Consider the following 72,089-nt stretch of genomic DNA (forward strand, 5'->3'; position numbering starts at 1 on the left):
TACTGGGAGATGAAGAAGCTTGCACAGGATAGAGTAGCATGGAGAGCTGCATCAAACCAGTCTCAGGACTGAAGACCACAACAACATTTATAACTGGCAAGTTTGCTCACCTTGGACAGAGTCGATGTGCTGAGGTGCAAACTCATCAGTGTTAGTTTTCTCACAGACAATATCAGAAATTGTGAACTGTAGTCTCACTGGTAGTCTGGTCGGTACATATTGTTGAAACCTGCGATGTGAACTGTACCCGTTGTGTGAGTGGTCTGAAGGAGTCAGCCAATGAGACGGCGGCCCAAACACTTGCTGTCGAGACGGCATCTTCAAGATGCCACAAACTTCTTCTTGGACTGAATTTATCAGTATCCTACAGTCCATATTTCATATTGTGTCGGGCAATAAGTTACAAGAAATAAAACTGGTTTGGATTTCACCGATTGGCGTCCGACGTCTGCCTGTTCGGGCGCTGAGATCGGCTACATTGTGACCGCGCATCTGGTTTGTACAGCTCGAACGTCTTCGGTCGTGTCGGTAGTAGAACTGCTAATATTTTTAAAAGTGTCTGTAAAACTTTATATCGATATTTAGAAAAGATATCGTTATCGGCTCGAGATGTATCGACAAATAGCATGGATACATTGAAATATCGTCAAAAAAAAAAAAAAAAAGTTACGTACTGGCCCCTATAAATATCGGTTTCACACTGCTGGTTTTAGAGCTGTATATTTAAGCATTGATTTATTATTAGGTATTGCGTACCTTAACAAACTAACAGCCAGCTTATTTCCGTTCACGCTTAACGATAACCACTTTGTTGAAAGTGGTAACTGAATGTCAGTTGTGCGATAAAATATGTCCGATGTGTCAATTGTTCGCTTTCGTTACACATCGGAAGTATTGGGGCGAGGGGGACGCTACCCCAAGTAACGTTATCAAAGATGACAGCCATAACGTCATCTGATGACGTCATCCGAGATGGCGGCTTTTCGGGGGAAGATAGGTCAATTAGGCTACCTCCACTAACATAACACCCTCCCCCAGAAAATGGTGCGAAGTTCAAATTCATTCAGGATAATGCAGCCTCTACTAATATAAGAAGAACACCGGGAAAGAAAGAGCAATTGGGGTACCTACACTAACCCAAGCCATCCGACCGACACCTCTTCCTAGGGATTGGTGCAAAGTTTGAATTTTGGTGGCAAATAAAGGTCACTTGGGCTATTTCGACTAACCTAAGAAAATCGCAGGAAAGAAAGGGCACTTGGGCCACTCCACTACCCTAAGTCATCTGACCGCCACCTCTTTTTATAAAATGGTGGGGAGACGGCTCAACCTGTGCTGGGATGCTGGAGGGAGGAAGGAGTGTACTTTATTTATTTTGGAACAATTTATTTAGGGATGGATTTTGAGAGATAATATATTTACACAGTGATACAGAACACAAGCTCTGACATGCTTCAGGTCACGCCACACGGCATACAGACCTGCAAACAACTCGTAAATTACCCATATATAATGCTCTGCAGACATGCTTGCTAATTGTAAACAGCCAAAAGTAATGCATTGTGCAGCCTACAGACCTGGAAACCACTCGTAAAATAATGAAATACATTTATGTCCAGAACCCAAACAACACATAAATCATTGAAATAATAATCCATCTAAAAGACTCTGCAAACATGCTTGCTAATCTTCAACTCTCAAAATCATGCACCAGTCTTGATTTAAACAATTTAAGGCACTACAGCCATCGAGTGTGGTCGCCATGGGGTCCAGAGTCCAACCGACCTAGTACACAGTACTGCCACCAGAGGACACTGTCGCCCATTCCGTAGTGTAATCGAAGATGGCGATGCAAAATGGAGGGAAACAGCGTGGTCACCATGGGGTCCGGAGTCCAACTGACCTAGTGCACAGTACTGCCAGTAGAAGGCACTGTCATCTGTTCCATGACATAACCCAAGATGGCAGTCTGGAGGGGAAAATGACTCAGCCTGTGCTGGGCTGCTGAAGAGTGGAAGGAGTGTACTTTATTTACTTTGGAACAATTTATTTAGGGGTGGATTTTGAGAGATATTGTATTTATCACACTGAAACAAAACAAACGCTCTGACATGCTTGGGGTCATGCCACACAGCCTACAGACCTGTAACCTACTTGCAAATTACAGATATAACGCACTACAGCTACGCAAACAACTCCTAATTTACAAAAAATAATTTCAGTACATAGCAAACAGACATGCAAACTCCTCCTAAATAATGCAGTACACTGATGTGCATAATGCATAGTACAGCCTACAGACATGCTCGCAAAATAATGCAACAGACACACAAACAACATGCGCATTCACCACCCACCGTCCCCCTCCCAGTGGACCTCACAGGAGGCAACTGCACGTGCTCCCAGAAGTCTGGATGCACCAACAGCCCCCACAAAATGATGCAGCAGTCAGCTGCCAAGCCACACACAGGTGCCCATTCAGGTCCCTCAAGCATGAGACAGAGACATCCCTTTTATACTTGACACCTGAGAAATTCCTCTAGAAATAAGTGGTCACCTAGGCACCGTTGCTGATGCAACCTGACGGGATCGAAGACCTACTTGCACAGCGCAGATGCTAAAGGGGCACACGTGCGTCAACACTGCCACCGGATGCAAGCCGGCGCAAGCCTCAGCTCTCGAGCCACTGCTGCCTAAAGCGAGCAGGTGAAAGTTGGCTCTATTTTTGGTGTATACAAATAACGAGTTCTTTGAGTGTTATACTGACGTCACAGAACTCCAAGGCATGCTCACACCGGTCCCATATGTGAGACACCTCTGGGCAGAATGTGTGTTTACCAGTGCTCATGTGATACCTATGGATACTGACATCACAGAATAGTACAGGATGCATTGCTCCTAACGATCCTAACGGGACATGCGAGCTGCAACTAGCCATGCACGTGTACCCAGCATTGCTGACGCATCATGTGAAATTTTCGTCCTGCTATCAATATATGTCTCAGAAACGTTAAACATTTTCACCGCTAAAAGCCTGTGCACACATCCGTCTCAAGCTCAATCGCACTTCAAAATTATCTGTTTCTTGTTCTTCACCGTCTGCTACTACATCACAACAGTTTCAAATCTGTTACTATGCATCGATAAGTAGTGCTAACCTCCTCGACATGGACACAAGACGAGAAATCTTGCGCACTTGGATGGGTGAGGGCTCGGCATGCTCCATTCATTCACGAGATGTGGAATGTAGCGGTCCATTTATGTTCAATTGCCCACTTTAAAGGGTTTAATTGTCAGTGCAATATGGTTATCTGTACAAAATACAATCATAATCCTCTATTAATTCACAAAACATCCCTTGTGCTCGGGCGCAGGAGCATATACAAATTGATTCAAACAAGATGCGGGCCAGGTTTATATGGAAAGTTCTGAAGAAGCAAGTGTTCAAAGACAAATTGATGCAGACGCTGATAACAGTGTTTTTGCGATCATGCACAGGCTTTTTGTAGTGAGAGCGTTTCATGTTTCTGAGATGTATATTGATAGCAGGACGAACATTTAGTGTGATGCATCAGCCATGCCGGGTACGTGTGCATCGCTAGACACACCTCTCGTGTTTCATTGAGATCGTTAAGAACAATGCACCCTGTGCTATTCTGTGACATCAGTATCCATAGGTATCACATCAGCATGGTAAACACACATTCTCCCCAGAGACGTCTCATGTATGGGACTGGCGTGAGGGCACCTTGGAGTTCTGTGATGTCAGTATAGCACACTGTATACCCCGAAAATAGAGCCAACTTTCACCTGCTCGCTATAGGCAGCAGCGGCGTGAGGGCGATGGCTCGTGCTGGCTTGCATCCGGCTGCAGTGTCGGCTCATTATTTCAGTAATTTACAAGTAGTTTACAGGTCTGTAGGCTCTGTGGCATGACCCTAAGCATGTCAGAGCGTAAGTTTTGTATCACTGTGATAAATATACTATCTCTCTAAATCCACCCCTAAATAAATTGTTCCTCTCTCCAGCTGCCCAGCGCAGACTAAGTCATTCTCCCTTCAGATAGGCACCTTAGGTTATGTCATGGAATGGACGACAGTGCCCTCTGGTGGCGGTACTGTGTACTAGGCAAGTTGGACTCCAGACCTCGTTCTGAAGACACTGTTTCCCACCATTTTCCCTCACTCCCTGACCACCACCTTGGATTATGTCACAAAATGGATGACAGCGCCCTCTGGTGGCGGTACTGCGTACTAGGTCAGTTGGACTCCAGACCCAATGGTGACCACGCTGTTTCTCGCCATCTTGGATTACATCATGGAATGGATGACAGTGCCCTCCGGTGGCAGTACTGTGTACTAGGTGAGTTGGACTCTCGACCCCATAGCGACCACACTGGATGGCTGCAGTGCCTGAAATTGTTTAAATAACGACTGGTTCATGATTTCGAGAGTTGATGATTAGCAAGCATGTATGCAGAGTCTTTTAGATGGATTATTACTTCGACGTTTTATGAGTTGTTTGGGTCTCTGGACATAAATGTATTTCATTATTTTTCAAGTGGTTTTCAGGTCTGTAGGCTGTACAATGCATTATTTTTGGCTGTTTACAATTAGCAAGTGTGTCTGCTGAGCATTACATATGGGTAATTTACGAGTTGTTTGCAGGTCTGTATGCCATGTGGCGTGACCTGAAGCATGTCAGAGCATACGTTCTGTATCACTGTGATAAATATACTATCTCTCAAAATCCATCCCTAAATTAATTGTTCCAAAATAAATAAAGTACACTCCTTCCCATCTCCAGCAGGCCAGCACAGGCTGAGTCCTCTCCCCACCATTTTCTAGGAAGAGGTGGCGGTCAGATGACTTAGGTTAGTGGAGTGGCCCAGGTGCCCTTTCTTTCCCGCCATTTTCTTAGGTTAGTAGAAATAGCCCAAGTGACCTTTATTTGCCACCAAACTTCAAACTTTGCACCAATCACTAGGAAGAGGTGTCGGTCGGATGGCTTGGGTTAGTGTAGGTATCCCAGCTGCCCTTTCTTTCCTGGTATTCTTCTTATATTAGTAGAGACTGCATTATCCTGATGGAATTTGAACTTCGCACCATTTTCTGGGGGAGAGTGTTAGGTTAGTGCAGGTAGCCCAATTGACCTATCTTCACCCCAAAAGCCGCTATCTCGGATGACGTCATCAGATGACGTTATGGCTGTCATCTTGGATGGCGTCATCGGCGCAATTTTTGATAACGGTACTTGGGGTAGCGTCGCCCTTGCCCTAGTACTATCGGATTTGTCCAGAACACTTAATGCCTACTTCCCTGTTCCTTTGGCTCCTCCTGTCGGAGGTTCGAGTCCTCCCTCGGACATGGGTGTGTGTTGTCCATAGCGTTAGTTAGTTTGTTAGATTAAGTAGTGTGTAGGCTTAGGGACAGATGACCTAAGTAGTTTGGTCCCTTATGACCTTCACACAAATTTTCAAATATCGCTGTTCCTCTTTTCTTTCCTGCAAACACAAGCGACCTAGCATTTGTAGTGTCAAAATTGCGTGGTGAAGCTAAACGTTGTATAGTTTTTGATGTTGCTGAGCACACCGCCATTTGTCTATATACAAGACATTGATAGAACAGACTGACAGACACCACATCAAAACTAAAATTTCTGGGAGAAGTCTCTGAGCCATTTGAGATACATACGTTGGTCAGACGACGAGATGGTTTCCCACCACTTCTAATCAATATAGTCCTGGACAAAATTACCGAGCAGTGGGAAGAAACAGTAAAAGAATTCAGTTAGGAAGACCACGTGCAAACAAGACAATCTTAAAGTGCCTAGCATTTGCAGATGACTTGGCAATACTCACCAACAACACAGAAGAAGCGGAGGATGCCCTGGAATATTTACATGAAGTCTCTGCTAAAACGCGGTTACAGATATCGTACGAGAAAACAGTATATGAAAAGAAAGAACAACAATACGCAAGTCATGCACACACAATACGGTTTGGTTAACAGAGAGGAAAAATTCAAGTATCTTGGAGAATACATACAAATAGGAGGATCAAACAAGGTATCCTATACAGAACGAACAGGAAAACGTCAGAAACTTGCTCCCTATGCACTTGTGAAGGCCGACCCACGCATTTTACGCGTAACAGGTGACTGGGTAATGCAGGTTATCAAGACTTAAGTGGGTTTGAAAGTGGTGTGTAGGGGACACAGTATCTCAGGGGCAGGGATAAAAAGGATTCTCCCGTGCGAATATCAGGAATCCGATAGAACATCAAATCTCCGACATCGCTGCGTACGGAAAAAATTCTGCAAGAAGGGGACCAACGACGACTGAAGAGAATCGTTCAACGTGACGGAAGTGCAAACCGTCCGCAAATTGCTGCAGATTTAAATGCTGGGCCATCAACAAGTCTCAGCGTGCGAACGATTCAACGAAACATTATCGATATGGGCTTTCGGAGCCGAAGGCCCACTCGTGTACCCTCGATGAATGCGCGACACAAAGCTTTACGCCGAAATTGCACTGTTGATGACTGGAAACATGCTGCCTGGTGGGATGGACGGGATAGACGTGTACGAGTATGGAGACAAGCACACGAATCGGTGGACTCTGCATATCAGCAGGGTACCGTTCAAACTGGTGTAGGCTCTATAATGGTGTGGGGCGGGTGCAGTTGGAGTGATTATGGAGCCTTGATACGTCTAGATACGACTCTGACAGCTGACACGTACGTAAGCAACCTGTCTGATCACCTGTATCCGTACATGTCCATTGTGGGTTCCGACGGACTTGCGCAATTTCGGCTGGACAATGCGATATGCAACAGTCCAGCTTTGCAACAGAGTGGCTCCAGGAACGCACTTCTGAGTATAAAGACTTCCGCTGGCCACCGAACTGCGCAGACATGAGCATTATTGAGCATATCTGAGATGCCTCGCAACGTGCTGTTCAGAAGAGATCTCCACCCCCCGCCACCGCCGTACTCTCACAGATTCGTGGAGTCAATTCCCTCCAGAACTACTTGAGACATTAATCGAGTCCATGCTGCGTTGTGTTCCGGCACTTCTGCGTATTCGCGGTGACCTCACGCGGTGTTAGGCAGACGTACCACTTTGTACACTAATGGACATCAAAATTGCTACACCGCGAAGATGACGTGCTACAGACGCGAAATTTCACCGACACGAAGAAGATGCTGTGATATGCAAATGATTAGCTTTTCAGATCATTCACACAAGGTTGGCGCCATTAGCGACACCTACAACGTGCTGACACGAGGAAACTTTCCAACCGATTTCTCATACACAAACAGCAGTTGAGCGGCGTTGCCTGGTGAAACGTTGTTGTGATGCCTCGTGTAAGGAGAAGCAATGCGTACCATCACGTTTACGATTTTGATAAAGGTCGGTTTGTAGCCTATCACGATTGCGGTTTATCGTATCGCGACATTGCTGCTCGCGTAGGTCCAGATCAAAAAAAGAAAAAAAGGTTCAGATGGCTCTGAGTACTATGGGACTCAACTGTTGTGCTCATTAGTCCCCTAGAACTTAGAACTAGTTAAACCTAACGAACGTAAGGACATCACACACATCCATGCCCGAGGCAGGATTCGAACCTGCGACCGTAGCAGTCACACGGTTTCGGACTGGGCGCCTAGAACCGCGAGACCACCGCGGCCGGCAGGTCGAGATCCAATGACTGTTAGCAGAATATGGATTCGGTGGGTTCAGGAGGGTATTACGGAATGCCGTGCTGGATCCCAACGGCCTCGTATCATTAGCAGTCGAGATGACAGGCATCTTAGCCGCACGACTGTAACGGATCGTGCAGCCACGTCTCGATCCCTGAACGGATGGGGACGTTTCCAAGACAACAACCATCTGCACGAACAGTTCGACGACGTTTGCAGGAGCAAGGACTATCAGCTGCAGACCATGGCTGCGGTTACCATTGACGCTGCATCACAGACAGGAGCGCCTGCGATGGTGTACTCAACGACGAACCTGCGTGCACTAATGGAAAAACGTCATTTTTTCAGATGAATCCAGGTTCTGTTTACAGCATCATGATGGTCGCATCCGTGTTTGTCGACATCGCGGTGAACGCAAATTGGAAGGGTGCATTCGTCATCGCCATACTGGCGTATCACGCGACGTGATGGTATGGGGTGCCATTGGTTACACGTCTCGGTCACTTCTTGTTCGCACTGAAGGCACTTTCACAAGTGGACGTTACATTTCAGATGTGTTACGACCCGTGGCTCTACCCTCCATTCGATCCCTGTGAAGCCCTACATTTCAGCAGGATCACGACTGCATGTTGCAGGTTCTGTACGGGCCTTTCTGGATACAGAAAATGTTCGACTGCTGCCCTGGCCAGCACATTCTCCACATCTCTCACCAATTGAAAACGTCTGGTCAATGGTGGCCGAGCAACTGGCTCGTCACAATACGCCAGTCACTACTCTTGATGAACTGTGGTATCGTGTTGAAGCTGCATGGGCAGCTGTACGTGTACACGCCATCCAAGCTCTGACTCAATGCCCAGGCGTATCAAGGGAGAGGTGGTTGTTCTGGTTACAGATTTCTCAGAATCTACTCACGCAAATTTCGCCAAAATGTAATCACATGTCAGTTCTAGTATAATATATTTGTCCAATGAACACCCGATTATCATCTGCATTTCTTCTTGAGGTAGCAATTTTAATGGCCAGTAGTGTATTATCGGAGCCCTAGTAGGTGGTCAACAGAAGTCACTGACACGGTCGCCATTTTTACCAGAGCCTTACGCACGGACGGCGACTGCAGGTCTCTGAGGATACCAGCCGGAATGCCGGTGGCCCGTGGCGGAAACACCTCTCGCGTGCCCTGCTGATTCATCTACCGCACATCACGAGGAACCAGCCGCGTGCGAGCGAGCCCACAGCGGCGTGAGCGTCCCTGCAGAAGCTCCGGCTAGCGGCCGATCGTACGGCTGTGGTCGTGCTTGCGGCCCTAACCGTACAGTCAGCAGACACTACGCCTCGCGCAGAGTTTCGGCCGCCCTCGCGCGTCATCAGCATAATTGGCCAGCCGTGCTGCGCCCGCGGCGCGCAGGAATTCCGCAGCGACGGAATAACGCGGCCCGGTCGCCTCTCCCTCCCTCCCCCCTCCCGTGGCCCTCGCCTCCTACCTTTTCTTTTTCTCCTCTTTGTCCGCCCGTCTCTCCCTCGGACCTCTCCTCTCCCGCTCTTTTGCTGGGAGCGCGTTTTTATTTTGTTCCGGCGCCGCAGATAACCGCAGTCGGGCGACCGCGCCAAATGTCTTCATTAGCAAGTCGCGCCTGGGGAGGCTCCGCGAACAGGTTGTCGAGCGGCCGTTCTGTGGGCAGCGGCGGCGCGCCGACCCGGGAACAAAACCCCGGAGGAGTCCGGCGCTGAGGCCGTCCACCCAGTACAGGCGTAAAACGTGTGCAGGTGGTGGCTGCGTCGCGCACACGAGGCACTAAAGAGCGATGTTTGTACTCAGTAGGGATGGGTGGTTCGCGAACGAACCTAGATGAACGAAAGGACCGAGGAACGAATTCCGAGGAACGATCGGTTCATAGTTCACTTCGGTCGCGGCGGGCTACTCATAGTTCCTGGGAACGAGGATGGATCGGTTCATAGTTCACTTCGGCCGCGGTGGTCTACTTATAGTTCCCAGGAACGAGGATGGATCGGTTCATAGTTCACTTTGGTCGCGGTGGTCTACTTATAGTTCCCGGGAACGAGGATGGATCGGTTCATAGTTCACTTCAGTCGCGGCACTCTACTTATAGTTCCCGGAAATGAGGAACGATCGGTTCATAGTTCACTTCGGCCGCGGTGGTGTACTTATAGTTCGCAGGAATGAGGAACGATCGGTTCATAGTTCACTTCGGTCGTGGCGGTCTACTTATAGTTCCTGGGAACGAGGATGGATCGGTTCATAGTTCACTTCGGTCGCGGCGGTCTACTTATAGTTCCTGCGGACGAGGAACGATCTGTTCATAGTTCACTTCGGTCGCGGCGGTCTACTTATAGTTCCCGGGAACGAGGAACGATCGGTTCATAGTTCGCTAGTTCACTTCGGTCGCGGCGGTCACTTGGGCAGTTCTCGTTCCAGCCTCGGTCGCGTGCTCGTCTCAGTCTCGGTCTCCCTCGGCCGCACTCGTCGTTTTTCGCATGACCACCTGTCTCAGTTCCACTGCCGACTGCTCCTAGTTAGTTCAGTATCCAGTTGTTCGTTTCTTTCACTGCGCTCGCCCATTTTACATGTGTTCCAAACTGTTCTTGCACTTGGGTCCACGACCGGTAATCAAAAACTATTTTACAGTTACGTAAATTACGTAAAAATTACGTTGTATGTAATAGGTACGTCTTTTCAGGTAACAAAAGGGCATATCAGCTCACTTCATTATATCGATGAACAGCAGAAGACATACTTATAACAAGGCAAGTTTTTTTGTTATTCATATATTTTTTGGTTTCATCGACTTGATTTAGCAACTAACTTTCAATAAATTGCTAAATTTTTAGTGTACGAAAATTCATGAAAACAATTTTCGTGTATCTTTCATGTACACAACATTACATTTAGGAAGGCTCTAATTATTTTTAAGTTTGGTTGTTTCCAATTTCCATTACCTGCTAGTTTGGTTTCTTTGAAAAAAAGAAAAGAAAAAAGTGGGTTGTGGGTCATTTTGGCTCAGTAGCAAAAGCGGTGCCTCTCCATTTGAAAAGACAGATTGTCATAAAATCGTATTTACTTATTATCTCAAAAACATTTGTTCAGAAGCAGCTTTCAAACCAAAAACTTTATTACTACGAACTTAATTATTATTATTATTGCTCCATTAACTTTAATAATGCAAAATAAAAACCTAATTTTTACTAAGCGCGTGACGCAAGTATAATGAGAAAACCACATTTTATTTTATGCTTCCATAAAGTCTCTACTTCGCCTACGAACTCAGAGACAACGTGAAGTATATTTAGGGTGCAAACGATTATTGTTTACAACGTAGCATAGCTATGTAGTGGAACTCGAAACGAAGAATGTTATACAAGACACTTGTGGTGTATTAAGTTGGGAAACAGCCACCGACAGGTTTACAAGACTACATGTGCTACAGCCCATGCGCGTCGCATCAGATTTTCATGTTCTATTCTGCAGCTCTCTACACATCGTCATCGATTGTTTCGCCATTGTTGCTTGCATTAGCTTGTTATTTCTTCACTGCCTAATTATTACATGTTTGTTGTATCTGCTCGTAACGGGCAACACATCGTCCGTAATTGGCGAGCAGTCTGTACTCGGGGCCGGTTTTCCGTGCGCCACCCTATATTATTTCCCTGCGATCATCCACACAACGCTACATTTGGCTAAACGAGAGGTTCTGCAGAATTACAGAAATTACTTTTAAAAGTGTGTCAGAATTCCGAATGAATAAAAACTCTATACTCCCGGGGGGAGGCAAGTGCCCCCTCTTGGTGCCCTCCATCCTTCAGTCACCTACACTACTAGTTTTCAGTTTTTCATAAGAACCATATACCGTGCACAAATGAACGGTGAACGAGTAAAAATGAACGGTTCCCAAAAAAGAACGATCAGCAGTGAACTAGTTCCCTAGGATGAACGAGTTTGCCCATCTCTAGTACTCAGGTGTGAATTTTATGGAGGATTTTGAAGAGAGAGCGCTTCAATCAGCTGCCCTGATACCGACAGTTTTTTGGCGTCATGTGGATGACACTTTCATATTGTTGCCTCATGGAGAAGATAAGTTAACGGAGTTTCTGCATCACCTCGACTCCTTTCATAGCAACATCCGGTTCACCACGTAAATAGAGAAAGATGGTTGTTTGCCTTTCTCGGATGTCCTGGTTCGAAGGAAGAATGATGGTTCTCTAGGGCATTCAGTTTATCGGAAACCCACTCGTACTGATTCGTACCTGCAAGCATCGAGTTCCCATCACCCATCGCAAGCCGTGAGTTTGCTTAAAACACTTGTTCATAGAACTCATAATGTCTCAGATCTAGATAGCCTACCTCAAGAATTCGCCCATCTAAAGACAGTATTCAGCGAAAATGGGTATTCCATCCGGCAGATTAACAGGGCAATAACAAAATGGTTCAAATGGTTCAATGGCAACCTAAGGACATTACACACATCCATGCCCGAGGCAGGATTCGAACCTGCGACCGTAGCGGTCGCGCCGTTCCAGACAACCGCCTAGAACCGCTCGGCCACAACGGCCGGCGCAGTAACGGTATTGACTGTTCTTTGCCACTGGTGTACTTTACATACGACCAGAATCCCTTTGGGTTTCCTACCATAGTTTGAGACAGTGATTCATTATGGAAATCGTTAAAAGCATCGCGCATTGACGTCCACACTAAATTTCGAGCTTCCGTGAAAATTTTTTCCGTTGGTTCTGCGACAGTGTTCTGACGTGTTTTGTGTACCATGGTGTATCAGTCCCGTCTCTTATTAACTTATGCGGAGTGAATCTACCTATTGCTGCCGATTCTGTATCTTTGAATTTGCGCCATATCTGGTCTACACTTAGACAATTAGCTTGGAAGGAATGCAGACTCTCTCTCTCAGGAAGGAATAAAGCGAATTTTTAACTGCTGTTTTAAACAGGTATACTTTGCGTTTAGTTTTAGTGGTTTTGGTTGATATGGTTTTGAGCCTCGCTTCAATGACCTTGCGTTCACTAATCCCTGTACCCGTCGTGACGCTCTCTATTAGATCAGGATTATTTGTGGCTAAGGGGTCGAGTGTGGTTTCGCAACCATTTACAATTTGTGTGGGCTCATGAACTAATTGTTCAAAGTAATTCTCAGAGAAAGCATTTAGTACAATTTCTGAAGTTTTCTGTCTTCCAACGGCTTTGAACATGTATTTTCGCCAACAAATCGAGGGTAGATTGAAGTCACCACCAATCTCTGAGTAGGGTACTTATTTGTAATGAGATTCAAGTTTTCTTTGAAGCGTTCAGCTATTATATCATCTGAGTCGGGGGTCGATAGAAGGAGCGAATTATTATTTTGGTACGACTGTTGAGTATAACCTCTACCCATAGTAATTCGCAGGAACTGTCTATTTCAACTTCACTACAAGATAAACTACTACCAACAGACACAAACGCACCACCACCTACTTTATTTAGTCTATCCTGTCTGAAAACGGTTTGCGCCTCTGTAAAAATTTCGGCAGAATCTCCGGCTTTAGCCAGCTTTCTGTTCCTATAACGATTTCAGCTTCAGCGTTTTCTATCAGTGCATGAAGCTCTGGTAGTTTTCCAACACATCTACGACTAGTAATTGAAACCAAGAGCTTAAAATCATGCGGTCTTGGCTTCCACAATATGTATACAGAGATCGCCCCAATAAGATGTGTAACTTATATTAAGATAATCCACTTGCGTACTTTCTGTATTTTCTTCTTTATAATTATTATTTTGGTGAGGTTTGGTTTTCATATGTTTGAAAGTGCATGTTGTAACTAGCTCACACCAATAAAGACCTAATACGTTAAGACAAATTGTATAATTTAATAGTAAACCTCTGCAGTCAGACAGACAAGCGACGCCAGATGAGGGTTGAGCAGAGAGTAATCAGCTTCCCGTGTTGGGAGCTCCTGCTGACGTTTTTGGTCAAACGTTTGAACGGAGTGGAATGAGCAGTGTCACTTTTACCTTTATTCCAGCAAAGTTTTGACAGTTTATGTACGTACTGAGACACATTCATATAGTTTGACACATATATACGACAAACAAGTACGCATAATGTAATGTTAACACAAAATCGCTTGCTGCGCGCTTCTTCCCGGTGTTTTTCGATGAACAGCAATCGCTGTGCGAACACCTGAACTGTGATTCTTATCTGAGAAGAGTAAACACGTTATCAGAAATATTTTACTTAATTTCCAATCTTTCCAGTTCTACATAAATTTCGCAGTCATTTTAAGTTCTTTTCAGACATGTCCAGACCATTTGTAGCTCGCTGTATTACCGCTTTGGGCGTACCTGTGTAGGCTTGAAGTGCTCATTGTACATGCTATTTTGTCAAAAACTGACATTTTGAGCCCGTGGCTCAGTACAAAATACAGGTTGGCTCTTACACAGAAGATTACAGCACCCAGCCACTTTTTACAATGCTATTTATTTATTTCAACAGCGCCGTTAACGGTTCCGAACCGATAGGTTCATCTTCAGACAGCTAGTTCACGTTTTACATTACATTTCGTGTTTTGTTTCCCCACTTGATGGAACTTCCTTGGGATAGTGATGCCCTTCAAGACGTCTTTTTAATTGTAATGGCGTCTCACGACGATTTTAAGTGATGTAAACAAATTATTACTATTAAATGGAAGATGTTTCCGTTACTTACAGCGAAGAATTCGCCGCATTACGTTCCAATGCAGGTTGCTTATCATCTTGCACCATCGAAATGCGTATAATGCAGTTTTTTGCGTATATACAGGTGGTTCATTGACAGTGACCGAGCCAAATATCTCACGAAATAAGCATCAAACGAAAAAACTACCAAGAACGAAATTCGTCTAGCTTGAAGGGGGAAAACAGATGGCGCTATGGTTGGTCCGCTAGATGGCGCTGCCATAGGTCAAACGGATATCAACTGCGGTCTTTTTTTTTTAATAGGAACCCCATTTTTATTACATATTCGTGTAGTACGTAAATAAATATGAATGTTTCAGTTGGACCACTTTCTTCGCTTGGCGCTGTAATAGTCACAAACGTATAAGTACGTGGTATCACGTAACATTCCGCCAGTGCGGGCGGTATTTGCTTCGTGGTACATTACCCGTGTTAAAATGGACCGTTTACCAATCGCGGAAAAGGTCGATATCGTGTTGATGTATGGCTACTGTGATCAAAATGCCCAACGGGCGTGTGCTATGTATGCTGCTCGGTATCCTGGACGACATCATCCAATTGTCCGGACCGTTCGCCGCTTTTTAAGGAAACAGGAAGTGCTCAGCCACATGTGTAACGTCAACCACAACCTGCAACAAATGATGATGCCTAAGTAGTTGTTTTAGCTGCTGTCGCGGCTAATCCGCACGACAGTAGCAGATAAATTGCGCGAGAATCGGGAATCTCAAAAACGTCGGTGTTGAGAATGCTACATATCAACATCGATTGCACCCGTCATGGCCCGCACGTTCACCGGATCTGACGTCCCCGGATTTCTTTCTGTGGAGAAAGTCGAAGGATATTTGCTATTGTGATCCACCGACAACGCCTGACAACATGAGTCAGCGCATTGTCAATGCATGTGCGAATGTTACGACAAGCGAACAACTGGCAATTGAGAGGAATGTCGTTACACGTATTGCCAAATGCATTGAGGTTGACGCACATCATTTTGAGCATTTATTGCATTAATCTGGTATTTACCGGTAATCACGCTGTAACAGAAATGATAAGTTCACAAAGGTACATGTATCACATTGGAACAACGGAAATAAAATGTTCAAACGTACCTACGTTCTGTATTTTAATTTAAAAACCTACGTGTTACCAACTGTTCGTCGAAAATTGTGAGCCATATGTGTGTGACTATTACAGCGCCATCTATCACAAAGCGAATATTTCATAATCGGACCTTCCGTCACCCAGCGATACAGTTTGCAGCTTGCCTATGATAATAGTTGACTAATACAAACGCTATTGTGAAAACCAGTTTTACATTAACAACATTTAATAATAAGTAAATTATCGGGAATTATTGCGTTTTGTATATAGTGAAAAGTAGAGTTGATGCTACGATTACTTCAGCAGTTACGGCAACTAAAAAGGACTCTGGTCCGTTACTGTACTTCGATACAGCCACTCAAACTTCGTACGCTTTCACTTTCACAAAGCTAAGTGTCCAATTCCGTTCTTATATTCAATGTAACGCCCCTTCGTATAGTCCGCAGGGCGTATTGTTCGGCATGTAATAAGAGTTTAATACCGAGCGCTACTTTCCCTCGCGCACGGGATTCGTCACATATAGTTAGTTCGTGACCTTATGACAGAGATCTACCTAGATCTCAGTATAAGCTCCAACGTATGTCTGTGCCGTATAAGTTAACTATACTCACTTTTCTAGCGGTTTAACAGAACTTACCCGATCCCTTCGGTAGCTTATCACTCGGAAATGCCAGCTCTATAGCTGAGAAGGGAAAGCAGAAAGATGGAAGGAGTACATAGAGGGTCTATACAAGGGCGATGTACTTGAGGACAATATTATAGAGATGGAAGAGGATGTAGATGAAGATGAAATTGGAGATACGATACTGCGTAATGCGTTTGACAGAGCACTGAAAGACCTGAGTCGAAACAAAGCCCCGGGAGTAGAGAACATTCCATTGGAACTACTGACGGCCTTGAGAGAGCCAGTCCTGACAAAACTCTACCATCTGGTATGCAAGATGTATGACACAGGTGAAATACCCTCAGACTTCAAGAAGAATATAATAATTCCAATCCCAAAGAAACCAGGCGTTGACAGATGTGAAAATTACCGAACTATCAGTTTCATAAATCACAGCTGCAAAATCGTAACACGAATTCTTTACAGACGAATGGAAAAACTGGAAGAAATCGACCTCGGGGAAGATCAGCTTGGATTCCGTAGAAATGTTGGAACATGTGAGGCAATACTGACCCTACGACTTACCTTAGAAGAAAGATTAAGGAAAGGCAAACCTACGTTTCTAGCATTTGTAGGCTTAGAGAAAGCTTTTCACAATGTTGACTGGAATACTCTCTTTCAAATTCTAAAGGTGGCAGGGGTAAAATACAGGGAGCGAAAGGCTATTTACAATTTGTACAGAAACCAGATGGCAGTTATAAGAGTCGAGGGGCATGAAAGGGAAGCAGTGGTTGGGAAGGGAGTGAGACAGGGCTGTAGCCTCTCCCCGATGTTATTCAATCTGTATATTGAGTAAGCAGTAAAGGAAACAAAAGAAAAATTCGGAGTAGGTATTAAAATCCATGGAGAAGAAATAAAAACGTTGAGGTTCGCCTATGACATTCTAATTCTGCCAGAGACAGCAAAGGATTTGGAAGAGCAGCTGAACGGAATGGATAGTGTATTGAAAGAGGGATATAAGATGAACATCAACAAAAGCAAAATGAGGATTTACTCGAATTAAGTGCAGTGATGCTGAGGGAATTAGATTAGCAAATGAGACACTGAAAGTAATAAAGCAGTTTTGCTATTTCGGGAGCAAAATAACTGACGATGGTCGAAGTAGAGCGGATATAAAATGTAGACTGGCAATGGCAAGGAAAGCGTTTCTGAAGAAGAGAAATTTGTTAACATCGAGTATAGATTTAAGTGTCAGGAAGTCGTTTCTGAAAGTATTTGTATGGAGTGTAGCCACGTATGGAAGTGAAACATGGACGATAAATAGTTTGAACATGAAGAGAATAGAAGCTTTAGAAATGTGGTGCTACAGAAGAATGCTGAAGATTAGATCGATAGATCACATAACTAATGAGGAGGTATTGAATAGAATTGGGGAGAAGAGGAGCTTCTGGCACAACTTGACTAGAAGAAGGGATCGGTTGGTAGGAGTTCTGAGGCATCAAGGGATCACAAATTTAGCATTGGAGGGCAGCGTGGAGGGTAAAAATCGTAGAGGGAGACCAAGAGATGAATACACTAAGCAGATTCAGAAGGATGTAGGTTGCAGCAGGTACTGAGAGATGAAGAAGCTTGCACAGGATAGGGTAGCATGGAGAGCTGCATCAAACCAGTCTCAGGACTGAAGACCACAACAACAACATAGCATGCTGCAGCTGCGTAGACTTATTTAGAGCACAGGAAACAAGCCATGAGAACTAACAATATCCGCGTAAAATTTGGAAACAAAAGTGGCCGCCTTGAATCCTCTTCGATTTCCGTGAGGCGATACTTTTGCTACGGGCGTTATGCTGATGAGAGATTATATATCGATGATTTTAATTAAACTTTTTCAGTGCTATTAATTATTTCCTATATTATCGATCACCTCTTCCCTATATGAGAATAAGCATGATAATACTGTTCTCAGTTAAAAGATCGTTTATACGGTGTAGGTGCCGTTTCAGAAATACAAGAATACCTGCCGACCAACTGAGCGAGGTGGCGACGTGGTTAGCAGAGCACACTGAACTCGCATTCGGGAGGACGACGATTCAAACCCGGGTCCGGCCATCACGATTTAGATTTTCCGCGATGTCCCTAAACTGCTTCAGCCGAATGCCGCGACGGTTCCTTTGAAAAAGCACCGCCGACTTTCTTCCACTTCCTTTCCTAATCCGACTGGACCGATGACCTCGCTGTTGGTCCCCTTGTAACACCTGTTTTCCACCTATGTTGTATCTGTATCGATTATTCTATGTCAATTTTTGGTGTTCCTCATATAGAATGTTGTACTTGTCATGGACGTTTTTTGACTATGTATCCATATTTAAGTTACGTGTACCTTTGAACGCTGTTGTTTAAATTGTGCTTGTGAATTTAAATAACTGCTAAAATGATTGTTATGTGATATACCGTAAATAGCTTGGTCCATAGTTAGGGAACATAGGGTTGAATGTAAAAGATCTGGGGAAGGTCTGCAGCTGCAGAAGTAGCCTGGCGAAGGTGTGGTTGGCGCGCGAGTGGAGACTCGTCCTACGTGAAGGGTAAGGAGTCCGGGCTGAGCAGTGGTGTGGTTAACGCATGGCTAGTAGCAGCGGATCTCTGTCGCTCATTTCCTGGAGTTTTGAGGCCAGAAGAGCTTAAGGGCAGTATTTATGGGCCTCAGATGCCGTATTTGGTGATACCGTTACCATTTGACGCCAAGAAGATATGTAAGCAGGGCGAGACCAACAGTATTACTATGACTGCATCGCCGCCAGGTTAACAGCCACAGCAAATTGCAAGTTCCACCAGCCTTCCACTAAATTCTTTATAGCTGGCATTCTGTAAATGGACCTGGTATTTATGATTTTTTTTTTAATTTTAATAATAATCGTGCTGTTGTTATCCCAAATCACAAACCGGGATAAAAATTCTACCCTAGTATATTTAATTCCCAGTGTCCTAATTTATGATGAAAAAGTGGTTGGACTTGAATTTAATGTTGTCTTGTCGTTTGCAAAGCCAATTATAATTTTGATTACATCAAAAGACTGCCTATGAAAGGGCATTTGTTATTTAAAGACATATAGTTTGTTGTGATTTCCTTAATTGATAATTAATTATACGAATACTAACCATTTCTCAAACATACTGGTGTAGTTTTGTTAATGAGCAGGGTTCTTCTAACCATGAAAGTTTAAGGGCCCTTATGTACTAGGCTAGTTAGTTGATGAAGCAATGCGAAGGCTCCTTCAGAGCCAGTGTAGTTAGATTTGCATTCTGTTTAGTTGCTTCAAACCGAGTTTAAGAAAGAACTATTTACAGTGTTATTTATTCTAATGAAACTTGGTTAATGCACAGGTATAGAGATCCTGTACTAAGCAATGAAGTTACAGGTTATGATCATTTACAGATCCCCTGGTTTAAATCCAGAATCATTTCAAGCTTTTCCCTCTTCAGTATTGGTCTAGTTTCATGTGTGTCGGAAATTGATTTTATAAATTGTTGCACCTAGTTCATTTAAGGTGTGTCCTGTTGAGAGACATACGTTGCTGTTCACTATCTCATTGGCCATTTGTTTGTGTGACTTCCTAGTTAGAAGCACATTTATCTGCAAGGTTAGGTTATTGTGTTGTAGTCTGAACGGATGTAAGGAAAGAGTGTCCAGGAAGGTTAGGTTAGTCTTAGCACTGCCTTCTGCTTTATCATTTTACTTGACACAAGAATACCTAATTAGGCTGGCGACCGATTTTAAAATGTAATGTTACAACTTGCTTTTGTGCTGCGAGAACGTCTGTTCCCACCGAACCTGTTTACTGTTGGTTGTACCTTGCTGCAGAGAATCGGAAACGGATCCTATTTTGAGTGTTCAGTTTCCATTAGGTTATACCCTCAGACTTCAAGAAGAATAAAATAATTCCAATCCCAAAGAAAGCAGGTGTTGACAGATGTGAAAATTACCGGACAATCAGTTTAATAAGCCACACCTGCAAAATACTAACACGAATTCTTTACAGACGAATGGAAAAACTGGTAGAAGCCGGCCTCGGGGAAGATCAGTTTGGATTCCGTAGAAATACTGGAACACGTGAGGCAATACTGACCTTACGACTTACCTTAGAAGAAAGATTACGGAAAGGCAAACCTACGTTTCTAGCATTTGTAGACTTAGAGAAAGCTTTTGACAATGTTGACTGGAATATTCTCTTTCAAATTCTAAAGGTGGCAGGGGTAAAATAGAGGGAGCGAAAGGCTTTTTACAATTTGTACAGAAGCCAGATGGCAGTTATAAGAGTTGAGGGACATGAAAGGGAAGCAGCGGTTGGGAAGGGAGTGAGACAGGGTTGTAGCCTCTCCCCGATGTTATTCAATCTGTATATTGAGCAAGCAGTAAAGGAAACAAAAAAAAATTCGCAGTAGGTATTAAAATCCATGGAGAAGAAATAAAAACGTTGAGGTTCGCCGATGACATTGTAATTCTGTCACAGAGAGCAAAGACCCTGGAACAGCAGCTGAACGGAATGGGCAGTGTCTTGAAAGGAGGATATAAGATGAACATCAACAGAAGCAAAACGAGGATAATGGAATGTAGTCGAATTAAGTCGGATGATGCTGACGGAATTAGATTAGTAAATGAGACACTTAAAGTAATAAAGGAGTTTTGCTATTTGGGGAGGAAAATAACTGATGATGGTCGAAGTAGAGAGGATATAAAATGTAGACTGGCAATGACAAGGAAAGCTTTTCTGAAGAAGAGAAATTTGTTAACATTGAGTATAGATTTAAGTGTCAGGAAGTCATTTCTGAAAGTATTTGTATGGAGTGTAGCCATGTATGGAAGTGAAACATGGACGAAAAATAGTTTGGACAAGAAGAGAATAGAAGCTTTCGAAATGTGGTGCTACAGAAGAATGCTGATTAGATGGGTAGATCACATAATTTATGAGGATGTATTGAATAGATTTGGGGAGAAGAGGAATTTGTGGCACAACTTGACAAGAAGAAGGGATCGGTTGGTAGGACATGTTCTGAGGCATCAAGGGATCACTAATTTAGCATTGGAGGGTAGCGTGGAGGGTAAAAATCGTAGAGGGAGACCAAGAGATGAATAGACTAAGCAGATTCAGAAGGATGTAGGCTGCAGTACGTAATGGGAGATGAAGAAGCTTGCACAGGATAGGGTAGCGTGGAGAGCTGCAGCAAACCAGTCTCAGTACTGAAGACAGAGGCGTAACGCTTGCATCGATTGCCGTTTGAAGGTGGTCGGTGGTACCCCGTTACACCCCCCCCCCCTCCCCCCCCCCCCAAATCAACCGAGCAACCGACCAACCTGACGACCATCATTTCCAGTCACTCGGCTGATCACTGGCACAAAATTCCTGCGCTCCGGACCTGTGTGGCAACGGTCGGTGGTGCCGAGGTGTGCTGCAAAAACGACGAATTTGCAAGCGCACCGCTGCCGACGATTTTCATACTCGCCAACCGACCGAACCGTCCCGAAACGTCGAATTACGTTATAAACGGTTGTCATCCCGGTTATTAATACACCGGCGGAAACGTCCCGCGGATTATCGACGCAGCCTCTCGCCGCGCGGGCTGAAAGCGGAGAAGTGAAAATAAAAGTCGAGCCCGTGGCGAGCGTCGGGTGATTAATTCCGCCCGTATCGAATCTCCCGCCGCCCGCCGAGGCAGCGGCAGGCGTGCATTCGGCAGTCGCGTCGCTACTCGCCGGCAGGGATTAGCATGCATGCGGCCCGCTCGTGTGATGGCTGGCCGGCCAAAAAGGCGCAGCGCGCACACGATAAATGAATCGGGAAAATTAAGGCAGAGAAAGAGAAATGAGGCCAAATTGGCTTCCCCATATATTAAGACGGGACAATCTCGCATGGAAATTAATAAGGACGGAGGCAAACGCGAAGAAAAAGGCTGGGAAATAAATTGTGCGCGCGTAGCAAGGGAAGCGGTAATTACGGCGAAATGAAGACGCGGTAGCCCGCTGGAACGCTCGTCGCAGCTTTTGTTTCGCACCTGAGGTTTTGTTTCACAAACATTTCAGCAGTCACGTGCGATAGTCTCACTTTGTCAAGAGTTAAACAACATGCGTTTCGAATTGTGAAGCCGTCGGCACACGGACCGTGCTGTCCAACGTTAACGTTGAGCGTGCCGAGTTCAACGTGCTGCTGAACGCTCAGGAACGATGCGACTTGTGCACACGGTACGTGGGCCCCAACGTGGTAGACGCGATCGCAACGCACTGCAGCGGCAGTTGAGGGATGTTTCTAGTTCGTAAATCACACTGTTTACTTAACAGGCGCGCGTAAATTTCCCACGTTAGCTCTTTTAAAACGCACATTTCGTGCATCGTCCACGAAAAGGAAAGTACCGTGTCCAATCAATAAGGACACAGGCCTATAAAAGTTCCATTACAAACAGTGCGGTACAAATTTGGAATACTTCCCCGCATAAGACAAACATTGCTTCATCATTCCCACATTTTAGTAAAACCCCAGGGTCAGCCTTACATGATCACTGTTCCTACCCAGTAGGAGAATCTTTTCAACATGTGAATTACGAAGCGTAAAAGAAAAACGAGCAAAATATCTTTATACAAGTAGCGTAAGCTATCGTGTAGATTAGGCCAATCGAACAAAGTAACCCCTCAAAAAAAGGTGAACTTATATTTATATAACAGCAAATATTATACCATATACTTATATTAAATTAAAAATAAAGTATCAGAACCTAATACAAACGCGAATGTTAGGGGAAAAAATTGGAATTGTTACGACGCGAACCACCGCACCAACAAAACATCATCCTTGGACAGAGACACTACTCATTACGCTAAGCCAACAGCACGCTTATTGTGCCCAATCACATTGTGTTACCCCTGGCTAAAAACGTACATAATTATGTTACTAATTGAAACTTAATTATAACAGATTGTACCAATAACACTGCGTTTTGGGTGGATGTTCGGTGTGTCGCTGCCTTCCAACACCCTACTCTTATAATAGACAAGTTACAGTAATTCTTTTGCCACGAATATGATGTTTCTCATTATTTTACTGGAACGAATCACACAACTAACAACGGGTTTTCCAGTGATTCTCAATTTGCTGGTGCTCAGAAACGGCACATATACATATACGCTTGAAATGAACGCCATATGGCGCCTCACAACTCTGTACTGAAGGGAGACGGCGTGCGTGTGACGTAGGTGGCGTTGAGCCATCTCATTGGTCAATGCTCAGAATATCTGACATGCCGGATATTGCTCTGAACGTTCGGGAAGACTCCCGAGCGTGCTATTCCACGCTATGACGTCAGAAACTCGGCCCCTTCAACGCTCGGATGCACGGTCCGTGTGCCGACGGCTTAAGTCACATCTTCGAGTTTCCCTGCCTCCACATCTACGTATCAGCAAGCGTCGTTACGATGGACGGTGCTCCGTCCATCGCTATCGCATCTTCCCCTTTCCTGGCCCACTCCTGTATGGGTGGCGCGGAGAACGGTTGATGGTAACCCTACGCGCGAGCTCCAATCTAATCTTACCGTCACGATCTTTCTGTAAAGTACACCTAGCAGAAGTCTTATACACTACTGGCCATTAAAATTGCTACACCAAGAAGAAATGCAGGTGATAAACGGGTATTGATTGGATAAATATATTATACTAGAGTTGACATGTGGTTACATTTTCACGCAATTTGGGTGCATAGACCCTGAGAAATCAGTACCCAGAACAACCACCTCTGGCCGTAATAACGGCCTTGATACGTCTGGGCATTGAGTCGAACAGAGCTTGGATGGCGTGTATAGGTACAGCTACCCATGCAACTTCAAAACGATACCACAGTTCATCAAGAGTAGTGACTGGCGTATTGTGACGAGCCAGTTGCTCGGCCACCATTGGCCACACGTTTTCAATTGGTGACAGATCTGGAGAATGTGCTGGCCAGGACAGTAGTCGAACATTTTCTGTATCCAGAAAGGCCCGTACAGGACCTGCAACATGCGGTCGTGCATTATCATGCTGAAATGTAGGGTTTCGCAGGGATCGAATGGAGGGTACAGCCACGGGTCGTAACACATCTGAAATGTAGCGTCCACTGTTCAAAGTGCCGTCAATGCGAACAAGAGGTGACCGAGACGTGTAACCAATGGCACCCCACACCATAACGCCGGGTGATACGCCAGTATGGCGATGACGAATACACTCTTCCAATGTGCGTTCACCGATGTGGCAAAACACAGACGCGACCATCACGATGCTGTAAACAGAACCTGGATTCATCCGAAAAAATGACGTTCTGCCATTCGTGTACCCAGGTTCGTCGTCGAGTACACCATCGCAGCCGCTCCTGTCTCTTATGCAGCGTCAAGGGTAACCGCAGCCACGGTCTCCGAGCTGATAGTCCATGCTGCTGCAAACGTCGTCGAACTGTTCGTGCAGATGGTTGTTGTCTTGCAAACGTCCCCATCTGTCGACTCAGGGATCGAGACGTGGCTGCACGAACCGTTACAGCCATGTGGATAAGATGCCTGTCATCTCGACTGCTAGTGGTACGAGGCCGTTGGGATCCAGCACGGCGTTCCATATTACCTTCCTGAACCCGCCGATTCCATATTCTGCTAACAGTTATTGGATCTCGACCAACGCGATCAGCAATGTCGCGATACGATAAACCGCAATCGCGATAGGCTACAATCCGACCTTTATCAAAGTAGGAAACGTGATGGTACGCATTTCTCCTCCTTACACGAGGCATCACAACAACGTTTCACCAGGCAACGTCGGTCAACTGCTGTTTGTGTATGAAAAATCGGGTGCAATTTTCTTCATGTTAGCACGTTGTAGGTGTCGCCACCGGCGCCAACCTTGTGTGAATGCTCTGAAAAGCCAATCATTTGCATATCACAGCATCTTCTTCCGTCGGTTAAGTTTCGCGTCTGTAGCACGTCATCTTCGTGGTGTAGCAATTCTAATGGCCAGTAGTATAGGAACGACAACTGAAGTCAGATTGACAAGCTAAGTTATCTAAAAAATAAAAAAATAAAAAAATAAAAAAAAGCATTTTATCAGAGGATAGCATTCGAAAGAACTATCCTGTTATCATCGCACCTTACGCTTTAAAAATTTTACAACACATTGCCCGTCACTGTTACAAGTCGCTTCATATTGCATATGACCTTTCCACTACTATGAAAATCACTATAAAAATGTTCAAGTGTGCGTGAATTCCTAAGGGTCCAAAGTGATGTCATCGGTCCCTAGACTTACACACTACTTAAACTAACTTATCGCTAAGGACAACACACTCGCCCGTGCCCGAGGGAGGACTCGACCCACCGGCGGGAGGGACCGCGCAATCCGTGACATAGCGCCTCTAACTGCGCGGCTACTCCTGCGCGACGAAAATCACTACTTATCGGTAAGTTAAACACAGAGTGATTCCTTTCCACCGTGTACAGACTCCAAGGATTGGTCAATGACAGTATACGGAACAACAAAGGTGCAATAAACTTGTCTCCGGAAATGCACGATTTCCATGCTGGAGATAGTTCGCATGTTTAACAAGGGGAGGCCACGACGCTTGGAACGCGGATTTACTGCAAACTTCCCACACTCGTAGCACTCCATTAGGACAACAAAATGTGTAAGCAATAGCGCGCACCTCTCAAACGTTATTGAGAAAATCGCAAGATAATTTCGATCGTCAAATATATACACCTGTGCGTGGCCGCTTTTACCAGGAAGCGCCGGCAGGCGAGTGGTTGGCGTTCAAGCCCCGAAATCGCTGGGTCGCTGGATCGAGTCCCGCTCGTCAGTTCTTCTTTTATTATTTCTAACACAGTCATTTTCTTTACTATTTATAATACAAGTGATGTAATGGGAAAAATACGTGTAATAGGATGAACTTTTATTAAATTTACAATGTTATTTGGCAGTCTACAAATTTTTATTATCACGAAAAATATAATATTCATAACTACCGACTAGTAAACGGCCAAACGCATATCGTGATACTGAAGATGTACGCTTGTCCGCGATTTGAGAAATCCCTTATAGCTGCAAGGAGCCCGAAACGACTTGTTACCTTCAACTTTTGACCGGCACTGACAGCTTTCGAAAGATGTACAATTAATCGTCGCTTTCGACATTACGATTACAAGTTGCGGGATGGTATTTTTTGTAAAAACATGAAAAACAAAGTTAAACGGCACCAGCTGCATTGAATAAATGCTACGTTCCCGCACGCGCTAGGTCTTTTGAGGTTTTCTGTGGAAAAAAAAAAACCTCGTTAACATTTTCAAAAACCTCTCTTTCAGCCGATAATTTGGAAGCAAACCATGCATAACGCAGCATTCCCTTAAATATCGGCGCTGATCATTGGTCATGCAGTATCGAGTGTATCTTAAGAGCGTCTTGACGAGAAGCAATTTCTCGTTCTCTTTCGATTAAATACGAAAAATTTTGAAGACACGGACAAGCATACATTTTCGGTATCGCTTCATGCGTTTGGTCTTTTACTAGTCGGTAGTTATGAATACTATATTATTCGTGTATTAAACATAACTTCCCAGACTATTGAATAGGGGTCGACAAGAGGTTCTCGAACTTACACCACATATAGCTCGAACAGCCCGTTTTTGAGCCAAAAAGACCCTTTTTGAATCTGAAGAATTACCTCAAAAAATAATACCATACGACATAAGCGTATGAAAATACACGAAGTAGACTACTTTTCGTGTTGAACTGTCACTTATTTCAGATACTGCTCTAATGGTAAATAAACCAGTTTCTGAACAAGATCCTGAACATGGGCTTTCCACAACAGCTTACTATCTATCCGAACGCCTAGGAACTTGAACTGTTCCGTCTCGCTTATAACATGCCCATTCTGTCTGATTAAAATGTCAGTTCTTGTTGAATTGTGAGTTAGAAACTGTAAAAACTGAGTCTCACTGTGATTTAGCATCAAATTATTTTCCACAAGCCACGAACTTATTTCATGAACTACATTATTTGATACTGTTTCAATATTATACACAAGATCCTTCACTACCAAGCTGGTGTCATCAGCAAACAGAAATATTTTTGAATCACCTGTAATATTAGAAGGCATATCCTTTATATAAATAAGAAACAGCAGTGGCCCCAGCACCGACCCTTGGGGAACGCCCCACTTAACAGTGCCCCATTGGGACTGAACATCACTACCACTTTCAATATTGCGGAGAATTACCTCCTGCTTTCTCTTCTTAAAGTAAGAGACGAAACAACTGTAAGCTACTCCCCTTACTCTATAATGGCCCAACTTCTGCAGTAATATTTTGTGGTCAACACAGTCAAAAGCCTTCGTTAAATCAATCTTTTATTTAATCCGTCCAAAACCTCACAGAGAAAAGGGAATATAGCATTTTCAGTTGTTAAACCACTTCTAAAACCAAACTGTACATTTGACAGCAAATTATGTGAATTTAAATGCTCCAGTAACCTTGTATTCCCTGATGTCTTAATAGATGTCCTATCATCCCGTCCCATATAACTCTTCGACTCATCAATGGCACTTCTTCCAGCAGATCTGGCGAAGTCACCCGCAAGGAACCGCCGACAGTTCCGGCTTGTTAGGCGACGTGGAAGGGGGACGGGTCCCAAAATACGGTCACCAATTATCTCGCTCCACACATTCTGGCTGCACCTACGCTGACGACTCTCTGTCACCTTACGGTGGTGGTTCTACATACTATCCCACAGGTGGCCGTTGTTGTGGTCTTCAGTCCTGAGACTGGCGCGCAAGATGTATGAGACACGGGAGATAGCCTCAGACTATAACACCGATTCTAAAGAAAGCAGGTGCTGACAGCCTGAAAATTACCGAACTGTCAGTTTAATACGTTACGGTTGCAAGATACTAACACGAATTCTTTACAGACGAATGGAAAAACTGGTAGAACCCGACCTCGGGGAAGATCAGTTTGGATTCTGGAGAAATGAAGGGATTTGCGAGTCAGTATTGGCCCTTCGACTTGTCTTAGAATATAAGTTAAATAAAGGCAAAACTACGTTTATAGCATTTGCAGACTTGAAGAAAGCTTTTGACAATGCTGTGTACAGTCCCTTTGAAATTCTGAACGTACGATGAGTGAAATATAGAGAGTGAATGGGTACTTACAACTTGTACAGTCAGCATATAGCAGTTATAAGAGTCTAGCGGCATGAAAAGGAAGCAGTGGTTGACAAGGGAGTGGTCCAGGGTCGTAGCCTATCACTGACATTATTCAATCTGTACACTGAGCAAGCAGTAAAGGAAACCACGGAAAAGTATGGAGTGGGAATTAAAGTCCGAGAAGAAGAAGAAGAAGAAGAAGAAGAAAAGGAACGATAATGGAATGTAGTCAAACTAAATCAGGCGATGCTGAGGGAATGTGATTAGGAAACAAGACAAAGCAGATGACGTGTTTTCCTATTTGGGAAGAAAAATAACTGATGATGAGTGAAACAGAGAGAATATAATAAGTACACTGTCAATGGCTAAAAAAGGGTTTCTGAAGAAGAAGAAGAAGAAGAAGAAGAAGAAGAAGAAGAGTACTAAGGCGGTACTGTCGTGCCGTTACTATCAGATAACCGTCCTCTGTCCTTGTGGTGTGCGTACTGTAAGACCTTCGGTACGCACACCATCAGATTATTTGACTTGTCGCTCTAACGATGTAGGCGAGTGTCAGCAATATGTCTCGTGGTCTTATCGTGGCGTGTTTATCTTCTGCCGTTAGGTCAGAGATAGAAATGCCACTTGCACGCTTAGAGTAGCAGATTGACGGTGACCAACTTTAAACAGAACTTGATTAATCTTCACATACATTTATTAAAATAATAAAAAGCATAAAATTACTTAACTTGATTCTGGATGCTATTTACAATTGACAATCTGAAGTTCCTTTGGTCTTGGTACGTTAATCTTATTCTCACATATCTCTGATATTTTGAAAGGGTACAATACTGCCCGACATTGAAAATAGGTACAACATACTTCATTATTTTTGTCAGAACAACACATTTTTTTCTAATAATAACTCAATTTCAATTAATACAGCGAAGCTGGATACCAGTGTGGGAAAGAATGACAATTTATTTATTTAATTGATCACATGTGCACTCCCACAAAGTAAATCCCTACATCCAGTTTGGTGAGATCTGTGAAATGAATCAATGTATGGTCGTCTGCTAACCGCAGATAGTGAATGTGAATATATGATCATCTTTGAGACGATCCTTTGGCCACCTTTGGTGGGACCAAAGAGATGAAATTTACCTGAGCTTTGAGCGCCTGAAATGAGGCTGACCAATACGGTAGCAAGGTGCTCCTCCACTTCGGCAGAGGTGCGAGAGGACCTGGAGAACGGCCATGTTTCAGCACTCTGCCGCTGGATCTTGTGCTGTTAAGACCTGTCTTAGGTGTGCTCCGTATAGACAAAGGAGTAGGGACATGGCATGCATGTGGAATATTTAAGAGTAGTTTGAAATAATAATTTCTCTATTTCAGGAACTTTTGTGGGGAGAATTAAAATACTTCCGTCGTGTGCTTAAGTTAAGCTGAATTACTAGTGTGTGTACTATAAGTTGAAATATTTAAGAAATAGCGTGTGCAGGACTTGAAATTAGAGGCGAGTACCACGTGGTGAGTACTGTGTGAGTCTCAGTCTGTGTATGAGACAAAGGATAAAGAGAAGTACTCATCCATGGTATCAGTTGAGGACTCGTGTGTGTGAGGAATATGTTCTTAATATTACTTTGCGAGATATATTTCCGTGTGACGCTTGATTCAAACTATAACACTCTGAGAGAGAAGCAAGGTGAGTCAGCCGTCTATCCAGCAACGCCACTTGGCTTGCATTGCACAGGAAGACGTGCATATATCTCCAGAGTTCATAGTAGGAAAGTAGAATTACGAAGTGGGGCAGTGCCGTGTGAAACTGGGATAAATATTAATTGAAGTGGGAAAGCTGAAAGTGATAGTGTTGTGACTAGTCCCTGTGTAGTATTTCATGTTGTAGTGTGGTGTATGTCATGTAATTTAAGTATGTGTGATTTGCATGGGAGAGTAGCTAGGTAGTTTCAGAGGTAGTGGGTTATGCGTGTTCCTTTTGTACTGCTCGGTCTGGAGGAAAGTTTCGTGATGATGATTGTGAGACTCGAAGTGTGAGAAATAATAAAAAATCCACCATCCTATCCAGAAACTGCACTCTAGCGTTAAATAATTACGAGACCATAAGGTAGAGAATCACCAATGTAAAGCCATGCCCACTGGGCGGAATTTCTCATGTGTTATTGTTGTAGGTTATAGAATTTGTGTGTTTACGTTATAGAATTTATCGGAATAAATAAGATAGTGAAAAGAAAAAGATTGGTGGCCTTTTCCTTCGAACTGTATGTTGTCATGATATCCAGAATTTATAATGTGTGCGCCATTCATATTCAGTGCGATGGCCACGTGTTGATAAAAGCCGTTAAATAAAAGACAGAAAGAAAATGTGGTATTGCCAGTGCGTAGTGAAGTCAGAGTTCTGTAAATTACTGATGGTCAGATGTGCGTTTCCGTGGCGTATTATTCATACAGGAGGATAATTTGTAACTTAATTGTGAGTACGAGAGTTCATGTTACTCGATAAATAAGAATGAATCCACTCGCTTGGCAGACCACTCATCTTGCAGGCCTGACTGCTTGATGGCACAGTATGAGCAAGGCATGTGGGTGCCTCTCAATTTGACAAAGTGTCTGTACATTTATCTTCATGGCTATGTACAGGAATATGATAATCTTCTTAGGTGCAGCCTGAAACTTGACTATATACTGGTACAGACTAATGCAAACTCGTACAGACTAATGCAGACTGACTAATCGGAGGTCTGTACAGTCGTTATACCTTGCGCGTTCCGGTATCACTGTGCGAGGTTCTACGTTAGCAGCAATCTCATTGTCTGCGTTACGTATTAATACGCGGATTGGTGGAAGCAGAATTTGGTCCGTCTCTAAGGCAGCGCCATCTCGTAGTGCGGACACGGACGAGCGCTGCGCGTGCGCTGTTGTGCTTAGCGGGGCGCGCTCTAGTGGAAGAGTTGTGTACGCGCTGACTACGCGGAGCTATGTACACAACAGTCGTGAACTCAGTCTTGATCGGCCCTCCCCCAGTCTTCGGGATACAGTTTCGATCTCTTTGAACGGTCGCCACATCCGAGTAACAACAGAACGGTTGACAGTGAGTCATTGGGCCACATCATTCTGCAACTGTCCTGCTTCCGTTTGTTCTGTGGCCCTCCACCGCAGAGAGTCTGGTAGGCGTGTTCTCTGTGCCACACTGCACCGTCTGCGACTGTGGATGTGCGACTACCCGGAAAACACTACCCCGTTTGAAAAGTGTCCTGACGTAATGATTAGTGTGCCATTGGAATGCGACATCTGTTGACAATTTTTACGATTATAACGTGGATTAGACACAGGACAGGGAAATAGCGGTTTGTTGCTTTAATTTTGGACACCAGTCTATTTCGTTTGGTCCGCTCCTTGCAAGGTTCCTTCCCACCCTCCACATACTATGTGAGTGCCCGCTGAAAAATAATTTTAGCACGTTCGCTGAACTGACATTCTTGTTGGACACCAACTTCCTTATACGTAGAATTCAACTGATCTCTCCGCCTTCTTTCTGTGTTCTCCGGAAAAAAGTGGCATACCCGGTTTCTCTGAATGACAAACGCAGACGAAATAAAAGTTACATTTCTCCTCTGTCCTTTTTACACAGATATCGCGGTCGTGCGTTTTTCTGCTTCCTCCTTATCCGACGTGACGTATTTCATTATTTGCGTATGAAACGACGAACTTTCGCATAAGACAGTGAATCGTTTCGATATTCAAAAGAGGATGAACCGTAGGTTATAAATATTATAATTACTCAGAAACTACTAATAGTATACTAAAGTGTGAAACGCCATCCAATTCGTCTGTTTTAAAGCTACGATTCTAGCAGCAGGAATTATTACAGTTCTATCTGAAACAGCTAAGCTGATATCACTGTATTTGGTATGGCTATGAAAACTGACTACATATTTTACTGAAGACTTTCTCACAGTTCGTAAGGATGAGAACAGAATTACGGAATCTTAAACGGTTGCGGAAGTCTCGGTGAACAGTAGTGGAAGTACGCTGAACATAGAAGCAGGAAATGAGTCAGGGAATCAAAAGTTAGAAAAAAAAATCCGAAATCTTTACCGTGAAGGGATAGAAGCTACTCCTGGTCAGAAGAGCCAGTTATGATTGTTCGGTAGCAATGGAGGACTTTTTACGGCGAGAACCGTTCACGGAAATGGCCATCTGGAAGTCTTCACCTTCCCCTCAAAGACATTTCTAAGAGGAACTGGAAGAAAAGTGGCAGTGTCCATAGACCGTGTGGCTGGCTGTCAGAGAAACAGCGGCTGTCTTACTGCGTGATACGGAACGCGAGCAGCAGAGGAAAACCTGCATAACGAACTCGCTGCAAAGGGAAACATTGAAACAAAGAGAGTGAGTGAGTGGGAGACAGGGAGAGAGAGAGATGGGCAGAGAGAGACAGACGATAGGAGTGAGGGATGGAGGGAGCAAGAGAGAGAGAGAGAGAGAGCACTTTTTTCTTAAAAAAAAAAGGGGAAAACTCTGTCTCAGCTGCACAAGGGAGCACCACTATACAGTGCTTCTCATTAGCATTTCCCGCTAACGTAGCAGTCCAATCAGCGCGTTACTCCATCGTTCTCCCGGAATGGGAGGTATCAAGTGGTATCTGTGACTTCATTGACAGTTTTTTGGTAGGAAGGAGCATCGTCAGCTGTAGGTGTAACTTCAAGTGTGCCCCAGGGAAGTGTGTCGGGCCTCTTACTCATGTAGTATATTACTGACATTGCACAAGATATCGAAGGTAACGTCGGACTTTCTGCAGATGATCTAGTTATCTTTTAATGAAGCACTGTCTGACAGAAGCTGCACTTAGATCCTGATAAGACTGAAACGTGTTGGCAAAATGTCAGAAAAATAGATAGACAGACGTCGAGCGAAGAAACCGACACGGAAGCCGACAGGCAATTTGTCAACAAGTGGTCACAGAAGCTTTAACAGTTTTGTAAACCTGTGACAGTTCGCGCTGACAATCTCTGGTTGCCCACAATATCTCCACTGAGACAAATTCGTGGGGAATGTCTCATCATATTTTGCTGAACTTTCCTGAGGTTGGATAGCCCTGAACTTCCAGCTTACAGTATTTCTGGTGAGATAGATCCAGTGATATCACCAGCTTCTTAGTTACCACTTTCAGCAAAGCGGTTTGATCAAAATTTTCACGGGTGGGTATTCACTGAAGTGACCTCCCGGCCGCTACAGTGTCCCATTAGGGAGGACGGGTGGCGATAGGAGAGTGGGCGGCTGGCTTCTTCAGTTACGATAGCGTTCTTCGTCATTCTTCCTGCAGCTGCCCGGTTCACGAGGTCTCCACTTTGGAGATCGGCGTTTGAATCGTGTAGGACACCCCTGCATTGTTCCAAGAACTGCTGGCTTCGTTTGTATACAGCTTGCATGTCTGTTGCTATAGTGCGTCGCGGACACGATAGTTGATTTATTGAATATGATTTGGCGTATATTGTAAATAGCCTTTCGCTCCCTGTATTTTACCCCTGCCACCTTTAGAATTTGAAAGAGAGTATTCCAGTCAACATTGTCAAAAGCTTTCTCTAAGTCTACAAATGCTAGAAACATAGGTTTGCTTTTCCTCAATCTTTCTTCTAAGATAAGTCGTAAGGTCAGTATTGCCTCACGTGTTCCAATATTTCTACGGAATCCAAACTGATCTTCCCGATGTCGGCTTCTACCAGTTTTTCCATTCGTCTGTAAAGAATTGCTATTAGTATTTTGCAGCTTTGACTTATGAAACTGATAGTTCAGTAATTTCCACATCTGTCAACACCTGCTTTCTTACGGATTGGAATAATTATATTCTTCTTGAAGTCTGAGGGTATTTCGCCTGTCTCATACATCTTGCTCACCAGATGGTAGAGTTTTGTCATGACTGGCTCTCCCAAGGCCGTCAGTAGTTCTAATGGAATGTTGTCTACTCCCGGGGCCTTGTTTCGACTTAGGTTTTTCAGTGCTCTGTCAAACTCTTCACGCAGTATCATATCTCTCATTTCATCTTCATCTACATCCTCTTCCATTTCCAAATATTGTCCTCCTTTACATCGCCCTTGTATAGACCCTCTATATACTCCTTCCACCTTTCTGCTTTCCCTTCTTTGCTTAGAACTGGGTTTCCATCTGACCTCTTGATACTCATACAAGTGGTTCTTTTCTCTCCAAAGGTCTCTTTAATTTTCCTGTAGGCAGTATCTATCTTACCCCTAGTGAGATAAGCATCTGCATCCTTACATTTGTCCTCTAGCCATCCCTGCTTAGCCATTTTGCACTTCCTGTCGATGCCATTTTTGAGATGTTTATAGGGATGTAGAGGTTCCCCTTATTCCGCCTCAATTACAATATGTCGGCGGTTGCTGCGCAAACACTATCTCAACATACGCGTACACCATAACTACTCTACCACGTCTACGACGCAAAAATTGGGGTAACACTCGTCTGGTGTAAGACTTTTCGGGGGGGGGGGGGGGGGGGGTGTTTACTGGGGTCCGAACCGCACAGTGACCCTGGGTTCGGTGTGTGGGGCGGCGGTGGGTTGGGTGGATTGCTGTAGCCTGTTGTGAACCACTAAGGGCTACGGCGGGGACGAAGCCTCTCCGTCGTTTCTAGGTCCCCAGTTCCATACAATCCCCCACTTATTTTGCCTATATTGAACTTACGCTTTTTGTACATCTTTTCTCTAGTTAATCATCTTTAAGTGGAATATGAGACATCCCAGATGGCCATTATTCAGTAATTTTTCTCCAAGAATCCGGTAACTTGATTCCCTAACCGTCAGCCTTGTTAATTTGCATCGACAATGTTTTTCATAACAGGGAAGATCTTGGAATGAATAGGATTTTCTGTATGAAAAAAATCATGTGATAAAACCAGACTTACTGCATAACATTTCCTCTTGTGGTTCTTCTTCAAGCTTTAGTCCTTGTTCGGACTTCTGCAGCTGCATTTGGGCCTTCCATATACTTTGCTGTGTTTGTATTGCCTTGCGGAATGTACTGCCAGATGGTAATCTTGATTCCTCCACTCGCAACAGATGGAATATGTATTTCTGCGTATTTTCTTCAACAATTTCGTTTATATCAAATATTTTCAACTCCTTTCCAATACCTGCGTTTCTCGTACACTGAAGAGCCAAAGAAACTGGTGGAACACATGCCTAATATCGTGTAGGACCCCCGCGAGCACGCAGAGGAGCCGCAACACGACGGACTCGACTAACGTCTGAAGTAGTGCTGGAGGGAACTGACACCATGAATCGTGCAGGGCTGCCCATAAATCCGTAAGAGTAAGAGGGGGTGGAAACCTCTTCTGAACAGCACGTTGCAAGGCACCCCAGATATGCTCAATAATGTTCTCGGCTGGGGTGTTTAGAAGCCAGCGGAAGCGTTTCTGGAGCCACTCTTTGGCATTTCTGGACGTGTTGGGTGTCGCATTGTCCTGCTGTAATTGCCCATCGGAATGCATAATAGACACGAATGTATACAGGTGATCACACAGAATAGTTATGTACGTGTCATCTGTCAGAGTCGCATCTAGACGTATCAGGGGTCGCATATCATTCCAACTGCACGCTCCACCAGCTCGAACAGTCTTCTGCTGACATGCAGGATCCACGGATTCATGAAGTTGTCTCCATACCCGTACATGTCGATCCGCTCGATATAATTTGAAAAATGATACTCGTCAGATCAGGAACATGTTTCCAGTCATCAACAGTCCAATGTCGGTGTTGACGGGCCCTGGCGAGGTCTAAAGCTTTTTGAAGTCATCGATGATACACGAGTGGGCCTTCGGCTCCGAAAGCCCATATTGATCATGTTTCGTTGAATGGTTCGGTCGCTGACGTTGACAGAACAGCGTTGAAATCTGCAGAAATTTGCAGAAGGGTTGCACTTCTGTCACATTGAACGATTCTATTCAGTCGCCGTTGGCTCCGTTCTTGCAGGATCTTTTTCCGGCCGCAGCGATGTCGAAGATTTTATGTTTTATTGGATTCGTGATATTGTCCCTACACTCGTGAAATGCTCGTACGGGAAAATTGCCATTTCGTCGCTACCTCGGAGATGCTGCGCTCGTGCGCCAACTATAACACTGCGTCCAAACTCCCTTAAATCTTCATAAACCGCCATTTTAGCAGCGTCCTCCCCTGGTAGCTCAGTGGTCACCGCGACGGAATTTCATACCTGTCGGCCCGGGTTCGATTCCTGGCTGGGTCGGAGATTTTCTCCGCTCAGGGACAGCGTGTATTTAAAGCAAACCTCATTTGTATTCTCGGAGCGGTGCTACTAGCGCCCCTGTTATGCGACAGAACAGACGTCATGTTCCAGATACAGAAAAACGCCTACCAACTTTCTTTTACGTCGCACAACTCTGAGGCACTTTTTGATTTGCCTTTTCTTTGTGATGGTACCAATTTAAGTACTTCGCAATTGATATAGGTATTTAGTGCAATCTTGGACCTAATCTGTGTCTTTTATACTATGGAATTTTTTTAGTATTCATACAATATGTAGAACATTACACCTTTCCTTATTTAGGATCAATTTCCACGTTTCGCACCACGGAGGTACGTGTCAATCATTTTGCGTTTCCTCTCGGTCTGGTGATGACTTTACTAGGCGGTAAACGATAGCATCACCTGCAAAGAATCTAAGAGCGCTGCTGAAATTCTCTCCTAAATCGTTTATGGAGATTATAACAGGCGAGGGCTTGTAACGCATCTTTGGTGGAAAACCCGTAACAGTTCGTTTTCACCCCATGACTTGCCCTCAGTTACTAATGACTGTGACCTTTCCGACACGACTCACGAGTTCAGTCCTATAACAGACGATGCTGCATAGGCACGCAGTTTCATTAGAAGCCGCTTGTGAGGAAGGTGTCGAAAGCTGTAACGCCCCGCGAACGATCAAACTTACTTGTCAAACTCGTCGTTTGCTTTCCGCGTGTTTGTCAAACAAGCGTGTCGACGCATGAAACAAGTTTATGAAGCTTAAGGATACGTTAGAAGCAGCTTTCACGGTTCACACTAGTGTAAATGGCAACCGAGGCAGACAAAGTACTGTGTAGAAACGAGACGCTTGTCCAGTGAGTAGCTCAAACTGATAGATGGCTATACCCATGAAAATCTGCCGAAGGAAGTGTTACAGCCAAAACCTAATGATTAGGTCAACTTTCTCCGAATCGACAGTCAGACTTTTAGTAACTTAGTACAATTATTTCGTACTGGCACTGAAAAAGGAGATATTTACGCGAAAATCAATTTAAGTTTCTCAGCGACTTTCTGCGACTTGGAAATATCTGGCGGCTGCAGCAATTTCGAAGATTTTTTTATCCTGAACTGAACCGCGTGCAGTTAGTGGCGTTATTCTGGGAACAGTTGAAGCAATAAATGAGGTATTAAAAGGCAAGAGTGTGTTGCTGTAGTCCTTCAAGTGTGTTTTGCTTGGATTACTTTTTATTTACTTTTTTTCACGTTTGCCTGTCTAATAAGGGAACGGCGCAACGCCTCTACCGCCTCGGTAACGGCCTGTGATATTCCGTTATTGTCCATTTAAACGTCGGATCTCTGTTTCCACAACTGTGGAAACTCACGATACAAAGAGAGAATCCGCAACAAAAGGCCATTTACGCTCAAAACGCGGCGAACCATTATAAGCGTACGTACGGTCTGGTCTGCCTTTTGTCTGGAAAAGGCGTGCGTAAAAGGTCAGCAGAGTTGTCAGATCGCCCTTCAATCAAAATTTCTGTCAAACACGTCAAACACAGTCTTTCTTTGACCAACACGTCACACACGATAACTGTTCGCCAAACAGGTCGAACAAAGCAGCTCGTAGCCAAATAATTCGAAAAGTTGTTTGATACTCTACTGGGGTCTTTATTTCTGAATAATCCCACAGATTTCTGAACTAATATCGTTTGATGTGATTAGCGTATTTACAAATGTACCTACTGATGAAACCATAAACATATTAACAGATCTTTTGCATAAATCCGAAGCAATGCTGCAGACTTACATGACATAATTGATGCTACTCATATGTGTGTGAAATAGAATTACTTTCAGTTTCAAAACAAGTAATATAGTCAGCCTGATGGCCTACCTATGAGTTCACCTCTATACTATCCGAAATTTTCATGGAGAATTTCAGAAAGAATTTTCTTGCACCAAGAGCCACTGAATTGTAAAATTAGGTACTTGTTTAGATATTCGATGGTGTGCTGTGTTACAGATACATTACCACAGCATTGAAAGTCGGAACATAAGACAGTTTAGTTTACACTGGAGATGCTTGGCTCTTCGATAATTTCTTCGACCTTCAAGTAGATTACTACAAGAAAACACGTACTTAGCATTTACGGAAAAAATGTAGCTACTTATACAGTAAACTCTGCAATGCCCCCACATCCACATAGCAACAAACAAGCAGCTTTCCATTCAATAGTGGATCGCCTCATATCTGTTCTATTAGCCACGCCAACCTATCGAACGGAACTACAAATCATCAAACAAATCGCTTCCAGGAACGGCTGATTTAAGGCAATAGGAAATGAACAGCTACAGAGTATGGTGTAAAATTCAATACAATGACAACATTTCAGACAATCTTGCAAAAATGTCAGCCACGCAACTACGGACCTGCATTCGGTAATACCAGCAACATACCAAAATTTTTATTCAACAGTAAAGAAACAATGCGACCCTTGACACAGAGTGGCTTATACAAATCACTTGCAAGCAGTGCGAAGACGTGTACACAAGTCACTCAGGTAGAGCTGTGGCAATTACAGACTACGTGAACATAAGAGACGTGGGCAGTTAAGGAAGAAAGATTCGGCATTTGCTGATCATCTTTTAGCAGAAAACCATCCATCCATATGATGTAGAATGTCAAGTTTTGGATTCTGTCAAAAAAAGCAGAAAGATGACCGTACTGGAAATTGGCTCTGAGCACTATGGGACTTAACTGCTGAGTTCATCAGTGCCCTAGAACTTAGAATTGCTTAAACCTAACCTAAGGACATCACACACATCCATGCCCGAGGCAGGATTCGAACCTGCGACCGTACAGGTCGCGCGGTTCCAGACTGTAGCGCCTAGAACCGCTCGGCCACTCGGGTCGGCGTACTGGAAATGAACGAACAACTGACAGAGAATGCCAGCCTATTATTATATGATGAGAATCAGTTTCCATTTTCGTCCTTCTCAAATCAAGTTTTCATTGCAAATACTAGGTTCAAACTGTAAATTCATTTTCTTTCTCATCATATTTACATGTATCTCCAAATAAAAACTTTGTTTACATCAACTTGTAAGTAGGCTGTTTAGGTTTTTATATTGGTAATGCCACTTAGCGCTCTGTATAAAAATCACTGGCTGTGCTGTGTGCAGTCTGTGGCTGGTTTGCATTGTTGTTTGCTATTGTAGTGTTGGGCAGCTGGATGTTAACAGCGCGTAGCGTTGCGCAGTTGGAGGTGAGCCGCCAGCAGTGGTGGATGTGAGGAGAGAGATGGCGAAGTTTTGAGAGCGGATGATCTGGACGTGTGTCCATCAGATACAGTACATTTGTAAGACTGGATGTCATGAATTGATATATATATATATATATATATATATATATATATATATATATTACGACTTTTGAACACTGTTAAGGTAAATACATTGTTTGTTCTCTATCAAAATCCTTCATTTGCTAACTATGCCTATCAGTAGTTAGTGACTTCAGTAGTTGGAATCTTTTATTTAGCTGGCAGTAGTGGCGTTCGCTGTATTGCAGTAGTATGAGTAACGAAGATTTTTGTGAGGTAAGTGATTTGTGAAAGGTATAGGTTAATGTTAGTCAAGGCCATTCTTTTGTAGGGATTGTTAAAAGTCAGATTGCGTTGCGCTAAAAATATTGTGTGTCAGTTTAGTGTTGATTAGAATAAGTAAAGAGAGTAATGTCTGAGTACGTTCAGTTTTGCTCAGCTGTTTGAAAATCAAATAATGTAAGAGGTTTATCAGCACAGTCATTCATAAATTTTTCTAAGGGGACGTTTCAACCCCTTTATTTAGTTAATGTAATTATTGTAATATTTTCCTTTGTAAACACTTTTTTCATTTTTGTATCTTCTGTACAATTAATATCTGTTTGTCGCGCCGCGCGGGATTAGCCGAGCGGTCAAAGGCGTTTCAGTCATGGACTGTGCGGCAGGTCCCGGTGGAGGTTCGAGTCCTCCCTCGGGCATGGTGTGTGTGTTTGTCCTTAGGTAAAGTAGTGTGTAAGCTTAGGGACTGATGACCTTAGCAGTTAAGTCCCATAAGAGTTCACACACATTTTTTTGTTTATGTCGCACATCACCTTGTTTGTGTTTGCAAGAGTCAGTTCTCACCTGAAGATGGCCTGATTATCCGAAAGAAAGTTGGTGACGAAATAAACACAATTTTGCAGAATATCAGGAAAGGTTTTCCTTTTTAATATTACTATCGTGTTCTGTCAAACACCGACGTAAAATTCAGTTGAGACTTTCTTTTTCACCTGGACGTGGAACACAGTCTTTCCAGAATGAGATTTTCACTCTGCAGCGGAGTGTGGGCTGATATTAAACTTTCCTGTCAGATTAAATCTCTGTGCCGGACGGAGACTCGAACTCGGGACCTTTGCCTTTCGCGGGTAAGTGCTCTACCAACTGAGCTACCCAACCACGACTCACGCCCCGTCCTCACAGCTTTACTGGCAGAAGTAAACTGGAAGAAGTAAAGTCTCGGTCCGGTACACAGTTTTAATCTGCCAGGAAAGTTTCAACACAGTCATTGTTTGGTAAACAAGCGCCATAGAGCAGCGCAGTCACAATAATTTGACAAACAATCAAAATTTGACAAACTGTTTGAGAGCCCACTTCGGCATTGATGCCCGTCAAACACCGCCCTTGTTCGACAAACATGGCAAACCACGCAACACACTGTCAAATACAAGAGACGGACAAGCGAAATCCGACAAACATCTTCCCGTAAACGACATCGCGAGTGACGGTGGGGAGTCGTCGTCGATGTGGGCGAGCAGAGCGGCGGCTGGCTAGGGCACAGTGGCAGGGGCAGGGAAAGGGAGGGGGCCAGCAAGTGGCTGCGGGCTGGCTGGCGCGGCATTGCGTGCGGTCTGCGCGCACGCCGGTAGCCGCGGCGAACGTGAACGTGAACGAGTCAATCAGCGGAGAGGGGAGAGCGGCACGGGAGGTCCAGCTCCAGCTCCAGCTCCAGGCGCGGCCGCGGCCGCTTCCAGCGGGCCGGCTGGAGCCTTGTGGCTGCCGCTGCGGCTGGATGAAGACATTAGCGTGGCCTTGAGCGTGCGGCGTTGCCGGCGCGGGCGCCTCTGCGTGGCGCAGCGCGGCGAGGAGCGTCCAGCAGGCTCCAGCGGTCTCTCCAGCCGGCTCCGCTGGACGGCGCGCGGCCGTAAGGTACGGTTCCAGCCAGCCCTACCACCACAACAAGTACCGACTACACCACGACGTAATCGTCTTAATGGAATCTGACATTACCTTTCGCATTTGACTCACATGGACAGACACAAACACTGGGATCTCAGGTTTACTTCAAACTTTGTACACCTTTAGTAGGAGCCCTAATAAACTGATGTACCTGTGCGAAGGGGCCGATCGGTAAGAGGTCCTGGTGCTCAAGTTGTTAGCGTTCGATCTTCGTAAGACGAACGTATATGAGGCGACAGTTCGACTCCGCTCAAACCTTCATTTTTGCAGTACAGGTGTAAATTATGTGATATTAAAGAAATCCACACCTACACAATTCGTTCTCGCTACATTAGCGACGTCTCACCGCTACGTAGGTTAACGATGGGGCCCGACTCTGTATCTGCAGCTGGAAGTGTCGAGGGGCAAAGTACACTACTGGCCATTCAAATTGCTACACCAAGAAAATCACGTGCTACAGACGCGAAATTTAAGCGACAGGAAGAAGATGCTGTAATATGCAAATGATTAGCTTTTCAGAGCATTCACACGAGGTTGCCGCCGGTGGCGACACCTACAACGTGCTGACATGACGAAAGTTTCCAACCGATTTCTCATACACAAACAGCACTTGACCGGCGTTGCCTGGTGAAACGTTGTTGTGATGCCTCGTGTAAGGAGGAGAAATGCGTACCGTCACGTTTCCGACTTCGATAAAGGTCGGCTTGTAGACTATCGCGATTGCGGTTTATCGTATCGCGACATTGCTGCTCGCGTTGGTCGAGATCCAATGACTGTTAGCAGAATATGGAATCGGTGGGTTCAGGAGGGTAATACGGAACGCCGTGCTGGATCCCAACGGCCTCGTACCACTAGCAGTCGAGATGACAAGCATCTTATCCACATGGCTGTAACGGATCGTGCAGCCACGTCTCGATCCATGAGTCGACAGATGGGCACGTTTGCAAGACAACAACCATCTGCACGAACAGTTCGACGACGTTTGCAGCAGCATGCACTATCAGAGACCATGGCTGCGGTTACCCTTGACGCGGCATCACAGACAGGAGCGCCTGTGATGGTGTACTAAACGACGAACCTGGGTGCACGGAGGGCAAAACGTCATTTTTTCGGATGAATCCACGTTATGTTTACAGCATCATGATGATCGCATCCGTGTTTGGCGACATCGCGGTGAACTGACATTGGAAGAGTGTATTCGTCATCGCCATACTGGCGTATCACCCGGCGTGATGGTATGGGGTGCCATTGGTTACACATTTCGGTCACCTCTTGTTCGCATTGTTACGTTACATTTCAGATGTGTTACGACCCATGGCTCTACCCTTCATTCGATCCCTGCGAAACCCTACATTTCAGCAGGATAATGCACGAACGCATGTTGCAGGTCCTGTACGGGCCTTTCTAGATACAGAAAATGGTCGGCTGCTGCCCTGGGCAGCACATTCTCGAGATCTCTCACCAATTGAAAACGTGTGGCCAATGGTGGCCGAGCAACTGGCTCGTCACAATACGCCAGTCACTACTCTTGATTAACGTGGTATCGTGTTGAAGCTGCATGAGCAGCTGTACCTATACACGCCATCCAAGCTCTGTTTGACTCAATGCCCAGGCGTATCAAGGCCGTTATTACAGCCAGAGGTGGTTGTTCTGAGTACTAATTTCTCAGGATCTATGCACCCAAATTGCGTGAAAATGTCATGACATGTCAGTTCTAGTATAATATATTTGTCCAATGAATACCCGTTTATCATCTGCATTTCGTCTTGGTGTAGCAATTTTAATGGCCAGTAGTGTAGTTCCGGGTACCTCACCACATTGCATGTGTAAGCGATTTCGCAAATCACGACACGCATACATTTTGAGGAAATCTCTAGTTTTTTCCATTTACTTGTCGATAGTTATAAATAGGTTTGTTCTAATAACTAAATTTAATTCAAAATAGTAAGTAGCCAAATAACACGAAATTTACTAAAACTTCATGCAAATACACGTGGTCTTTCTAATCATGTTACATCTCAAATGTCATACTAAGTGAATACTATGACCAGTGGTGAGAAAAAATTAAAAACTAAGTTTGAGCGGGAATCGAGGTGTCAAACACGTTCGTTCTACTTAGCCCGAACGCTGATCACTTCACCACCAGGACTCCCACCATCCAGACCCTACGCGTCGAAACGTCGGCCACACAAGAGACGCGTCAAACATCTCTCGCTTTCAGTAGTTCACCCTACCACTTGCAAATTACGTTGTTTTGATGGACTACTGAAGGTGTACAAAGTTTGATGTTGTTGTTGTTGTTGTGTGATCCCAACGTCGTAGCGTCCCCTTGTCTGTACTCCTACTGGTGCAAAGGTTGGGAACTTGTCTTAAATGTTCAGAAATGTAAAGTTGTGCAGTAGACAAAACGAAAAAAAAGTAGTAATCTTATGACTTCAGTATGAACTGTTCACACTCGGAATAGTTCAACTTAGACAAATACCTGACAGGGATATTGAATGGAACGATCACATAGGATCACTAGTGGGGAGTATTCATTGCCAGAATACTACGGAAATGCAGTAAGTCTACGAATAAACTGTCCGACCCAGCCTAGAATATTGCTAAGGTGTGTGGGACCCGTACGAGATAGAACTAACACGGGATATCGAAGGTATTACACAGAAAGGAAGCACGAATGGTCACAGATGTTGAAAGAACTGAAGAGCCAGACTCTTGAAGATAGACTTAAACTAGTCGAGAAAGTCTACTTACATGGTTTCCAGAACCAGCTTCAAATGATGGCTGTGGGAATATACTATCACTCTCCTAGGAATGGTGAGAATAATGCACTGGGGCATTCAAACAGTCCTTCTTCCTATGCCCCGTGCATGAATGGAACGGGAAAAAGCCGTAATAACTGCTACAATGCGAAGCACCTTCTGCCATGTACTTCACGGCGATTTGAAGAGTATGGCTGCAGGTGCAAATGTGCACTGTTTCGAAAAATGAGTCTTTTTTGTTCAGAATTGCCTCGATCGCGTTTGGTACCTTGACATTTTACCGATTTCGTCTACTATGAGCCATGATCAGACACGTTGTACTGTCACGTACTCATCTAGCGTCCAAAGTGGCCACTCAAAATTGGTTGGTTAGGTGACTATTCTACATTTTACTTCCGTGAGAATATACAATCTCTCATCATAGCGAACTGGTGGACTGTCACGGCATCAAATGCGATCGAGACAGCTCTGAAGAAAAAAGGAATCATTTCACTAATCATACACAAAAAAGAATCTATCCCGATATGTGGGAAGTCCGAAGACTTGTTTGACGCAGCTCACCACGCTGCTCTATCTGCAAGACTCTTCATCTCCGAGTAACTACTGAAACCTACGTCCTTCTGAATCTGCTTACTGAATTCATCTCTTGGTCTCCCTCTACGATTTTTACTCCCCCTCCCTCCCAAACGTTCCCACAACACTAAACTGGTGTCCCTCGATGTCGCAGAGTGCGTCTTATCAACCGATCCCCACTTCCAGTCAAGTTACGCTACAAATTTCTTTCCTCCCTAGTTCTGTTCAGGACCTTCTCATTGATTATATGATCTACCTATCTCATCTTGAGCATTTTTCTGTAGCACCACATTTCAAAAGCTTCTACTCTTGTTTGAACTGCCTATCGAGCACTTTCACTTCCGTACAAGGTTACTTTCTATACAAATGTCTTCACCAAAGACTCTGTAACACTTAAATCTACACTCTACATTAATAATTCTTTTTTTCTTCAGAAACGCCTTTTTTGCCGTCGCCAGTCTACATTTTATATCCTCTCTACTTCGGGCATCATCAGTTACTTTGCTGCCCAAACAGGAGCACGGCAAGGAGTTGTGGAAAATTTTGGTGGGACCGCAAAGTGCTCAATGTAGTTAGCAAGACGAAGGCAAACTTGTGAGATCACGTAAAAAGCAACGAACTTTAGTCAGGTATCCGTGTCGGAAAACAGCAGTCCCGGCGACTAATGCGCTGCTACGGAACCACGGCAACGATTCACGCCTTTCTCACGGGACGCCCCTCACCAGAGAGACTACCGTTTCGCAAATGAGCTGAGAGTCTATCGTCGTACACGTAGAGGATATAGTCTTGTCAAACCCCATCACTCTTTTGAAATACTCCTGTGTGTTTCTTGATATTTTTACCGAACTATGAAAAAATTTGAAATTAGTGGACGACTAGGAAACACAATTTTGTCACTGTGCATGAGTACTGTAATGTAAATAATTCAGTTCTTGACATTTGATGTAGTTTTACACCAATAATTGCTTTTCTACAAATTTTAAACGAAGTATGCCTTCGCATTAGAATATATGGATTACAAAAAGATACATAGCTATAAATTACAAATTCCAACTATGTTGACAGCCCTTTGAATGCAAGATAAAAAGTGAAAATTGCTCTATGAAACCCCTTGGTATGCGTTTATACATGGGTAGTCGTTTTGTAAATTTTGGAACAGTGTAAAGAGCTGATGATGAACTAATTCGAGAAAAAATAGTGTAGCCAGGTAGTGCCTTAAGTATTAAATTCATTAACTGAACGATCGACCAAGCGCTTCATTTTACATTCGACTACGTGTTAATATACCTGATCAACCAGTCTGAGTGTTCGTAACACACAGTTCATCTGACTTACTTGAAATCGAATTTAACCACATTCTACATGCAATTTATGTAAAAAACATGCTTTTGTACAATGTTTCTCTCTTAATTTTGTATTCCGGAACTCCTGGTGATTTTTTTAAAATTACCTGTATTGGATGTATCTTATGTCTAGTAAAGGCTACGTTAAACCATAGGAAGAGTCAGGCTGTACTGAATTATCTAGGACGTGTCGTCTCTTTCTGAGTGTCTCGCAATCGACCATCTAGGACTTGAGTGATTTTCAAGAATACGTTACAGTAACTGATGAAAGATGATGCACAGTGCAGTAAGTTTTCGTCCGCTATAATCAAGATTAATTTCCCTTCTGGCTGTAACTGCTTTTGAACATTAAAAACTGGATGTTATTTCGTCACACATCTACCACTATGAGGTGCAAACAAGACAGACTGGGTCAAGAAAATTGAAGAAAACGGTATGGGTCGAAATTTCAAAAATGGAGCCTTCTTAACCACCGAGTCAGGGACTCGACGAATATCACGACACAAACACACACACACACACACACACACACACACACATGCACAAATGCCAAAGCAGATGAAATTTCACTCGAGTTGCACAAACGCACCATATTCATCAAAAATAGCAGAATAAAAATGGTTCAAATGGCTCTGAGCACTATGCGACTTAACTTCTGAGGTCATCAGTCGCCTAGAACTTAGAACTAATTAAACCTAACTAACCTAAGGACAGCACACATATCCATGCCCGAGGCAGGATTCGAACCTGCGACCGTAGCAGTCCCGCGGTTCCGGACTGAGCGCCTAGAACCGCTAGACCACCGCGGCCGGAATAGCAGAATAGAACGACACCACACAAAATACAAACGAACATTTAAACCATTCAGTAAGACAAAACTCGACAAGCTGGTTTGTCGGCCAGAGTCGTAAAACTACGGTAAGCTAGCGTATACTGTCGTAAGCGTAGGCTTCGATACTTTCCCTTGTAGCCTTCGTCTGTGAAAACTGCACCCGCATTACGTGTGCGTCACCAGTGTTGCGTACCTATCGGGCGTTTCCTCGCAACGATTGTTTTGTTTACATATGCGATCAGTATCTTACTAGATTTCTGAAGCAACCGGAAGCGTTGACGAGTCTACAAACTGAGCAGGGATAGTTGTCCTCCTGCCTGTTGCTTAAAAATAAACAATATTTGTAGCAAAATTTAAAATGTCAAGGTCTAATTCAGATTTTTTTTCTCTAAAACTGCTGATTTGTGATGTGAAACAAACGGATGTTACAGTAAACACAAAAAATACAGATTTATCACATATCGTTTTTACCGCAATCTCCGCCAAAAAAACATGGATTCAATACGTTGTAGAACTTACATAAATTATGTTTTTATTATTAAAAAAACAACTTTCGCATTTATCAATAAGAACAGGAAACTCTTGCCATTCGTCTATTGTCGGCACTTTCTGCCGAGTACACAATAGCAACAATAATCATGTTGGTTCGTCCGTCGCATGTAAACTGTAGTTGCATCAAAAGTGCTTGCTCTCGTTATTTAAAACTTCAGAAATAATGCGGTCAACTAACTTTCATTAAAATGACATTCATTTTCTCAATGGACACAAAAGCCACAACGGCCTAATACTGAACGATGTGCAGTTTCAATTGTGTGCAAAATAAACAACCAATAACAAAATAGAAGTCGTCGTTTCCCAGTTCCTCTCTTACACATTTATTTTCGTTTCTTTCCCTACAACCCTACAAAGCTACTAGTACTGCTGGCAATCCTACTATTTACTAAGTCATTTCTGTATTGGACCAAAACTGCCGAACCGTAGTTGTGGCACAGCGTAACTCTTATTGTCGGCGTATGAGTAGAGCAATTTCAGACCAGCCGTTTAAAGACTGACGAATAACTGCAGGGCAGCGCGCTCTGAAAAATGCTAAAGATCTGGAGGGGGTCATAGACATTCGAAAAACCCGGTGAAGACATCACACACCAGTTTCTTTACTACGCCGTCCCTTCTGATCACACAACAAGGCGGCTTCAGAGCATGCGAATACATCGCACATCGCAGGTACTGAAAGTAAAGCAACACACTGAGGATGAATTTGAGGGAAGAACGACCGCCTGGGCTGTCTTTGTAGACTAGCCAGCTACTCACGTACTCACGACACAGTCAATCCAATGCCCCTGTGGGAAGTGCGCGCAGTAAGTAAAGATCACAGTACGACACAAACGGTCCGAGATGTCCTCTGCAACAGAAGTCTTTGTCGATTTCCAAGGGCAAAGAAAAAAAGTTGGATAACGCACAAGAACGCTATACCGCAGTGTAGGGTGCTGTGTGCTCTGCTTTCCAGTATCCATGTTAATGACCAGTCACTCTCACAAAGCACTTAGAGTTATGCATACGCAGGTGACTATGCCATTAAACCCAAGCAAATAACTTTGCCACCATAGAAAAGAATTTATCAGAAGTTCTCGATAAACTGGCTGCTACAAGGAAAACCACCTCTAACCCAACCCCCCCTCCCCCCCGCCCCCACTTAGGCACAGACGCATAAAAGACACTATAAGTAGCGTGGGAGACAAAACTGCTACGGCATTGAGCACCCTCAGAAGAATTAGGTGTCAGATAAAGGACTCACCTACACGAAACACTGCATGAACACGAAGTGTGAAGTAGCTGCTAGAAACATCATCCTGCGTAAGCTAGCGGGCATTACATGGGGTCAGTAAACCCAGGACAGGAAGGCCAACAGCTTTAACCTTATACTCACCTGTGCAGTATCGCGTATATAACAAATCCAGCCATGTCAAACAAGCGGATATACCACTCAGTAAATCATCACAGGCTGTTTGGGTCCAACACCGACTGGCTAGATTCACTGCTTGGCCGGCACTCTCCCCATAGCATCAGAGGAAGAAAATAACTAAACCGTTTATATCTGCCACCTCCTTTTCAGAGACCAGCCAGCCAGCCATCGACTTAAATCGAGGATGAGTTTCCTACATGTAATACAAATATCACACTAATAACACCCCCCCCCCCCAAAGTAAAAACGAGCAGAAATTTCACAAGGACAAAACTGGACAAGTGCAAAATAGGAGTCGAGCTCCGAGGGTTTCATACAAACACAATTTTGTATATACATAATAATAATTTCGTGTAGGAAGTCTTTCTATTGGCCATCACGTCGGCGACTTGTGTATCCCAAACGCCCCCCCCCCCCCCGCCCCAGTTGCGCAACCGGGGAAAGCGGATCTAAAGATTAATGGGAATCCGATCGAAGTGTTGTTTGTGTCACTACACTGACAAGGGAACATTCGCAAGTGTCAATAAACGATCTTCATGGAACTTGGCGGGCGAGGACAGGAGAAAAATAATGCAATACGTATTTTCTCATTTGTGCCCAGTTTCACATTTAAGGGATGAAGCATACCGCGGGAGGTAATTTAGAATATTAGGTTTGCAGAAAAATGATGATATATAAAATAATATGTTGATACAAAAGTTTATATGTAATTAACGATCTTGAAAACTGTATAATCGAATTTCGTAATAATTTGAAATTTTGCAAAATACCACACCACCGTAAGCCAATTCCGAAAAACGAAAACTTTTGTTACAACATAAACTGAAGAATCTTTCAAGCTATATACACTACATACATCTATGAGTAATAAAGCAGGTTTCTAAAATACCGTTTCTGCAAAATAAGCTGTACAGAATGTGTTGTCAGAGTATGTTCATCCTACCTAATTATTATAATTAGGTAGGTTGAACATACATTCATTATTAGTCTACTTATTTATTTTACATACATTTCTTTTATGTCTTAAATTGTTATTTTATGTTTCGCATTCGTTTTTCTGTTTTTTGTTTTTTAGTTTACCATTTCACATATATGCATTTCGTTAATTGCAAACAACAGGTAACTCATGGTAGAAAATCATTACAATAACGATAACCTGTAAAGAAATGCTTAAAAAATAACCTTTTCGTAAACCATGCACATTAAATGAACAAAATTTCTTCACATAATATACATATGCATGTACATAATGTACTTGTTCTGTTGAGTGCTTTGGGGTCACCAGATGAACAATGTCCTTGATCTCGTGTATGATGATCAAAATGGTTTTATCGCACTGACCATCTGCCTTTTCATTGCTTTTAAAAGAAACTGATGGTGAGTTTGGACCGAGAATTCCAGAATCTCTTTTTGAAGCTCCAAATGTTCTTGTGACAGAGTTGAAATTTCGTACAGAAGTGTTTGACCACGTGAAAAGATGTTTGAAAGGTGTTTTCTTTCCTAGTGAGGGAGAATGTATTACTATTAGAATATTGAGGCTGTCAATGTGAAACAATAGTATACAGCGTCATACCTGCGGACAATGAACTTTTTCATCTGGTGATTCCAAACAGGTCGATGACACAACAGGTACAGCCAACTTTGTGAGAAGATTTTCAGGTCTAGTTCTGTTGAATTAAAGTGATGCCAATCTCCATTTGAGAAACAATATAATCAATCTTCAGCCACTAGTACATAATCAATTCTGTCCGCCAAGGCTTATCAATGTACTGAAATATACGAGGGTTGGAACTTTAATAGTGGCAACTATTTTTTTACAGATCGTACAAAGTTTTACTGACCTTCAGAGTAGTCACCAACATTGTGTATGACCCGTTGCCAGCGATGTGGAAGTCGTAGGATACTCTTAGCAGTGCCAGTTGTGTTGACAGTTCGAGCGGCGCGGTCTATTGCCCGACGAATTTGTAGCACTTCTGAAGCGAATGCCGTGGAGTGTTTCCTTTAGTTTACAACTTGAGCTGAACTTACGAGGGCTTGTCATGGGAGTGCAGAATGTGTTATAGCACTTAGCAGCCGCATCAGTCAAACAAATAAGTAACAGCTTGCACTGTACGTGCTTGAGCATCGTACTGCAAAATGATGGTCAGATCCTGGAGAAAGTGACATCGCTTCTGTCTCTGTGCTGCCTTTTTTTGGAACACGACCTACGACCAGCTTAGAGACAGAACTGATGACACTTTGTACAGGACCTGACCATCATTTTACAGGACAATGCTCAAGCACGTACAGTGCAAGCTGTTACTGATTTGTTTGACTGATGGGGTGCCGGTCGCGGTGGTCTAGCGGTTCTGGCGCTGCAGTCCGGAACCGTGGGAATGCTACGGTCGCAGGTTCGAATCCTGCCTCGGGCATGGGTGTGTGTGATGTCCTTAGGTTAGTTAGGTTTAAGTAGTTCTAAGTTCTAGGGGACTGATGACCTAAGATGTTGAGTCCCATAGTGCTCAGAGCCATTTGAACCATTTTTGACTGATGGGGCTGCTAAGTGCTATACCACTTACTGCACTCCCTGACTTAAGTTCAACTCGATTTGTAAACTGAAGGAAACACTTCACAGCATTCGCTTCAGAAGTGCTACAAATTCATCGGGCAATAGACCGCGCCGCTCGAACTGTCAACACAGCTGGCACTGCTAAGAGTATCCTACGACTTCCGCATCACTGGCAACGGTTTATATACAATGCTGGTGACCACGCAGGTCGGTAAAACTTTAAAACACAGATCTATTTTGTACGAGCTATAAGTAAATAGTTGCTACTATTAAAGTCCCAACCCTCGTAGCTGACACAAATTAGGATATTAAGAGATTCACCAGTGACAATTTGAAATCCCGGCGAACTTTTTTATATATTGTGTTCTCTGTCGTGTATATTATGTGAAGAAATTTCGCTCATTTTATGTGCACGGTGCAAGAAAACAATTTTGTAAGCATACATTTACAGATTACCATTATTGTAATGATTTTGCATCATAAAATTAAGTTACCTATTGTTTTCAATTAACAAAACACACGTATGTGAAACGGTAAACTAAAAAACAAAACAAAAAATGAATGTAAAACATATAATGAAAATTTAAGACATAAAAGAAACATAAGTAAAATAAATAACTGAATGAATGTTTAGGTATTTTTGCTAGGTTTGTTGAAAATATTATCATGCCACATTGTGTTTAGTTTATTTTGCATAATTAGTTTTATTACACATTCAGGTATGCAATTTGAAAGCTTCTTTAGTTTTTGTTGTAACAAAAGTTTTCATTTTTCGGCATTAATTAATGGTGATTGGGCATTTTGCAAACTTTCAAATTATTACAGTATTCGATTATACATTTTTCAAGAACATTTTTACATATCAGTTTTTATTGAGAAATATATCTTTTATATATCATCGTTTCAAAGATATTCTCTTCAAACCTAATATACCAAATTACTTTTCGTGGTGTGCTTTATCCCTTAAATTTGAAATTGGGCACAAACAAGAAAATACGTATTGCATTGCTCTGCACCCTCTAGACACCCGCAAAATTTCATCAAGATCGTTTATAGACACTTGGGAATGTCCCCTTGTGTGTTGTCAAGGTTAGGTTAAAACGAAGACTGAAAAATATGTGGTCCCAATGAGCTCTTGGTTTCCAGGCACATACTTTATGGCTGGATGACCAAACCCGACATATGTGGGAAGGTCATCTACAGATTTAGATGAGTGAGGTTCAGAGCATCAAACTAAGTGACTGAAACGGCAATGACTTTTGACCGTATTAACTTAAACGCTTAAAATTTTTTCCTACACTGCCAAGGGACTGTAGATCTTAATGCGCTACGTGAATTTCAACTTGATACATCTACCCATTCCTTAGCAGGTGGACAACCAAGTAATCCCGTGAGGCTTCCGTTTCTACCGCGTGAAGTACGAAACCATACAAAAGTCGCCGGCCGCGGTGGTCTAGTGGTTCTAGGCGCGCAGTCCGGAACCGCGTGACTGCTACGGTCGCAGGTTCGAATCCTGCCTCGGGCATGGATGTGTGTGATGTCCTTAGGTTTGTTAGGTTTAAGTAGTTCTAAGTTCTAGGGGACTGATGACCACAGAAGTTAAGTCCCATAGTGCTCAGAGCCATTTGAGCCATACAAAAGTCCACCCCCGAGACTGATATATGCAAAGGGACGAACTTCCCCCTAGACAAACTGAGGAGAGGAATATACAGACATCTTTGAACAGACACGTTCCGGTGTCGCAAGAATCAGAAGCAAGACCAATAGACGAGGAATCAGACGAACTGCAACTGTTCCGCTGTGGACAAGAGCAGACAACTACCCGCGTTATGAAGTGTGAAAGGCGGCCAAGCACACACGCTGCAGAGGAGCTCGTGAGGGCAGTGCATGTGGCCAGTTTTTGGTCCAAAAATTTCTAGCTGTATAATACCACATGTTGTTTGCTTGTTTAATCAGTCAGTGTGTTAAATGCCGATTACAAGATCACACAAGTATAGAGTTTATGGTAATTCAGCCACTCGCCAAGGTCATAAACGGCCTAACTACCCATTAAAGGTGTTAAGTAATATAATAGTTCAAGTGCACAAAGACAGTACAAGGACATATGACCTCATATTATATCACAACTCCTAAGCTAGAGCTGAGGCTCCCATGTTCGAGTCCCAGCATGTGTGATGGCCTTAATTTTCATGCAATTTGATTGCATTATTAAAAAAAACAGTTGTATGCTACAGTAGAACTTAAGCCATTCCCACTAAGCTCCAGAATAATACGGTTGCTGTGAAATTTCAATCAAACTGAGTGAAAATGTACAATATTACACATGCTGCAACTCGATCCCAGACCCCTCGGACTCGAGCCCAGAAAATTGGGACCAGAGCCCAGAACTGTGTGACCTAAGCCCAGAATCGTGTGACCCAAGCCCAGAACACTGGGACCCGAGCCCAGAACCGTGTGACCCGAGCCAAGAACACTGGGACTCGAGCCCAGAGCCGTGTGACCCGAGCCCAGAACACTGGGACTCAGGCCCAGAGCCGTGTGAACTGAGCTCAGAACACTGGGACCCGAGCCCAGAACCGTGTGACCCGAGCTCAGAACACTGGGACCCGAGCCCAGAACTGTGTGACCCGAGCCCAGAACACTGGGACTCGGAACCAGAACCGTGTCACCCGAGCCAAGAACACTGGGACTCGAGCCCAGAGCCATGTGACCCGAGCCCAGAACACTGGGACTCGGGCCCAGAGCCGTATGACCTAAGCTCAGAACACTGGGACCCGAGCCCAGAACCGTGTGACCCGAGCTCAGAACACTGGGACCCGAGCCCAGAACCGTGTGACCCGAGCCCAGAACATTGGGACTCGGGCCCAGTACCGTGTGACCCGAGCCAAGAACACTGGGACTCGAGCCCTGAGCCGTGTGACCCGGGCCCAGAGCCGTGTGACCTGAGCTCAGAACACTGGGACCCGAGCCCAGAACCGTGTGACCCGAGCTCAGAACACTGGGACCCGAGCCCAGAACCGTGTGACCCAAGCCCAGAACACTGGGACTCGGGCCCAGTACCGTGTGACCCGAGCCAAGAACACTGGGACTCGAGCCCAGAGCCGTGTGACCCGAGCCCAGAACACTGGGACTCGGGCCCAGTACCGTGTGACCCGAGCCAAGAACACTGGGACTCGAGCCCTGAGCCGTGTGACCCGGGCCCAGAGCCATGTGACCTGAGCTCAGAACACTGGGACCCAAGCCCAGAACCGTGTGACCCGAGCTCAGAACACTGGGACCCGAGCCCAGAACCGTGTGACCCAAGCCCAGAACACTGGGACTCGGGCCCAGTACCGTGTGACCCGAGCCAAGAACACTGGGACTCGAGCCCAGAGCCGTGTGACCCGAGCCCAGAACACTGGGACTCGGGCCCAGTACCGTGTGACCCGAGGCAAGAACACTGGGACTCGAGCCCTGAGCCGTGTGACCCGGGCCCAGAGCCATGTGACCTGAGCTCAGAACACTGGGACCCTAGCCCAGAACCATGTGACCCGAGCTCAGAACACTGGGACCCGAGCCCAGAACCGTGTGACCCAAGCCCAGAACACTGGGACTCGGGCCCAGTACCGTGTGACCCGAGCCAAGAACACTGGGACTCGAGCCCAGAGCCGTGTGACCCAAGCCCAGAACACAGGGACTCGGGCCCAGTACCGTGTGACCCGAGCCAAGAACACTGGGACTCGAGCCCTGAGCCGTGTGACCCGGGCCCAGAGCCGTGTGACCTGAGCTCAGAACACTGGGACCCGAGCCCAGAACCGTGTGACCCGAGCTCAGAACACTGCGACCAGAGCCCAGAACCGTGTGACCCAAGCCCAGAACACTGGGACTCGGGCCCAGTACCGTGTGACCCGAGCCAAGAACACTGGGACTCGAGCCCAGAGCCGTGTGACCCGAGCCCAGAACACTGGGACTCGGGCCCAGTACCGTGTGACCCGAGCCAAGAACACTGGGACTCGAGCCCTGAGCCGTGTGACCCGGGCCCAGAGCCGTGTGACCTGAGCTCAGAACACTGGGACCCGAGCCCAGAACCATGTGACCCGAGCTCAGAACACTGGGACCCGAGCCCAGAACCGTGTGACCCAAGACCAGAACACTGGGACTCGGGCCCAGTACCGTGTGACCCGAGCCAAGAACACTGGGACTCGAGCCCAGAGCCGTGTGACCCGAGCCCAGAACACTGGGACTCGGGCCCAGTACCGTGTGACCCGAGCCAAGAACACTGGGACTCGAGCCCTGAGCCGTGTGACCCGGGCCCAGAGCCGTGTGACCTGAGCTCAGAACACTGGGACCCGAGCCCAGAACCGTGTGACCCGAGCTCAAAACACTGGGACCCGAGCCCAGAACCGTGTGACCCAAGCCCAGAACACTGGGACTCGGGCCCAGTACCATGTGACCCGAGCCAAGAACAATGGGACTCGAGCCCAGAGCCGTGTGACCCGAGCCCAGAACACTGGGACTCGGGCCCAGTACCGTGTGACCGGAGCCAAGAACACTGGGACTCGAGCCCTGAGCCGTGTGACCCGGGCCCCAGAGCCGTGTGACCTGAGCTCAGAACACTGGGACCCGAGCCCAGAACCGTGTGACCCGAGTTCAGAACATTGGGACCCGAGCCCAGAACTGTGTGACCCGAGCCAAGAACACTGGGACTCGAGCCCATAGCCATGTGACCCGAGCCCAGAACACTGGGACTCGGGCCCAGAGCTGTGTGACCTGAGCTCAGAACACTGGGACCCGAGCCCAGAACCGTGTGACCCGAGCTCAGAACACTGGGACCCAAGCCCAGAACCGTGTGACCCGAGCCCAGAACCGTGTGACCCGAGCCAAGAACACTGGGACTCGAGCCCTGAGCCGTGTGACCCGAGCCCAGAACCGTGTGACCCAAGCCCAGAACACTGGGACTCGGACCCAGTACCGTGTGACCCGAGCCAAGAACACTGGGACTCGAGCCCAGAGCCGTGTGACCCGAGCCCAGAACACTGGGACTCGGGCCCAGTACCGTGTGACCCGAGCCAAGAACACTGGGACTCGAGCCCAGCCGTGTGACCCGAGCCCAGAACACTGGGACTCGAGCCCAGCCGTGTGACCCGAGCCCAGAACACTGGGACTCAGGCCCAGAGCCGTGTGACCTGAGCTCAGAACACTGGGACCCGAGCCCAGAACCGTGTGACCCGAGCTCAGAACACTGGGACCCAAGCCCAGAACCGTGTGACCCGAGCTCAGAACACTGGGACCCGAGCCCAGAACCGTGTGATCCGAGCCCAGAACATTGGGACTCGGGCCCAGTACCGTGTGACCCGAGCCAAGAACACTGGGACTCGAGCCCAGAACCGTGTGACCCGAGCTCAGAACACTGGGACCCGAGCCCTGAACCGTGTGACCCGAGCTCAGAACACTGGGACCCGAGCCCCGAACCGTGTGACCCGAGCCCAGAACACTGGGACTCGGGCCCAGTACCGTGTGACCCGAGCCAAGAACACTGGGACTCGAGCCCAGAGCTGTGTGACCCGAGCCCAGAACACTGGGACTCGGGCCCAGAGCCGTGTGACCTGAGCCCAGAACACTGGGACTCGAGCCCAGAGCCGTGTGACCCGAGACCAGAACACTGGGACTCGGGCCCAGAGCCGTGTGACCTGAGCCCAGAACACTGGGACTCGAGCCCAGAGCCGTGTGACCCGAGACCAGAACACTGGGACTCGGGCCCAGAGCTGTGTGAAATGAGCTCAGAACACTGGGACCCGAGCCCAGAATCGTGTGACCCGAGCTCAGAACACTGGGACCCGAGCCCAGAACCGTGTGATCCGAGCCCAGCACACTGGGACTCGGGCCCAGAGCCGTGTGACCTGAGCTCAGAACACTGGGACCCGAGCCCAGAACCGTGTGACCCGAGCTCAGAACACTGGGACCCGAGCCCTGAACCGTGTGACCCGAGCTCAGAACACTGGGACCCGAGCCCAGAACCGTGTGACCCGAGCCCAGAACACTGGGACTCGGGCCCAGTACCGTGTGACCCGAGCCAAGAACACTGGGACTCGAGCCCAGAGCCGTGTGACCCGAGCTCAGAACACTGGGACTCGAGCCCAGAACCGTGTGACCCGAGCTCAGAACACTGGTGCTCGGGCCCAGAGGTGTCTGACTTGAGCCCAGAACACTGGGACCCGAGCCCAGAACATTGGGACTCGAGCACAGAACATTGTGACTTGAGCCCAGATCATTGCGACTCGAGCCCAGAACATTGCGACTCGAGCCCAGAACATTGCGACTCGAGCCCAGAAAATTGCGACTCGAGCACAGAACATTGGGACTCGAGCCCAGAACATTGGGACTCCAATCCAGAACCTCGGGACCCAAACCCTGAAGTTTGGGACCTAATCCCAGAATCTTGCAGCGAGTACTGTGAACCTTGGTTTTCCAATGTAGATCCTTGGGGCTCGAACACAGAACCTCAGTGTTCGAATGTAGAACCTAGAGGCTCAAATATAGAACCTCAGGACTCGGACCCAAAACATTGTGGCTCGAACCCAGAACCTCGGGACTTGAGCCGAGAACGTAGGAACTACCACTGAAAACCTTGACGATCAAATTTAAAACCTTAGGGCTCGAACCCAGAACCTTTGTACTCGAACGCAGAAGTTTTGGAGTCCAATACAGAAGCTTGGGTCTCAAATTTAGAACTATGAGCCTTCTACCAGAACATTGGGATTTAACTTTGGAGCTTAGAGGGTATGGCACATTACACACAGTTGTAAAATTGCTACTAAATTGCATGTAAATTCTGAAGATTATACATGGTAGGAGTCGAACCCGTAACCTTTGGACTCCAGATCTTAGGTGTCGTTGAGAAATACTGTGGCATCGTATGACCTTCGGCAGTTTCAGCGCACTTGAGCTACTACATTGGGTAACACCTCTTATGACCGCGGGTAATTAGCCCGTTTACAACCACGAGAGCTGGTGAAAGCCTATAAACGCCCCACATACACAGTTTGCTGCTTCTGATATAGTTGAATAACTGCCACCATCCTGTACCACGGCACACACCATGCTTTAGGGTTGTTTAGCTTGTCCCCCGTGGTACTCACCGAAGTGGGGCTCCATTGGGCCCGGCAGCCGCCGTCACAGGTGCGGCGCGTCGGCGGCGTCCTCTGGCGTCGAGACGCTCTGCCGCCGCCGCCTCATCCCTTCATCCTGCAACATCATGGCAGTGTGCTGTTACAGAATGACACACAATCTACAAGTCAATGTTGAAAGCTGATCATCAAATCGCAGCACTATAGTTCAATTCTTTTATCTTTGCGGTTCGCGCATGCCCGCCCAGACGCGGGAGATTGCTGCGTTGCCAGTTGTACGCACCAAGAGAAGCAGCGCCATAGTATAGCATAGTTCGCAAACTTACGTTTAGGGGGGAGCGCGCAGTTTATGAAGTAAAGCCACCACGGCCGCATTAACCCTTTCGCTGCTACAGAGACGTGCTCCCCGCATTCCGCGCTGTGCGCGATTTTGTCATCACTGCACTGCTCGCCTGTGCAGACACAAGGTGTTCCCGCTGCTTTGACACACTTATCATTCGGTTTCACAAAAACTATTTGGCCCAAAAATTTGATTTTTACACATCTTCTTGACTGATACCTTCCCCCCATAAATGACTTAATTTTGTTTCGATGTTCAACGCAGTTATTGTGCAGCATTAGATGTAGTAAACCATTGCACGAAATTTTGAAGAGTTTGCAGAGGTAAAAGTCCATAGTGTATACTTTCTGTATGGTCGATTTTAGTTGTCACTAGAAATTCCACAAAATTACATTCAAACGAATAAAATTCATGAAGTAAGACACTTCGATATTGTTTTTAAATAACGCAAATATTAAGCACCGATCAAGGATTGAACTCAGAACCTTTCACTTAAGCAGCCATACACTTTAACCATTACACTAACGCAGCTCATCATTCAATATCTCTCCCGGTGGATTTTAAAATATCACGCAAAATACCGACAAACACTGTTGGTATGATTATGAATTACTCACGTTTCGTCGAAGTACAATAGGAAATAAACAATTACCGCTGTTCTTTATTGCAAAAAAGCGGTTAGTGAGAATGATACAAACACCTTTCCTTGCTATCGCCTGAATTAGGAAGCTTATTGCTTGTTTGGTTTAACTAATTAATAGAATATGAAGCAATTGGTATAAAGAATGCTTTTTCCAAACTTTCTATAAAAGAAAGTCTGCTATCAAGACATTGCTTTTGTTCAATTACTTTATTTATGACTGAACGTTTCTAAAACTGAAGACACTCGTCCGTGGTCTGCACTGCAGTCGAGCTCTGGCAACGTCCTTCTCTGTTGATTGGCTGACTGTGTTTTGTGACGTCAGATGCGCAGAACGAACCTAAACTCGGCCGCCCTCGTAAATGACGCGCACTTTAGTTGTCAATTTTGTCACATAACAACACCACAAGCACACACACACACACACACACACACACACACACACACACACACACACACACACCCGCGCGCGCGCGCGCGCGCATACAAACACACACGCCAACTATTTCTGAGAAATAGCTCGTTCTTTTACACATTTCAGTGTTTATGACTTAAAATTTCCTTAACTGGAAGGGAAGCAAAAAAATATAGAAACAACAAAAATATAAAATAATACCATGCCCTAATGCAGTGTAGGCATTCAAAACAGCTTCCACTCGTCTTGGTATGGGTAAATACAGGTTCCAATGGTTTTCAAGGGTATTTTATACCATTCTTCTTCCAAATTGTGGTAAGTGTATGTGATGGTAATGGAGGTGGGTAGTGATGACGGGTGCCTTTGTCCAACGTAGTCCACAGAAGTTCAATACAGTAAAACGTCGTAAACACGAATCCGAAGGGACCGAAAGACCACGAGCTCACATTAAAAAAATTCGTGTTAAGTGAAAAAAACAGATTTTAATAACTATACATGTACAGCAGTACTCTAATGTGTAATATACTACACTATGAATCACGTCATTGTAGACTTTAACACTATGAAGTGATTGTAAAATCCAAGTACTCGCAAATTATGTACGTTACTTTCTCGGAAAAAATTCGGTCATGGTTTGCTGACGATCATGGGAACGATAATATTTTCTAATTTCACAACCAATTGTAATGATAGCGTCCGTAAACCCAGCAGTGACGTCAGATGTTGAAGCGAATCGTTCTAAACAGTCCAAGGCAGTAAACATCTCCTGACGGGTAGGTGGAATGGTATCTGTATTCTCTTCCATTCCACTTTCTTCTGATGGCGCTTCTTGCACCTCGTTCACAGTTTCTGGCACATCCGATTCCACGGAAGCACATACGGCAACATGGTCGTCTACACTAATGAATTCTCAGATGCTAATCCCGGGGTTCGCAACGTCCTGCAGAACTGTCCGTTCATCAGGTGAAGTGGCACCTTCTAACTCGTGGACATCTCCAGTGCTGCTGTGTCTCCAGGCTCTGTCAAAGCACTTCCCTACACGATGTGCCGATACTGAGTTACAGGCTGCTGCGATGGCTCTTACTGCGTCAAGCAGATTCCAATTTGCGGTTGAGAGAGATTATGCCTTGGTCCAAAGGCTGAAGGCGGCTTGTGGCGTTGGGTGGAAAAAACTGTCCAATGTAAGAAGAACATATCTATTTTGAGCAACCATTCGACTGTTGAAACGAAGAAGCCACTTGCGAAATGATGTGCCATCGATCCAAGGTTTCTTGTGGTGAGAGTAGATGCAAGGTAAAGTGTCCGTATTTATGTTTTTAAAACAACGTGGTTTCTCGGATTTACCGATAACCCAGGGACGAAACTTCTCACTGCCGTCAGCATTACAGCACAGTACAACAGTCACACGTTGTTTGCTTCGTGCTCCACCGTGACACTTATCACCTTTTATACCCAGGGTGTGATTTGGAAAAAAGATTGTAGAAAAATCCAGTTTCATCCATCACACAACACACAAGGCACACTTTTCCCTGACTCAGTTGAATTCATGCAACCAGCTGTTCGCACTTTCTTCATCAACTTTATTTGCTTCACCACAAATTCGTACAGATGAAATTAAATGTCTCTTTTTGGAACCGATACAAGCAACTAGTAGAATCATGGAAGTCTTCGTTGCCCATATATTTAGCAATATCATTTGCTTTTGACTGAATCACAGGGCCAGTTAAAGGTATGTTAGATGCACGCATATGATTTAACCATTCTAGCAGTAACGTCTCGATGTCTTCATACTTGGCGTAACGAAGTCGTTTAGATTTCTTTCCAGAACCTGATGCTGCAGCATTAATAATTTTTTCTCGATTCTTAATAATCGTACATAAAGTAGATTTAGGTATTCCAAATTGCTCTGAAATTGCTGTTTTCTTGGTACCACGGTCCACTTCACCTAGAATCTTAAGCTTTAACTGTACATTTAGAGCTGTCTGTTTCCTCTTTGCATTTTCGCGAGCTGCGGTACCGGTTGTAACTGTAGTTTTTATTCAGTATTCCAACTCGATACGGCTACGAGTAACAGAACACCTGTCAAATCTGGCACTGAGTACATTCCTAAATGCTGCTGCACACATTGTTGAATGTCTCACAATGTACAGCAAACGCTGATTGTTGAGGTGGTAATCGCGGCTACCGACCTACAATACGTTAAAAACGAGTCAACAATAAGTATCATTAGCTTTGTAGCTACATTTCCTACATTCATTTCTGAAAAAAAATTACGCTTTAGAATAATCTAAGGTCGGAAGTTTGTGTTACAGTGATATTTAATTACGCTACGAACTGAAACAGAGTTCGAAATTCGCCTTAACCGAAATTCGTGTTAACTGATAAAACATACCATAACAACTAATGTATTCCAGGCGGGACCAATATTTTTTTCGCGTTAACCGCGAGTTCGTCTTATGCGAGTTCGCGCTAACGAGGTTATACTGTACTACCGAGATGCGACTGGAGGATGCGAGCTGTGTAATCAGGCACTGTGTCGCCTTGGAAAACTGCATCACAAACATTGTGCAATGGGATGGACACCTGATCACCCAAAATGATCACATAATCTGAAAGGTCTGTTTTGGATTCCTTTCATGTTACTTTCTTAAATATGTTGTCATTTACGGCATAAATTCCTCTTCTAAATATACTGTGATGTTTCTGACTATCTGGGAGGAGACTGAGCAGTGAAACGTGTTACTTTTACACATAAACAAGAACGATCTGTCACACTACTACACTTTAAAACACAGTTTATATGTAGTTCATGTCACACAGTCTCATACGGAACCTACATCCGCTTTCTTTTATATACTGTATATGATAAGATACTGTCATCCCCCTTCCCTTCTGTGTGAGAGGATGAATGAGCAAATGTATTTCTAGTTGCATGCTTGAGGGTAGCAGACAAGCCTGTCTGCTAGAGAACAGTAGGACCAACGTCGGAACAGGTAGCTACGCTTTCTAAAAGCAAAGAGGTTTCTATTCTTGGTATGGTCCTGTCCGTCCCTTGTCATGTTGGTATATGAAGCTGCCTCCCTGGTCACTTCCGTTTGTATCTGTTAAGCACGCTCGGTAGGAGAGCAGGTCAGTCTGTCCGCGGCGAGTGTCTGAAGTGGTAAGATCTCCGGCTAAGTGCGTGTCTGCTAAGTCCATAGGACAATGGATTTCTTAAGTTCAGCCTAACTGAAAATTTAATCACCTTTATTTTAGGTTTAGCTATAAAATATCTAATGTTATCTTAAATTGCAATGCAGTGTGATTCGAGTCTACAGTTCAGAAAATATTCCAGTAGTCGCTTTGTCACTACTTTGTGAGTAAAGTGGAACCACGTCTTGATCAGTAACTCTAACTAAGATCATCAATCTTAAATGCGAACGTGCGTGAGATTATAACGTCTCGTCTTGACAATATTTTTCAATATAGCAACTTTTCTTATGTTCAACCCACGTGGGGTGTACTTTGTGAGACCAGTACCACGTGCTTATACAACTGTTTGACCCATCAGGTTAATAGTAAGACGATAGTAACCAGTTAGAGGTTTTTCTTTAGTAAATTGCGTTTCGATGTAATTTATTTTAACAATCAAAATTATTGTGGAGTTACACTCTTTGTGTAAACCAAGTAGACCACGTGAAGCATGTGGTATAAGCATCAAAGTAGCCCTCAGCTATTCTTTTCGGGAAGATTTCACAGAGAGTTAGTATGATTTTAGTATACCAGTGTGTGGTAATTTCATGACGGACAGGATTGCGCTACGAACGTAACTTCTTTGGGTGATAATTGAATCGGTTGGTTGTGGTTAATTTCCTCTTGCATATGTTTCAACGTTCTTCGTGTGTTATTTTATGAATGCAGTGTTGTATGCAGTCTCCCAATCTTGGCTCCATATTTGATGTTTTCCGTAAGATTACAAACTCACATTTTCACAATCCTAAATAAGGCACCAGTTTAGTTATGAATCAAGTTTAATATGCTGAAATTTCAATGATCAATGTTAAAATAAATGTCCAAATATAAACTGATTTATTTATTTTTATTTAAATTCTCTTTTTCATATATATATATATATATATATATATATATATATATATATATATATATATATCACCGGTTGTCGCATGACTATTAAAAGATTATAATTAATGTTAGTCTGGTTGGGAATTTGGTAAGCTAGACTGGATACCTGGTGAAACAGTTGCTCAGTAATGCAAGATTAACTTCCCCAGACAGCTCACAGCTTTTAACCCGCTTTTATTGTCTATCAGTACCGCTTTCAGAACAAATTAATGCAACAACGTTACAAATCTTTGACAGTAATAGGACTTTGCTCAGTGCCAATAGGACCCATGGAATACCGTGGTGTGGCCGTCCAGATCATCACCGAACCTCCACAACGTTTCACTCCTGGGACGTAAACTAGGCCAAAAGTTGGGAACACTTCCGACCACGTGACTTTCTTTCACTGCTCCAAAGTCCACTCTTTCTGCCTTCGGCCCCACGCTTTCCTGTTACGGTCATTTGCATCACTCTGCAATTCCCAGGTTCTGGAGCCCACCTTATTGTCGGTTTGGTGCTGGCAGCATTCGCCTCTTTAGAAACAACAAACTTCGGCCACCTCGGTTAAGGAAACCTCTAGGATACGAGCGCCAATAACTTGACCACGTTCGAATTTACTTAGCTCTGATGTGCTGCACTCACGACTACAGGGAACGCTCCTCAGGCCACGACTGATATTTGCAATATACTAAGGACACTGCGCAGGTGCCGTGGCCAAAGACAACAGTGCAAATGCATCTGTTGCCATATTTTCGTTCAGCACCTGTACCTGATACGATTACATCGTTCCGTTCCCGACAGTGCTCGGTGCCAATATGTTCGAAAAAATCACGTGCGAAAATGTGATTTTTGAAGGGTCGTACGACCAGTTCCGTTCATCAGACGGATGAGGGGTCAAGTGTTTTGGGGCTGGCGACCATTTGTATAGCTATCGGAAGAACGGCTACACTGCAACTATCCTATAGCAAGGGGTAGAAATTTAAACCTTGCTCTCTCCCACAAGCCCAGGCAGATCTAGCAAACCGGTTCGTTAATTTGCAAGAATGGACCTTAGGCGGCTTGTAAAAGTACCATTTCTCCATGGGCGATTCCTGAGAAAACCCCAAAAGCCATAATATTTGGGTACGATGTGGCCATTTCTGGTGTTGTTGTTGTCTTCAGTCCAGAGACCGGTTTGATGCAGCTCTCCATGCTACTCTATCCTGTGCAAGCTCCTTCATCTCCCAGTACTTACTGCAACCTACATCCTTCTGAATCTGCTTAGTCTATTCATCTCTTGGTCTCCCTCTACGATTTTTCCCATCCACGCTGCTCTCCAATGCTAAATTTGTGATCCCTTGATGCCTCAGAACATGTCCTACCAACCGGTCCCTTCTTCTTGTCAAGTTATGCCACAAACTCCTCTTCTCCCCAATTCTATTCAATACCTCCTCATTAGTTATGTAATCTACCCATCTATTCTTCATCATTCTTCTATAGCACCACATTTCGAAAACTTCTATTCTATTCTTGTCTAAACTATTTATCGTCCACGTTTCACTTCCATACATGGATACACTCCATACAAATACTTTCAGAAACGATAAATTTGTTAACATCGAGTATAGATTTAAGTGTCAGGAAGTCTTCTTCAGAAACGCTTTCCTTGCCATTGCCAGTCTACATTTTATATCCTCTCTACTTCCACCATAATCAGTTATTTTGCTCCCCAAATAGCAAAACTCCTTTACTACTTTAAGTGTCTCATTTCCTAATCTAATTCCCTCAGCATCACCCGACTTAATTCGACTACATTCCATTATCCTCGTTTTGCTACTGTTGATGTTCATCTTATATCCTCCTTTCAAGACACTGTCCATTCCGTTCAACTGCTCTTCCGAGTCCTACGCTGTCTCTGACAGAATTACAATGTCATCGGCGAACCTCAACGTATTTATTTCTTCTCCATGGACTTTAATACCTACTACGAATTTTTCTTTTGTTTCCTTTACTGCTTGCACAATACACAGATTGAATAACATCGGAGATAGGCTACAACTCTCTCTCACTCCTTTCCCAACCGCTGCTTCCCTTTCATGCCCCTCGACTCTTATAACTGCCATCTGGTTTCTGTACAAATTGTAAATAGCCTTTCGCTCCCTGTATTTTACCCCTGCCACCTTTAGAATTTGAAAGAGAGTATTCCAGTCAACATTCTCAAAAGCTTTCTCTATTCGTTGTAAATCGCCGAAAATTTTATCATATGTTCTTAACATGTTGTTTTCAGAAAGTCCCGACACTGTTTTCACCATCATGAACGGTTACCGAAATGCAGAGTTTAAAAAATAACATATTTATGCATGTAATACATGTTCGTAATAGACCTATCCGATGAGAGCCGTAAGTGTAGTCTTAAATGACAAATTGAAAGCAAGGGAAGGCTTTTAGGGTCATCGCAAGAGTTCGGCGTTCACCAAACTCGTCAACATCGTTCCATTAATAAAACTTTATCACGCGCCGTCTCGATGTAACAGGCACTGCACGCCAATACAAATATCCCCAAAGAGGTACCTCCGTGACGAAAAAGGGATAGAAAGGGTCTTAACATTCCTGAAAACAAACTGACTGCTAAAAATGTCTAAGAATGGAAAGACTTCATTTCAGTAAAGCATTTCTAACAACATTATTACTCTTCAGAGAGAAATCATAAGCCTGGCCTTCTCGACGAATTGCGATTGATGTGCTAGTATACAGAAAAGAATGTGAAGCAAACGATTGTGTGTTGAATTTGTATGATGATTGTTGTTTATGTGTCTCGCAGTGTACAGGGTGTTACAAAAGGTACGGCCAAACTCTCAGGAAACGTTCCTCACACACAAAGAAAGAAAATATGTTATGTGGACATGTGTCCGGAAACGCTTAATTTCCATGTTAGAGCTCATTTTAGTTTCGTCAGTATGTACTGTACTTCCTCGATTCACCGCCAGTTGGCCCAATTGGAGGAAGGTAATGTTGACTTCGGTGCTTGTGTTGACATGCGACTCATTGCTCTACAGTACTAGCATCAAGCACATCAGTACGTAGCATCAACAGGTTAGTGTTCATCACGAACGTGGTTTTGCAGTCAGTGCAATGTTTACAAATGCGCAGTTGGCAGATGCCCATTTGATGTACGGATTAGCACGGGGCAATAGCCGTGGCGCGGTACGTTTGTATCGAGACAGATTTCCAGAACGAAGGTGTCTAGACAGGAAGACGTTCGAAGCAATTGCTCGCCGTCTTAGGGAGCAAGGAACATTCCAGCCTATGACTCGCGACTGGGGAAGACCTAGAACGACGAGGACACCTGCAATGGACGAGGCAATTCTTCGTGCAGTTGACGATAACCCTAATGTCAGCGTCAGAGAAGTTGCTGCTGTACAAGGTAACGTTGACCACGTCACTGTATGGAGAGTGCTACGGGAGAACCAGTTGTTTCCGTACCATGTACAGCGTGTGCAGGCACTATCAGCAGCTGATTGGCCTCCACGGGTACACTTCTGCGAATGGTTCATCCGACAATGTGTCAATCCTCATTTCAGTGCAAATGTTCTCTTTACGGATGAGGCTTCATTCCAACGTGATCAAATTGCAAATTTTCACAATCAACAATGGTGGGCTGAAGAGAATCCGCACGCAATTGTGCAATCACGTCATCGACACAGATTTTCTGTGAACGTTTGGACAGGCATTGTTGGTGATGTCTCGATTGGGCCCCATGTTCTTCCACCTACGCTCAATGGAGCACTTTATCACGATTTCATACCTGATACTCTACCTGTGCTGCTAGAACATGTGCCTTTGCAAGTACGACACAACATGTAGTTCATGCACATTTCAGTCGAAGTGTTCGTACGCTTCTCAACAATAGATTCGGTAACCGACGTATTGGTAGAGGCGGACCAATTCCGTGGCCTCCACGCTCTCCGGACCTCAACCCTCTTGACTTTCATTTATGGGGGCATTTGAAAGCTCTGGTCTACGCAACCCCGGTACCAAATGTAGAGACTCTTCGTGCTCGTATTGTGGACGGCTGTGATACAATACGCCATTCTGCAGGGCTGCATCAGCGCATCGGGGATTCCATGCGACGGAGGGTGGATGCATGTATCCTCGCTGACGGAGGACATTTTGAACATTTCTTGCAACAAAGTGTTTGAAGTCACGCTGGTACGTTCTGTTGCTGTGTGTTTCCATTCCACGATTAATGTGATTTGAAGAGAAGTAATAAAATGAGCTCTAACATGGAAATTAAGCGTTTCCGGACACGTGTCCACATAACATCTTTTCTTTCTTTGTGTGTGAGGAATGTTTCCTGAAAGTTGGGCCGTACCTTTTTGTAACACCCTGTATATATGTGTGTGTGTGTAGAACTATACGAATGAACTGCGAAACCTTACTGACTTTCACGTAAGCAGCACACCCTGGTGTAGCAGGGAAGGGAACCAGCGGAAAAACTCTCTTGTCGGAGCACAAAAAAGGCGAGTGTGTTCGTCTGTAAAAGACTCGGAGGGGACTGAGGTACTGCCGCCTCACGTGGGTACAGCGAAAAAATGTAGCTTGGACCCCAGAGTTTTTGCGTTGTCGAGGTAAGGCGGAGACTAAGACTGTTGATATTTTTAAAAATTCCGGGAATCCGATATATCGACATTTCAAATACTTATCGATATCAACACTCAATTAAAAGTAATAAGTATCAATATATCGAGCATATTTAAGTATTGATTTGTTACTATATATTCCCGACATCGACAAGCTAGCTGCCAGTCTATCCTCCTTAGAGAAAGAATTGAAAGGAAAGGTATGCATGTTCACGCTTGGCGATAGCCAATTTGCTAACAGTGGTTATTCCGTGAACACTATGTTATCAAAAGTATCCGGACACATGGCTGAAAATGTGTTACAAGTTCGTACCGCCCTACACTGTTAATGCTGGAACTCAATATGGTGTTGGCCCGCCTTAAGTCTTCATGACTGCTTCCACTCTCGCAGGCGTTTGTTCGATCAGGTGCTGGAAGGTTTCTTAGGGAATAGCAGCCCATTCTTCACGGAGTACTGCACTGAGGAGAGGTGTCGATGTCGGTTGGTGTGGCTTGGCACGAAGTCGGTGTTCCAAAACATCCCAAAGGTGTTCTATAGGAGTCAGGTCAGGACTCTGTGGAGGCCCGTCCATTACAATGATGTTGTTGTCGTTTAACCACTGCGCCACAGGCCGTGCATTACGAACAGGTGCTCGATCGTGTTGAAAGATGCAGTCGCCATCCTCGCATTGCTCTTCAACGGTACCAAGCAAGTAGGTGCTTAAAACATCAGTGTAGGCCTGTGCTGTGGTAGTGCCACGCAAAACAGCAAGGGGTCCAAGCCCCCTCCATGAAAAACACGACCACACCATAACACCACTGCCTCCGAATTTTACTGTTGGCACTGCACAAGCTGGCAGATGACGTTCACCGGGCATCCGCCATACCCACATACTGCCATCGGATCGCCACATTGTGTACCGTGATTCGTCCCTCCACACAATGGTTTTCCACTGTTCAATCGTCCAATGTCTACGCTCCTTACACCGAGCGAGGCGTCGTTTCGCATTTACTGGTGTGATGTGTGGCTTATGAGCAGCCGCTCGACCGTGAAATCCAAGCCTAACTGTCATAGTACTTGCAGTGGATCCTGATGCAGTTTGGAATTCCTGTGTCATTGTCTGGACAGATGTCTGCCTATTACACACTACGATCCTTTTCAACTGTCAACAGACGAGGTCGTCCTGTACGCTTTTGTGCTCTACGTGTCCCTTCACGTTTCCTCTTCACTATGATATCGGAAACTGTGGACCTAGGGATGTTTAGGAGTGTGGAAATCTCGCGTACAGACGTATGACACCCAAATCACCTGACCACGTTCGTTCTGCGGTGCGCCCCAATCTGCATTTTCAAGATGTCTAATGAGTATTGAGGTCGCTGATATGGAGTACCTGGCAGTAGGTGGCAGCACATTGCACCTAATACGAAAAATGTATGTTTTTGGGAGTATCCGGATACTTTTGATCACATAGTGAAAGTGGCGCAATAAAAGGTGTCCGATGGGTAAGTCGTTCGGTTTCATCACATATCGTATTTGTCAGGAACACTTCATGTCGAGTTTACTGTTTTTTTTTCTTTCCTTTTTTTATTTCTGCAAATGCCAGCGGTCTAGCACTTGTAGTGTCGAAATCGCGTCGGGAAGCTAAACGTTGCAGTTTCTGTTGGTTACGGCGAGCACCGATTACGTCACCATTTCCCTGTCACACGTCCTCGCCCACTGCAAAGACCTATCTCGTCATTTACATTATGGTCATCTTTTTCAGCAACTGTTTTTGAAGAATGCCGATGTGACGAAACGGCACACGCTAGTTGCGTTAAAAACTGTTTTGTAACGGAACTGGTGTGCTGTTTCTCCATATCGAAATCTCGTCATTCCATTCACACCGCCACCAGCTAGTGCAGTCTGACTACTACTCTTGTGCCACCTATACTTACTCCACACGGTCAAAGAGAAATGCTGGACGTGATGAAAGCTCAAAAAGTAGTAAGACTCCTTCACACAGTGAAAGTAAAGATATAGGCACTCGACAGCGCCATTTCGACATCGATAGGTTGGGGAAAATATGTCTCCGGCATTTATGGATATTTTTTGCAATAGAAGTATCGATATTTTATAGACAGCCCTAATGGAGGCAGTAGCAGTGCGAAAGAAAGACGGATCAGACAAGTAGGACAGGAGTCAAATGAGATCAGCCAATCCGACGTACCATCCTCCACAATGAGTTCCCCGTTGCAAAGCTACCAAGCAAACTTGCCTTAAAACAGCTGTAGCACGAAAACGGTGCAATTCCGGACATGGGTCCCTGTTCAAAATAGTATGTACTCACTCCCTTCTAGAAGTCCTACCAGTCTGTAACGGGAATTTCCGAACACTCTGTACAAAAAGTGGCTGTTTTAGAGCCTTGTGACCCCCCCTGCCCCCTCCCCCGAAAAATATTCTGCGGATGCCCATCGTCACGAAACTATCTTCTCTCAGTAGCCAGCCAACGAAGTGTCGCCTTTTTTAATTATGGACTTGCTTCAGCTGCTGCTTACCTGAATTCAGTACCGTTGGTAGCGAAGATCATACTGGAGAATTCACCATGTGTGTGTACTGTACCGGGCCCTGGAAACAACGGAGAGGCTTCGTACTGCAGTAGCCCTCAGTGGTTCACAACCCACAGCAGGCCACACAGCAGTCCACCCGCCCCACCGCCGCCCCACACCGAACCCACGGTTACTGTGCTGTTCGTCCCCCAGTGGACGCCACTGGGAACTTCTCATACCAGACGACTGTAGCCCCAAATGTTTGCGTGGTAGAGTAATTATGGTGTACGCGTACGTGGAGACAGTGTTTGTGAAGCAATCGCAGACACAGTGTAACTGAGGCAGGATAAGGGTAACCAGCCCACATTCGCCGAGGCAGATGGAAAACCGCCTTAAAAACCATCTACAGGCTGCCCAGCACACCGGACCAAAACACTAATCCGCTGGATGGATTCGTGCCTGGGACCGGCACACCGGACCACAACACTAATCTGCTGGATGGATTCGTGCCAGGGACCGGCACACCGGACCAC

General features: G+C 44.9%; 1 protein-coding gene across 1 annotated transcript; it reads left to right on the plus strand.

Moving 5' to 3' along the window:
• Positions 1-3,577: 3,577 nt before the first annotated feature.
• Positions 3,578-58,432, plus strand: LOC126215010 (histone-lysine N-methyltransferase 2D-like). The gene is made up of 4 exons (XM_049941635.1): positions 3,578-3,584; positions 54,174-56,404; positions 56,529-56,861; positions 56,924-58,432. The coding sequence occupies exons 1-4, from the start codon at positions 3,578-3,580 to the stop codon at positions 58,430-58,432; spliced, it is 4,080 nt and encodes a 1,359-aa protein (XP_049797592.1).
• Positions 58,433-72,089: the final 13,657 nt, after the last annotated feature.

Source organism: Schistocerca nitens, chromosome 12, assembly GCF_023898315.1.
Source record: "Schistocerca nitens isolate TAMUIC-IGC-003100 chromosome 12, iqSchNite1.1, whole genome shotgun sequence".
NCBI classification, from domain to species: domain Eukaryota; kingdom Metazoa; phylum Arthropoda; class Insecta; order Orthoptera; family Acrididae; genus Schistocerca; species Schistocerca nitens.

Excerpts from the sequence above, each read along its gene's own strand:
- LOC126215010 (XM_049941635.1), top strand. Across the intron at positions 56,405-56,528 it reads GTGACCCGGGCCCCAGAGCC|CCATGTGACCCGAGCCCAGA; the intron begins GTGTGACCTGAG and ends TCGAGCCCATAG. Across the intron at positions 56,862-56,923 it reads AACACTGGGACTCGGGCCCA|AACACTGGGACTCGAGCCCA; the intron begins GTACCGTGTGAC and ends ACCCGAGCCCAG.